The 72,089-nt window shown below is 44.4% G+C and overlaps 1 protein-coding gene across 1 annotated transcript; it reads right to left on the reverse strand.

Moving 5' to 3' along the window:
• Nucleotides 1–24,854: 24,854 nt before the first annotated feature.
• On the reverse strand, nt 24,855–38,745 carry LOC138767655 (perlucin-like protein). Its single transcript, XM_069945308.1, has 7 exons — nt 38,659–38,745; nt 36,145–36,246; nt 33,607–33,717; nt 29,421–29,474; nt 28,779–28,930; nt 27,200–27,312; nt 24,855–25,874 (listed from the first exon to the last, which is right to left on the reverse strand). Exons 1-7 carry the CDS (start codon nt 38,666–38,668, stop codon nt 25,736–25,738), a joined length of 681 nt encoding a protein of 226 aa, XP_069801409.1. The 5' UTR covers nt 38,669–38,745; the 3' UTR covers nt 24,855–25,735.
• Nucleotides 38,746–72,089: the final 33,344 nt, after the last annotated feature.

The raw sequence follows: 72,089 nt of genomic DNA on the forward strand, positions 1-72,089 counted from the left end.
CTGAGTCCCGGCCTCCCCCACCTCACAGCCGCGCTGATCCTCACAGGCACATCTCCTCCTCCTCCGCTCTCTGCATTGTCACCACTGCCCCAATCACAGGAACCCAGCTTACCCTGCGGCCCCCTCCTCCTCCTCCAGAGACCGCTGCAGTCACGCTATCAGCACTTCACTGAAATGGAGTCACACTATCAGCACTAGGAATTGCAGTGCTCCTATATACCATGTGTTACGGTAATAGCCAGGACTAGTTAGTTCCAGGCTCCAGAATGTGCCAGGAAGATCATAGGGTGACACCTACATGTGAGACTAACTAAAGAATGCCAACTGTTAACCCCTTCAGGTCCATTCACCCACTGTTAACCCCTCAGATCCACAACTGTTCAATTCCCCCACTGTTAACCTCTTCACATCCACTACAATCTAATTCATCCACTGTTAACCCCTTTAGATCCACAACACTTCAATTCATCCACTTTTAACCCCTTCACATCCACCATAGTTTAATTCATATACTGTTGACCCCTTCAGCTCCAGGAATATTTTATTTTTTTCTAACTATATGTAATTTTTAACACCTGAAAACCAGGCTCGTTTTAATTTATTTCTCTTATTTGTCTTAGACATAGAGGAACCATTATTACTGTAGGGATTTGGATTAATGTGATGGTAAAATGTCTATTTGGGGTTATATGTCCCACTATTTGAAGTCCAATAAAATCACGAAATCAAATTGTTATCCAATCTCGCTACCATATCCTAGAAGAGCGCTTACTCTCGTACAGTTTCTGTGATTTTCAGACATTTTTACTGTACGGATTCGGAGTAATGTGATGGTAAAGTGTCTATTTGGGGCTATATGTCCCACTATTTGAAGTCCAATAAAATCACGAAAGCAAATTGTTATCCAATCTCGCTACCATGTCCTAGAAGAGCGCTTACTCTCATACAGGTTTTGTGATTTTCAGACATTTTTACTGTAGGGATTCGGAGTAATGTGATGGTAAAGTGTCTATTTGGGGCTATATGTCCCACTATTTGAAGTCCAATAAAATCACGAAAGCAAATTGTTATCCAATCTCGCTACCATGTCCTAGAAGAGCGCTTACTCTCGTACAGGTACTGTGATTTTCAGACATTTTTACTGTACGGATTCGGAGTAATGTAATGGTAAAGTGTCTATTTGGGGTTATATGTCGCACATTTTAAAGTAAAAAAAAATCACGAAATCAAATTGTTATCCAATCTCGCTACCATATTCTAGAAGAGCGCTTACTCTCGTACAGGTTCTGTGATTTTCAGACATTTTTACTGTACGGATTCGGAGTAACAAGATGGTAAAGTGTCTATTTGGGGCTATATGTCCCACTATTTGAAGTCCAATAAAATCACGAAAGCAAATTGTTATCCAATCTCGCTACCATGTCCTAGAAGAGCGCTTACTCTCGTACAGTTTCTGTGATTTTCAGACATTTTTACTGTACGGATTCGGAGTAATGTGATGGTAAAGTGTCTATTTGGGGTTATATGTCGCACATTTTGAAGTCTAATAAAATCACAAAATCAAATTGTTATCCAATCTCGCTACCATATCCTAGAAGAGCGCTTACTCTCGTACAGGTTCTGTGATTTTTCAGACATTTTTACTGTACGGATTCGGAGTAATGTGATGGTAAAGTGTCTATTTGGGGCTATATGTCCCACTATTTGAAGTCCAATAAAATCACAAAATCAAATTGTTTTCCAAACTCACTACCATATCCTAGAAGAGCGCTTACTCTCATACAGGTTTTGTGATTTTCAGACATTTTTACTGTAGGGATTCGGAGTAATGTGATGGTAAAGTGTCTATTTGGGGCTATATGTCGCACATTTTGAAGTCCAATAAAATCACAAAATCAAATTGTTATCCAATTTCGCTACCATATCCTAGAAGAGCGCTTACTCTCGTACAGTTTCTGTGATTTTCCGACATTTTTACTGTACGAATTCAGAGTAATGTGATGGTAAAGTGTATATTTGGGGCTATATGCCCCACTATTTGAAGTCCAATAAAATCACGAAATCAAATTGTTGTCCAATCTTGTTACCATATCCTAGAAGAGCGCTTACTCTCGTACAGGTTCTGGGATTTTTCAGACATTTTTACTGTACGGATTCGGAGTAATGTGATGGTAAAGTGTCTATTTGGGGCTATATGTCCCACTATTTGAAGTCCAATAAAATCACAAAATCAAATTGTTTTCCAAACTCGTTACCATATCCTAGAAGAGCGCTTACTCTTGTACAGGTTTTGTGATTTTCAGACATTTTTACTGTAGGGATTCGGAGTAATGTGATGGTAAAGTGTCTATTTGGGGCTATATGTCGCACATTTTGAAGTCCAATAAAATCACGAAATCAAATTGTTATCCAATCTCGCTACCATATCCTAGAAGAGCGCTTACTCTCGTACAGTTTCTGTGATTTTCAGACATTTTTACTGTACGGATTCGGAGTAATGTGATGGTAAAGTGTCTATTTGGGGCTATATGCCCCACTATTTGAAGTCTAATAAAATCACGAAATCAAATTGTTATCCAATTTCGCTACCATATGCTAGAAGAGCGCTTACTCTCGTACAGTTTCTGTGATTTTCAGACATTTTTACTGTACGGATTCGGAGTAATGTGATGATAAAGTGTCTATTTGGGGTTATATGTCGCACATTTTGAAGTCCAATAAAATCACGAAAGCAAATTGTTATCCAATCTCACTACCATGTCCTAGAAGAGCGCTTACTCTCGTACAGGTACTGTGATTTTCAGACATTTTTACTGTACGGATTTGGAGTAATGTAATGGTAAAGTGTCTATTTGGGGTTATATGTCGCACATTTTAAAGTAAAAAAAAATCACGAAATCAAATTGTTATCCAATCTCGCTACCATATTCTAGAAGAGCGCTTACTCTCGTACAGGTTCTGTGATTTTCAGACATTTTTACTGTACGGATTCGGAGTAATAAGATGGTAAAGTGTCTATTTGGGGCTATATGTCCCACTATTTGAAGTCCAATAAAATCACAAAATCAAATTGTTTTCCAAACTCGTTACCATATCCTAGAAGAGCGCTTACTCTCGTACAGGTTCTGTGATTTTCAGACATTTTTTCTGTACGGATTCGGAGTAATGTGATGGTAAAGTGTGTATTTGGGGTTATATGTCGCACATTTTGAAGTCCAATAAAATCACAAAATCAAATTGTTTTCCAAACTCGTTACCATATCCTAGAAGAGCGATTACTTTCATACAGTTTCTGTGATTTTCAGACATTTTTACTGTACGGATTCGGAGTAATAAGATGGTAAAGTGTCTATTTGGGGCTATATGTCCCACTATTTGAAGTCCAATAAAATCACAAAATCAAATTGTTTTCCAAACTCGTTACCATATCCTAGAAGAGCGCTTACTCTCGTACAGTTTCTGTGATTTTCAGACATTTTTACTGTACGGATTCGGAGTAATGTGATGGTAAAGTGTCTATTTGGGGTTATATGTCGCACATTTTGAAGTCTAATAAAATCACAAAATCAAATTGTTATCCAATCTCGCTACCATATCCTAGAAGAGCGCTTACTCTCATACAGGTTCTGTGATTTTCAGACATTTTTACTGTAGGGATTCGGAGTAATGTGATGGTAAAGTGTCTATTTGGGGCTATATGTCGCACATTTTGAAGTCCAATAAAATCATGAAATCAAATTGTTATCCAATTTCGCTACCATATCCTAGAAGAGCGCTTACTCTCGTACAGTTTCTGTGATTTTCAGACATTTTTACTGTACGGATTCGGAGTAATAAGATGGTAAAGTGTCTATTTGGGGCTATATGTCCCACTATTTGAAGTCCAATAAAATCACGAAAGTAAATTGTTATCCAATCTCACTACCATATCCTAGAAGAGCGCTTACTCTCTTACAGGTTCTGTGATTTTCAGACATTTTTACTGTACGGATTCGGAGTAATGTGATGGTAAAGTGTCTATTTGGGGTTATATGTCGCACATTTTAAAGTAAAAAAAAATCACGAAATCAAATTGTTATCCAATCTCACTACCATATCCTAGAAGAGCGCTTACTCTCGTACAGGTTCTGTGATTTTTCAGACATTTTTACTGTGCGGATTCGGAGTAATGTGATGGTAAAGTGTCTATTTGGGGCTATATGTCCCACTATTTGAAGTCCAATAAAATCACAAAATCAAATTGTTTTCCAAACTCGTTACCATATCCTAGAAGAGCGCTTACTCTCATACAGGTTTTGTGATTTTCAGACATTTTTACTGTAGGGATTCGGAGTAATGTGATGGTAAAGTGTCTATTTGGGGTTATATGTCGCACATTTTGAAGTCCAATAAAATCACGAAATCAAATTGTTATCCAATTTCGCTACCATATCCTAGAAGAGCGCTTACTCTCGTACAGTTTCTGTGATTTTCCGACATTTTTACTGTACGAATTCAGAGTAATGTGATGGTAAAGTGTCTATTTGGGGCTATATGCCCCACTATTTGAAGTCCAATAAAATCACGAAATCAAATTGTTGTCCAATCTTGTTACCATATCCTAGAAGAGCGCTTACTCTCGTACAGGTACTGTGATTTTCAGACATTTTTACTGTAGGGATTTGGAGTAATGTGATGGTAAAATGTCTATTTAGGGCTATATGCCCCACTATTTGAAGTCCAATAAAATCACGAAATCAAATTGTTATCCAATCTCGCTACCATATCCTAGAAGAGTGCTTACTCTTGTACAGTTTCTGTGATTTTCAGACATTTTTACTGTAGGGATTTGGAGTAATGTGATGGTAAAGTGTCTATTTGGGGCTATACACCTGATAATTTGAAGTCCAATAAAATTACGAAATCAAATAGTTCTCCATCTTGTTCTTGTTGTTGGACGCTTTTGGTAGACTACTTCCAATCCCAGGAGGGACCAGCTTCATGGCTGATGGAGGATAACCATTAAGAGACTTTTTTCAGGACTGTTCTTCTATTCTAGTTTAATAAGTCTATGTTCCTTTTAAGTTTAGGTTAGGGACTCGCAAGAGAATGAGGACCCTTGATGTGGCTTGCGAGCTTACGATATTTCTTGCCTATTTTTTTCTTCTAGTTTTCAACGGTAAAAGATATCTACTAATACCTCATTGAAGATTGGACATCGAGCCATCAAGGAGCCCCACTAGACTAAAGCTGCTTTCACATGCAGCAGATTTTAGGCAGATTTTCTACAGCAGATTGTCTGTTGCCAAACCAAAGTCAACCTGAAGTTTCAAATCTGCTGTAGAAAATCTGCATCAAATCCGCAGTGTGTGAAAGCACCCTTACTATTCTGCAAGTCTTCCCAAGTGCATTATAGGGCCATGCAGCTGCCACTGACTGACAGCTACTTACCGCCCTAGCGGTCTTGTTTCTGCCACCTAATAAAGAGTGCTGAGGGGCCTGTGTGAGCTGCTGGCGCCTGCTGATGCCCCTCCCCTGTGCCAACTTCTATGCTTTTATAGAAGAAGTCTGGCTAAAACATTTTTGTATTGTTATTGTATTGTCACCCAAAAGTTATACAAATCCCCAATATACACCTATTACGGGAAATGCTTAGGAAGCGCTTTTTTCTCTGCACTTACTACTGCATCAAGACTTCACTTCCTGGATAACATGGTGATGTCACTTCCTGGATAATATGGTGATGTCACTTCCTGGATAACATGGTTATGTCACTTCCTGGATAACATGGTGATGTCACGACCCGACTCCCAGAGCTGTGGGGGCTGTGGCTGCCGGAGAGGATGATGGCAGGGGGATGCTCAGTGTTCCTCCAGTGCCCTGTATCCCTCAGTGTCCCCCTGCCATCATCCTCTCCGGCAGCCACAGCCCACACAGCTCTGGGAATCGGGTCGTGACATAACCATGTTATCCAGGAAGTGACATCACCATGTTATCCAGGAAGTGACATCACCATGTTATCACGGAAGTGACATCATCATGTTATCCAGGAAGTGAAGTCTTGATGCAGTAGTAAGTGCAGAGAAAAAAGCGCTTCCTAAGCATTTCCCGTAATAGGTGTATATTGGGGATTTGTATAACTTTTGTGTGACAATACAATAACAATACAAAAATGTTTTAGCTAGACTTCTTCTATAAAAGCATAGAAGTTGGCACAGGGGAGGGGCATCAGCAGGCGCCAGCAGCTCACACAGGCCCCTCAGCACTCTTTATTAGGTAGCAGAAACAAGACCGCTAGGGTGGTAAGTAGCAGTCAGTCAGTGGCAGCTGCATGGCCCTATAATGCACTGGGGAAGACTTGCAGAATAGTAAGGGTGCTTTCACACACTGCGGATTTGATGCAGATTTTCTACAGCAGATTTGAAACTTCAGGTTGACTTTGGTTTGGCAACAGACAATCTGCTGTAGAAAATCTGCCTAAAATCTGCTGCATGTGAAAGCAGCTTTAGTCTAGTGGGGCTCCTTGATGGCTCGATGTCCAATCTTCAATGAGGTATTAGTAGATATCTTTTACCGTTGAAAACTAGAAGAAAAAAATAGGCAAGAAATATCGTAAGCTCGCAAGCCACATCAAGGGTCCTCATTCTCTTGCGAGTCCCTAACCTAAACTTAAAAGGAACATAGACTTATTAAACTAGAATAGAAGAACAGTCCTGGAAAAAGTCTCTTAATGGTTATCCTCCATCAGCCATGAAGCTGGTCCCTCCTGGGATTGGAAGTAGTCTACCAAAAGCGTCCAACAACAAGAACAATATGGAGAACTAATTGATTTCGTAATTTTATTGGACTTCAAATTATCAGGTGTATAGCCCCAAATAGACACTTTACCATCACATTACTCCAAATCCCTACAGTAAATAGGTCTGAAAATCACAGAACCTGTACGTGAGTAAGCGCTCTTCTAGGATATAGTAACAAGATTGGACAACAATTTTATTTCGTAATTTTATTGGACTTCAAAATGTGCGACATATAGCCCCAAATAGACACTTTACCATCACATTACTCCAAATCCATACAGTAAAAATGTCAGAAAATCACAGAATCTGTACAAGAGTAAGCGCTCTTCTAGCATATGGTAGTGTGATTGGATAACAATTTGATTTCGTGATTTTATTGGACTTCAAATAGTGGGACATATAGCCCCAAATAGACACTTTACCATCTTATTACTCCGAATCCGTACAGTAAAAATGTCTGAAAATCACAGAAACTGTAACAGAGTAAGCGCTCTTCTAGGATATGGTAGCGAAATTGGATAACAATTTGATTTCGTGATTTTATTGGACTTCAAATAGTGGGACATATAGCCCCAAATAGACACTTTACCATCACATTACTCCGAATCCCTACAGTAAAAATGTCTAAAAATCACAGAAACTGTACGAGAGTAAGCGCTCTTCTAGGACATGGTAGTGTGATTGGATAACAATTTGATTTTGTGATTTTATTGGACCTCAAATAGTGGGACATATAGCCCCAAATAGACACTTTACCATCACATTACTCCGAATCCGTACAGTAAGTATTTCAGAAAATCACGAAAACTGTACGAAAGTAAGAGCTCTTCTAGGATATGGTAGCGAAATTGAATAACAATTTGATTTCGTGATTTTATTGGACTTCAAATAGTGGGACATATAGCCCCAAATACACACTTTACCATCACATTACTCCGAATCCCTACAGTAAAAATGTCTAAAAATCACAGTACCTGTATGAGAGTAAGCGCTCTTCTAGCATATGGTAAAGTGATTGGATAACAATTTGATTTCGTGATTTTATTGGACTTCAAATAGTGGGACATATAGCCCCAAATAGACACTTTACCATCACATTACTCCGAATCCCTACAGTAAAAATGTCTAAAAATCACAGAAACTACGAGAGTAAGCGCTCTTCTAGGATATGGTAACGAGATTGGATAACAATTTGATTTCGTGATTTTATTAGACTTCAAATAGTGGGACATATAGCCCCAAATAGACACTTTACCATCACATTACTCTGAATCCGTACAGTAATAATGGTTCCTCTATGTCTAAGACAAATAAGAGAAATAAATTAAAACGAGCCTGGTTTTCAGGTGTTAAAAATTACATATAGTTAGAAAAAAATAAAATATTCCTGGAGCTGAAGGGGTTAACAGTATATGAATTAAACTATGGTGGATGTGTAGGGGTTAAAAGTGGATGAATTGAAGTGTTGTGGATCTAAAGGGGTTAACAGTGGATGAATTAGATTGTAGTGGATGTGAAGGTGTTAACAGTGGGGGAATTGAACAGTTGTGGATCTGAAGGCGTTAACAGTGGGTGAATGGACCTGAAGGGGTTAAGAGTTGGCATTCTTTAGTTAGTCTCACATGTAGGTGTCACCCTATGATCTTCCTGGCACATTCTGGAGCCTGGAACTAACTAGTCCTGGCTATTACCGTAACACATGGTATATAGGAGCACTGCAATTCCTAGTGCTGATAGTGTGACTCCATTTCAGTGAAGTGCTGATAGCGTGACTGCAGTCAGAGACCGGAGAGCTCGTTCCGTTATAGGAAGGAGCAGGTCAGTGCCGGCTCAGCCCTACTCCACACCCCTCTTTCTCCAGCATCTGGCACCCCCGCAGCGGCACTCCGGGACCTCTCCCTATAACTGCGCGCAGCCCCCTCCCCAGCCTCAGCACGGCACCTGTTGGTGTCAGTGCTCGGTTCACCGCCGGTCCCCGCATCACCTCTCAAGGCAAGGGAGCGCGGCCCGGGACCCCCAGCACTGTATGCTGTATATAGAAGATGCTGTGAGAGCGTCCGGAAGGGGAGTATAACCTGTCAGTGTCCTGGGGCGGGCGGGTGAAAATACCGCAGATACCGTCCTGGCGAACTTGAGGTCGGTTAACCGAGGCCAGGGACGGTATCGGTATTTTCACGGTATACCGCCCAGCCCTAACTCATACAGTACAATATACACCCATACAGAACCATACAGTACAATATACACCCATACAGAACTGTACAGTACAATATACGCCCATACAGAGCCATACAGTACAATATACACTCATACAGAACCATACAGTACAATATACACCCATACAGAACCATACAGTACCATATACACCCATACAGAACTGTACAGTACAATATACGCCCATACAGAGCCATACAGTACAATATACACTCATACAGTACAATATACGCCCATACAGAGCCATACAGTACAATATACACTCATACAGTACAATATACACCCATACAGAACCATACAGTACAATATACACTCATACAGTACAATATACACCATACAGAACCATACAGTACAATATAAACCCATACAGAACCATACAGTACAATATACACTCATACAGAACCATACAGTACAATATACACCCATACAGAACCATACAGTACAATATACACCCATACAGTACAATATACACCCAAACAGTACAATATACGCCCATACAGAGCCATACAGTACAATATACACTCATACAGTACAATATACACCCATACAGAACCATACAGTACAATATACACCCATACAGAACCATACAGTACAATATAAACCCATACAGAACCATACAGTACAATATACACTCATACAGAACCATACAGTACAATATACACCCATACAGAACCATACAGAACAATATACACCCATACAGAACCATACAGTACCATATACACCCATACAGAACCATACAGTACAATATACACTCATACAGAGCCATACAGTACAATATACACCCATACAGAGCCATACAGTACAATATACACTCATACAGTACAATATACACCCATACAGAACAATATACACCCATACAGAACTGTACAGTACAATATACGCCCATACAGAGCCATACAGTACAATATACACTCATACAGTACAATATACGCCCATACAGAGCCATACAGTACAATATACACCCATACAGAACCATACAGTACCATATACACCCATACAGAACCATACAGTACCATATACACCCATACAGAACCATACAGTACAATATACACTCATACAGAGCCATACAGTACAATATACACCCATACAGAACCATACAGTACAATATACACCCATACAGAACCATACAGTACAATATACACCCATACAGAGCCATACAGGACAATATACACTCATACAGAACCATACAGTACAATATACAGTACACCCATACAGAACCATACAGTACAATATACACCCATACAGAACCATACAGTACAATACACACCCATACAGAACCATACAGTACAATATACACCCATACAGTACAATATACACCCATACAGAACCATACAGTACAATATACACCCATACAGAGCCATACAGGACAATATACACTCATACAGAACCATACAGTGCAATATACACCCACATGGGGCTGCACAGCACAAGGTTAGGGGGGAGGGGGATGCAGGGACTTGATCTTGGGTCGGGGGGCCCAGTTCACAGCTGTGCCCAGGGGCCCATAGTTTTGTTAAGACGGCCCTGCCTACGCTTCCCCACTACTTAGCTCCGTCCCCCTTCCCAGAACCTAGCCACATGTACACCTCGTGCTCCTGCTCCCCTCTCAACCCCTGATTAACCCCCTACTGCCAACCCCTTCATGTCCGGGCTGCAGCTATGCTGCGCTCGCTTGCGCCCTCCCTGGCTGCATATTGGATTTGCCAATTTATACATAGTGCCCAAAAGTGTATTTTGTTCTTCTCACATTAGTTATACAGTAATTAATCTTACATCTGATTTGTGTACGTGGATTTTTTTCAGTGATTACAGCTATATTCCTATCAGCTGACATAAATTCTCAGTCCGATAGTCTGGAATATCAGTCCTGTAGTCTGGAATATCAGTACTGTAGTCTGGAATATCAATCCGATAGTCCAGAATATGAGTCCTGTAGTCTGTAATATCAGTCCGATAGTCTGGAATATGAGTCCTGTAGTCTGTAATATGAGTCTGATAGTCTGGAATATGAGTCCTGTAGTCTGTAATACCAGTCCGATAGTCTGAAATATGTGTCCTATAGTCTGTAATATCAGTCTGATAGTCTGGAATATGAGTCCTGTAGTCTGGAATATGAGTCCTTTAGTCCATAAAATCAGTCCGATAGTCTGGAATATCAGTCCGATAGTCTGGAATATCAGTCCGATATCAGAGTGGATAAAAAGCCCATTTTGGTCAGTTCACATTGCTGAATAATTAAAAAAAAAAATCAATTTATTTTTTGTTCTGTTTTGTTTTTCTGCACTTCCTGGTTTATCAGTTGTACACAGTACTACAGGTTCCAGAATGCAATGCTTTCCCTCAGCTGTTCATCACAGTCCTCCACCCTGCCTATTCCCCGCCCAAAGCTGTTGCAGAACATCTAGGCTGTGTTCACACATTGCAGTTTCATTGTGTTACTGAATTATTTACAGTAATTTATGATTTCATTGTGGTCCCAACCAAACAGCACGCTGTATTCTCTACCTGTAACACCACACAGCACACTGTATTCTCTACCTGTAACACCACACAGCACACTGTATTCTCTACCTGTAACACCACACAGCACTGTATTCTCTACCTGTAACACCACACAGCACGCTGTATTCTCTACCTGTAACACCACACAGCACGCTGTATTCTCAACCTGTAACACCACACAGCACGCTGTATTCTCTACCTGTAACACCACACAGCACGCTGTATTCTCTACCTGTAACACCACACAGCACGCTGTATTCTCTACCTGTAACACCACACAGCACTGTATTCTCTACCTGTAACACCACACAGCACGCTGTATTCTCTACCTGTAACACCACACAGCACTCTGTATTCTCTACCTGTAACACCACACAGCACGCTGTATTCTCTACCTGTAACACCACACAGCACGCTGTATTCTCTACCTGTAACACCACACAGCACACTGTATTCTCTACCTGTAACACCACACAGCACACTGTATTCTCTACCTGTAACACCACACAGCACTGTATTCTCTACCTGTAACACCACACAGCACGCTGTATTCTCTACTTGTAACACCACACAGCACGCTGTATTCTCTACCTGTAACACCACACAGCACTGTATTCTCTACCTGTAACACCACACAGCACGCTGTATTCTCTACCTGTAACACCACACAGCACGCTGTATTCTCTACCTGTAACACCACACAGCACGCTGTATTCTCTACCTGTAACACCACACAGCACGCTGTATTCTCTACCTGTAACACCACACAGCACACTGTATTCTCTACCTGTAACACCACACAGCACACTGTATTCTCTACCTGTACCGCCACACAGCACGCTGTATTCTCTACCTGTAACACCACACAGCACGCTGTATTCTCTACCTGTAACACCACACAGCACGCTGTATTCTCTACCTGTAACACCACACAGCACTGTATTCTCTACCTGTAACACCACACAGCACGCTGTATTCTCTACCTGTAACACCACACAGCACTCTGTATTCTCTACCTGTAACACCACACAGCACGCTGTATTCTCTACCTGTAACACCACACAGCACGCTGTATTCTCTACCTGTAACACCACACAGCACACTGTATTCTCTACCTGTAACACCACACAGCACACTGTATTCTCTACCTGTAACACCACACAGCACACGGTGTTCTCTACCTGTAACACCACACAGCACACTGTATTTTCTACCTGTAACGCTGATATTGGAATAAAGTAAAGAACTTTTTGAATTTTTTTTTCTTTTCACTTTCACGCACATATTATGATCAGGCAACTGTTATCTTTGAAGTTGAGCCCCACAATAAGGCTTTGATCCTCTCTGCCGTTTAGCATCATTTACTTGTGTTACTGCATCATTTTTGTGAATACGCTGCAGTACTGCAATGACACTCCAACATGTGTGAACACAGCCCTAATTTCACTGCACAATTAGAGAAATCAGTGCACCACCTGCTTCTGGCCGGTCAGAGATGATGAATCACTCAGGGGATCGGGGGATCTAGCCGCGCCTCCTTTGACATCACGCCCTGCCCTCTGTCTGCATCATCAGCCTGATCTCAGCAAACACACACAATGTGAGACAGAGGCCTGGAAGATTTGTCTCCTAAGGGAGGATAGCAGAAGGAGCAGGAGACAATGTGGATTTGCACAGAGGCCATTTTTTTTTACTTCCTGGATTTCTATCAGCTACCAGTGTGGCAGAACCATACAGATACGGTAATACATTGTATAGACACATATATTTAACTTGTAATGTTTTTTTAATAGAGAACAAGTTTTTCTTATCCGGAGTCCCCCTTTTAACTGACAAATCTCAGGCAGGCAAGAACATAATAACGAAAGTATACTTACCTGTACCCGTGCCCTCGTATTTTTTTGCACTTACGCTGTTTACTGTGCATGATCAGGAATGTGATTGTTTAATAATTAGGGAGAATATGCAAGCGGCGATACCAAATATGTGGGAGGTGATTTAAAAAAAAACAAGAATGGGAGGTATTTCAGTATGAATTTTGGGAGTCTATGTAGAACAGATGGTATAAAGTGGCCTCCATCATAACTATATGGGAAGGTATGGAGGTCATGGAGCAAAAAGAATAAAAACGTGGTGTGAACAAGACCTTAATATGGTGCATTTTTACACTGTCTAGTTTAAGTTTCCACTGTCAAGCTAATTGACTTTTTTATTTAATTTAAAGAGTTACTCTGGCAAAAACTTTTTTCTTCTCAAACCAACTGGTGTCTGAAAGTTATATAGATTTGTAAATTACTTCTATTTAAAAGTCTTCCAGTACTTATCAGCTGCTGTATGTCCTACAGGAATTGCTGTGTTCTTTCCAGGCTGACACAGTGCACAGTCTCTGCTGCCACCTCTGTCCATGACAGGAACTCTCCAGAGCAGTAGCAAATCCCCATAGAAAACCTCTTCTACTCTGGACAGTTTGTGCCATTAACAGAGGTGGCAGCAGAGAACACTGAGTCAGACTGGAGAGAATACACCACTTCCTGCAGGACATACAGCAGCTGATAAGTACAGTTTTTTTTTTTTTTTATAAAAGTTAAATACAAATCTTTATACACCAGTTTATTTGAAAGAAAAAAAAAGTACCAATTTAATTCTACTGAATTCACTACAAATGTGAACCAATATTAAGACTGTTGCACATCTTCCTGCTTTTTGGTATTTTTTTCTGGCACTTCTTCTGCCATGTTCTCATTTTAGTGTAAAGTTTAGTTCTAATTTTATCCCCTGTGGGGCTTTTTCGGTGCAAATCATGTGATTCTTTATCATGTGATTCCAGGTTTTATGTTGAACTGAGGAAAAAAACCATTTCCATATAGACATGACAATATTCCCCCTATAGAAGCTTGTGGAAAAACACAAAAAAACACCATAGCAGAAAAATGTCCTATGGGTGTTGTGTTTTGATTTTCCCCACTGACTAACATCTGGTCTCTGTGTTTTTGAGCCCCAAAAATGCCATATGACATATTTATGAAAAACGCCTAGTCTGAGTCCAGCCATATAGTACATGAGAACATACCCCTCTCCTAGTTATTCACAGGATAAGGGAAAACAAGACCTATAAAGAATTAATGGAGCACTGTCTTCACTGTTTATTTGAGGGGGATATGTTTCCCACATTCTCATAACCACTGGGACCCCAACCAATCAGCTTGATATCCCCTATCCTGTGGCAGCTACCAAGCCCACACCTGCATGTATAGCTGTGGGGGCACAATACTCTCCCTTGCCCCTGATCCTGCCCACACACACAAGAGCCACTGGGTTATGTATATATGATGTATATTTATGGTGTCCGTGTTGCTATTATTGGTGTGACCCTGTCACTTGATAAAACCTTTTGCCAAGCCTTGTAGATGTAGGTATAAGCCTTGTGAACCTTTCTTCAAGACTTGAGTGTTCCTTTAATCCAGGGATATGCACATACAAGCAGAAGTTCCACCAGCCACTGCTCCATACTACTTTTGCGCATTGTGCGCAGGTGATAGATCTGTGTAGCAGGCAGATGTCCAGCTTTATGACTCTGCTATATGTGATGGACTCCCAACTCCCCCAAGTTAAACCAAAGAACGCAAAATAAAGACACAACACATTGTAATCAAGTGTCAAAGGGGCCCAATTTTATTTAAAATTCCATGACACTGAAAATGGCAGACCCCCGACTCACGAAGAGTCACCCTCAAGCACTCAGGCGAGGAAAAAACCCCTGTGGGGGAAACCTCGAGGAAGCCATGGCTGGAGAGCTGCCCCTCCCCTGGGCTTAGAGGGTAATACCATACTATAAGTATAATAAACTGGATGTGAGAGAGATGAGGCTGCAATATCTGTCACCTTATTGATGGGTATGCAGATGTATCTCTTCTCCTTCACAGATCCAGGTCCCCTGCTAGAACCTCCAAATTTCATCAAGGGTAGGGGGCAGTAAATTAGTCAAGCTCAAGGTCCTCTGGCGCATCCAAAATGGCACTGATCAGGGCGCGGTGCATTGCTTTATGGAACCTTCTTTATGACATAAGCGATTGTCATCACAGTGCATGGTTGCCATGGTTACTGCAGGTAAACACATCTGAAGCATTAACCCATTAATGACTGGCGATGTGCTTTACTGCAGAGGTTACTAAACACACTTGTGACCAAGCAAACAGCCTATGGTCAGTCCCCACTAAGAATACTAAATAATATAGTTTGATGTGGTCCATAGCAACCAATCACAGCTCAGCTTTCGTTTCTCAAATTACTCTGGTAAAATAAAAGCTGAACTGTGATTGGTTGCCATGCACAATTTAGACAGTCTAATCTGCCCATAGCAACCAATCAAAGCTCAGCTTTTATTTTATAAGAGCTTGTTAATATATGAAAGGTAATCTGTGATTGGTTGCTATAGGCGAATCAGATTGTGTTTTGTCTCTGGCAGGTTGATAAAGCTGCTCCATTGCTGTAAAATCTGATGATGATGATGATGATGATGATGATGATGATAATGATGATGATTGAAAACACGACATCAAGCTTCCCCATAATGCTTTGCAGTCAGCCCTTCCTCCATACCTCCTTGGAGGGACACTTGTGGTTTACAGACATTTCTATACACAGTTTAGAAAACCACTGGTATACAGTTATATACGGCGGATTTGTTAACGTGAATGAGACAGCTGACAATCTGATTTTGTTGTATGTGGAAAGGGCAGCCGAAGAGTATTACTACATTTCCCAGGCTTTCATAGGAAATCAGTGATCACCCGATCAGTTGATCAATGGAGAAACTGCACTGACTGTACAAAAGGGGCTGTCAAGTTGTTTAAAAGTAAAATAGTCCACAGTATTAAAGGGGTACTCCAGCAAAAAAATTCTTTCAAATAAACTGGTGCCAGAAATTTGTACTTTACTGCTATCAAAAAAATCTCCAGTCTTCCAGTACTTATTAGCTGCTGTATGTTCAGCAGGGAGTGGTTATTCTTTCCAGTCTGACACATAAATATCTGCTGCCAAAGTAAGTAACTGTCCAAAGTAAGTTCCTGGCATGGACAAAGGTGGCATCAGAGAGCAATGTGTCAGACTGGAAAGAATACACCACTTCCTGCAGGACATACAGCAGCTGATAAGTACTGGAAGACTTGAGGGTTTTTAGTAGAAATAAATTAAAAATCTATATAACTTTGTGACACCAGTTGATTTGAAAGATTTTTTTCTTAGCTTGACATCCCCTATCCTATGGATTTTAGGGGGAGCACCACCTTGGGCCCACCTGGGAATTTGATTCTTGGGGCCCACCATACCTTACACCAGATATAATAAGCACCAAACCTTTCACATTACTATAGTGACCTTGCACAGAGTTGTGTATGTGACCAGCGATGCTGGCTCACTACTAGTAACTCTTCAGTCAGTCTATGCGAACAGCATAACGTGCTACTTCAAGTTTCTTGAAAGGAGAAGTCCCATGAAACTAACAAATCTCAGGTAGGCAGGGGGGTGCAGGAACATAATAAAGAAAGTATACTTACCCATCCCTGTGCCCCCGAAGCTCTTCCTTAATGTGCCTGCTCAGCCAATCACTGACTGGGGATGGACACCGCTGCAGTTATTGACTGGCTGAGCAGGCAATCCATCAGGCAAGTATGTGACATTGAGCTGGGGCCGTGACATACACAGAATCTGTTCGAAAATGACTGAAAAACTTCCAGCAGCTGTGGGAGAGAGCGCGGTCCAGGGGCACAGGGACTGGTGAGTATAGTTTTTTATTATCTTCCCACACTCCTCTGCCTGACTATCATTTGTTACGAGACTTCTGTCAGCTGTAATTCACGTTCCAAACTGCTGACACTGTTAGATGCTGTTAGGTCAAGAAGACACAAGGTACAGTACCTTACATATATTTGTCTGTGCTTCTATAGCATAGAAATTGTTTTTATTCTCTGGTAGAAAGAGTCAGACAGGGAGGCCCACCTCCTGCCAGGGGCCCACCGGGGGATTCCCCTGTTCCCCTGTAGGCCAGTCCGAGCCTGTTCGTACAGAGGAGTTGGTAGTTAAATTTATCCTGAGTGAGTACAGAGCCCATTTTTACAGTCATTGCAGTCATTGCAGAACAATTTTTTTTAAAATAATATAATCTCTGCATCTGTTAGATGTATCGATGTTTCGTTCAGAGGAGTTTTTCTCCCATAGACTATAATGGGATTGGATATTTGTTCTAATATACGAATATCGGGAGATATTCGAATCAAATTTCGAATTATCGAATATTTCACTATTCACTCATCTCTAGCACTATTTTATACCCCTTTCTTTTCCTTTCATTCTTAAAGCCAAATTTCAGGCTAAAAGTTGTTCCATGTTTTCGGTTTACTCTTCTGGACGATAATTACGGTTTCTCCTACTACATTTAAGTGTCAAAATTAACCCGAACATCTCCCATTGACTTTAATGGGGTTTGAGTTTGAGTCGAACTTTGAACCGAACTTCAATACTGTTCGAGGTTTGACTTGAACTCAAACATTTTACTGTTCTATAATCTCTAGTCAGAAGTAGCAGAGCAGGTCCTACCGCTGCGAGGCAGAGCGGCAAAGGAATGTGTGGTGACCCCTGGTGTGGAGGTATGGCCGGTCACTTGCCAGATGGTTAAGCGTGACGCCAGTCCTATGGTGGTTGGCCGAGATATAACCTTGCCCGGTAATGGTAACCAGTGCTGGTTATGCACACAGGTATGGTGGCACACCTGCTTTTATTTTAAGGGGCTGGCTATACCTTGTTCCCCTGTGTACATTGACCTGCCGGGTTGTTGCGGGGTCCCTTGGGTACTTATCACGGTGGTCCAAAATGGAGTAGTGACCCACCCAGACTATTGGTACTTCCACCCACAAAAAGGGGAAATGATCAAAGGAGTCAGTGTTTGACAAGGAACCACAGAGTCTCTTTAACATAAATATAATCTGGTTTACTCTGAAGACACTTGAGGTAGGCAACAGATCATACAGCTTTGCATTGATACAATACTTTACACTTGAAAAGTTACTTAATACTTTAGAATCCAAATCTTCACTGAGAGTAGAAGGAGTGATACAGTCGTGCTGACTGAGTTGCGTGATGAGAGGTAGAAGGGAGGATCAGAGAAGTAGAAAGAAGGATGTCGAGAGAGTTCCAGTCCAAGTAGTACTGTGCTCTGCCGGAACTTCGTAGGTAGAAATAGAAGAATACTTGAGAGTAGAGAGAATACTTGTGCCCGTGTTTTGACTCTCTGGTCTTTGCACCACCTATTGCCCACCAGTGTCAGGGGACCCATCCTAGAGGGTGACACAAGCCCCAGACCTTGTTACCTGGGATCAGCGAAATGCTGAGAGCTCCCTGCTTACACCCGTGCTGCGAGATAGAGTTCACAGGCTTCTTGCAACTTTGCTCTATACGGATCAGTTCTTTCACTCTATGGATACTGTCCTGCACTGTGTCTCTCCATGTCCACGGCGTGGTTTAGGGTGATCCCTGACTTGTCCTCTCTAGTGGAAGCTTAACACTGCATAGTGTGTAGTGAGGTTGTTTGAGAAGAAAATATGTCTAGATACATGTGCTCTTCGTCTAGACCACAACTTAGGCCCCTATTCCACCGGACGATTATCGTTTGCATAATCGTTAACGATTAACGATCTCAAATGACCGCTATTGCGAAAGACCTGAAAACGTTCACTCATTTCCATTGAACGATAATCGTTACTTATGATCGTAATTGCGATTGTTTTTCTTCGCCATTTATTCGATATTGCGTTCGTATCTATTGCGAACGCCTGAACGATGTCTTATTCAATGCGAACAATTTGCGAACGAGCAACGATAAAAATAGGTCCAGGTCTTATAAAGCGATCAATGATTTCTCGTTCGGTCATTAATCGTTAATTGCATTTCAACCGAACGATTATCGTTTAGATTCGAACGATTTAACGATAATCTGAACGATAATCTTCTGGTGGAATAGGGCCCTTAGACTGGGGACCTGGCAGGAGCCATAGCCCGACTGGACCTCTGTAGAGAGCATTCTGGCTGGTGTCTGTCCTCTACAGAATTCGAAGGCAAAAGACCCCACACTTCCTCTACCCATGTGACTTCCTTCTTACAGCCCATGTAGGGTGTGCTGTGAGTGGATGAGGAGTGTGTATGCAAAAATAAAGAGAGAGATGATAGGTGAGAAGAAGAAAGAACTCTCATTGGCGTGCAGACCCATGTGGTACACAAATAAACCCTTTGATTACTACAGCTGTACAATAACTGAATATTAGTGATGAGCGAATAGTGAAATATTCGAATATTCGATATTCGTACGAAGTCCATGGGAACAAGTATTCGATTATTGAAAAACATCTATTCAGCCACTTGGAGGTAAAAAACGGAAGCTGGGGGATTTGAATATTTATCGAATATTCGGCAAACTATTCGATAATATTCGATAGATCAAATACCTTACTATTCGATCGAATATCTATTTGATCGAACGGTATTCGCTCATCACTACTGAATATACATACTTGCAATAAGGACATCTTGTGGTAAAACTCTGGTACTACTACTTTACCACTTAACCTTAAAAGTACAGGCCTTCAGGAAGGGTGTAACCAATAGCAACACTTGTGGTGGGACACCACAGATGCTGAGTGGGTGAGGTCAGGTGGGGGGATTTTTACTTAAGGATACATTGCGCCCCCTGTAAATCAGCAGGTAATGGCACCCTAGGCCATCGCCTACCCTTTGTCCCGGCCCTGCTCCCATCTCGTTCTGTAACTACTACCCTCACCATTCTAGTTGCCTGCTATAGCCTTTATTTGGAGTGACTATGCTAGCTATCTCATGCTATTTACTTTGTCTGATATGTGGTGTCCCAGCACAGGGGGCTGTTCTAGTGCACCTGAGTAAGTAACTTCCTCAGGTTCAAACAAGTAGGAGATAATTTATCTTTATGTTTTCCCCACTAGGTGTCACTACTGTGTTTATCTAGCCGTATGCACAACTGAAGGAATTTAAAGGTTAACTATATTGTATGTCACAAGTTATGTATTGTCCAGTCACAGGTGCTGATGCTTGTCTTCCTATCCTATCTTCTCTTTCTCCACACACACAGGCCCCACCACTCACAGGAGGGTTTAGTCAGCTCCTGTAAGAGGAATTAGTTCTTGGTGGAAGGAAGTTGGAGAGTTGGGTTCTAGTTCTCAATGTGAGAGAAAGCAAAAACAGACTGATCTTTGGTGAAGTTAAGCCAGGGCCTGACTTTGGCCAGGTCCCCTGTTAAGGACACCAGACAGCAATTGAAGTTTTTCTTTATGTAAGTAACCACCTAAGTATGCAGTGCTAAGGGTCCACCAAGGGAGAGAAGCCCAACGGGGATTCACCCTGCCCAGGCCAGGAACCTCTCTAAAACATGCAGAGCGGTTACCTGAAGCTATAGGAACTGTGCCCAGAATGTCTACATATCCCAGCTTGCAGTGCAGGATGACTGGGAAACTCCGGGAGTCTGCTTCATCCAGATAACCAATGACTGGGACTCGTACTACCCACCAAGGATGGGTAGCCCGCAACTAGGGGGCATAAGGCGCTCAGGGAGCAACAAGTCATCTGTAAGTACGAGAAGTCACTTTACATCTTCTGTTCACTCAACCTGTTCTGGCAGAGCACACTACTACATTGGGCAGGGCCCCTCTGGCAACTCCTCTCTCTCCCTCTACTGCAAAGCACCGTTCTATCAAAGCACCAGTTTTCTACCTCAACTACCAGCACCTAAGCCTTCTGTAAGATTTGTACTGATGCTACGTTGATCCAAAGTAAAGTAACTTTTTTTTTTTTGGGGGGGGGGGGGGTAAAATCACTGGACTTTGGCTTGTCCAATACTACAGGTTACCATGACAAGCCTAAGGGCCCTATTCCACCGGACCATTATCGTTCAGATTATCGTTAAATTGTTCGAATCTAAATGATAATCGTTCGGTTGAATAGCAGTTAACGACTAACAACCGAACGAGAAATCGTTGATCGTTTAATAAGATCTGGACCTATTTTTATCGTTGCTCGTTCGCAAATCGTTCGCATTGAATAAGAAGTCATTCGGTCGTTCGCAGTAGTGACGAACGCAATAGTGACGCAAGAACGGTCGTAAATAACGTTTCTTTCCATGTAAATGGGTGAACGATTTCAGGTCTTTTTTAATAACTGTCGTTTGGATCGTTTATCGTTAACGATTATGCGAACGATAATCGTCCCGTGGAATAGGGCCCTAAGTGCCCTAGTGACTCTAGACCCACACAGCTACCACACAAACGTACCAGCTGACCCGGTAGGGGAAATCTGCCACTTCCTTGACATAAATACCTTGTTACTAGACTTTGGATCTCTTTCTCCTGACTAAAATAGCCTAAAAAAAATACCTAATAGAGCTGGGTTGACGGCAGTACCCACAATTAGGGATGGTCCGAACCCGCCGGCATCCGATTACCGCTGTCTGCCCGCTCCGTGCAGCGGGCGGATCCAGCGGGAGGACCGCCTGGAAAACTGGAATACAGCCTATGGCTATGGCTGTATCCCAGTTTTCCAGGCATTCCTCCCGCTGGATCCGCCTGCTGCACGGAGTGGGCAGACAGCGGTAATCATTGCGTTTGGTTCGGGTTCGTACGAACTCCGTACGAACTCGGTTCGGACCATCCCTACCCATAATACTTATAAAAATTTTGGTTACCTAATAACTGTAACTATACACTATACACAACTATATAAATATATTAGGGATCAGTATAGATATCTCTCCTATTATCTATATGTGCCCTGGATTGTGACAATAATGGAGACATTCTCTACGCCTAGATAAAAAAAAAAATTCTATACTGACACAGAAAGAGATTCTTTACTGTTAGTGTGTTCAGGCCTAGTAAGAGAACACTAAATGTCAGTGGGCCATAAGGAAAATATTATCCAACCCTGGATATAAGAAGGTTGTAGAATGTAGAACTTATGCTTACAGTATAGACTAGTGGGGGTGATTTGCTTGTAGCAGGTTCAAGCCCTGAAAGAGTCGCTTTGGAGGAAAAATCTTCTCCTTTGGCCTTCACAGATGAGTAGCTTTACAATCAAGTTCATCTCAAAGGCAACATCATTGTTTGTACCTCCATGTCTATGCTGTTCTAACACTGGACACTGAGAAAACAAAGCTAAACAGGTAACTAACTAGTATGATGAGCAGGAATTCAGCTAGTAGACATGTGGAAATGTGTTCTGGTCAAAGCCAAGCTTAGACCAGATTTAGGTTTACCCTTATCCAGTTTAACTAGAGCTTGGATTAGGTACATTTTGTAAGAGAACATTATGTGACCAAAGAATCTTACTTTCATACATGTGACTATTGGGTGTGGCAAACAGTTTATGCTGTTAAGCAGTGTGACAAATAAAGTATCAGCACCTGCAAAGAACAAATGATACCAAAACACACTTAAGGTTACTAAGTAAAGTATTCCTCAAGCAACAACTTTATACATAAGTAGCTGGGGTAAGGGTACCAGCAAATTTCCATGAGACGATGTTAGAAACTATATATCCTCTTGTTTTTATCATGCAGAAAAAAGACTACTTCAACAATTTCCTGTTTCATCTGGGCTATGGGGCTCCATCTTTGTGGATTTTATCACTGACCTTCACACCTCTAAGGTAGTCACTGCCATTCTTGTGATGGACCAATTCACTGCTGAACAAACTAAAAACAATTCATAATAAAATAAATCCAACCCAACAGTCACCAATGGTCAAATAGTAGGGACAAAGCAGAATTTAATTTCATTAGATTTTTTTTTTTATTAAAAGTTTTCATCAATTATTATACAAAAAAAAACCCCAATAACACTACATTCTGTGGGCTGACACGTCATCTCCACATACTGTACTGGTTATCCGTCTATCTATCTAATCTTTCTACTGTATCTCCTATCTATATCTATCTATCTATCTATCTATCTATCTATCTATCTATCTGTCATCTATCTATTATCTATAGTATCTATCTATCTATTTATCTGTCATCTATCTATTATCTATCTATATCTATCTATGTCGAGATATTCCGCAGCACACCAGCATTCGTGAAAAAGGTGATTTATTCCAAAAAGTACAAAAGATGCGACGTTTCGACCTCCTCACGAGGTCATTATCAAGCATGATAATGACCTCGTGAGGAGGTCGAAACGTCGCATCTTTTGTACTTTTTGGAATAAATCACCTTTTTCACGAATGCTGGTGTGCTGCGGAATATCTCGACATACTTCTGGGGATCCCCGAGCCAGGGGACTGACTCCATGCAGCACCCGCTTCCTCCTGTTTCTATCTATCTATCTATCTATCATCTATCTTTCTATCTATCGTCTATATATCTATCTATCTATCTATCTATCTATCTATCTATGTATCTATCTATCTCCTATCTATCTATCTATCTATCTATCTATCTATCTATCTATCTATCTATCTATCTATCTGCCTCTATTAGGCAAGAAGACCTGGGCAATTCTGAGTACTTTGCAGGGACTGTAGCTCCAAGTGTCTTGAGGTCTAGAGATGGGAAGATGGTTGCTTCCCACCTGCTTACACTTTGCTAGTTAGACCATGACTCCTCCTATTACAAACAGGATTTTATTTCTCAAGGCTGAGAGGGGGTGAACAAAAAAAACTGACTTCCCACTTTTTAGGGTGTTTTTAGCACTGTGTGGGACCCCCCCCCCACACCACCACCACCGCCGGTAGCACCCCCTCTACAGTACAGTCCAGTGAAGACATGCCCAGTAGTCCAGTACTGCAGCTCTGGCTGCTCAGCTTGGTTGGTCCATTCACACACATTGTTGCCCTATACAGTGGTGATGAGGAGGCCTCTTCCTAGCCATACACACACAGCTGCTCCAAGCTGCCGTCCCCCCGGTCTCCCAGGGTGGTCTCCTCCCGCGTGGCTTTCTCCTTCTCTTCACGCACATACATGTAAGGGGGAAGGACGCGGATCCTGCACTGTGTGGACCTCTGGACTGCTGAGCTGTGGCTACTGTGCAGGCACATAAGGGGCTCAGGTAACCTTCTCACTCCAATTAACCCTCCCACTCCACCATTGCTGCTTAGCTGTCATGAACCCCCATTCAGGAGCCTGAAAAGTTGGGTGAGACACTAGATCAGAGCTGTACTGTGAATCATTACAGGTGAGACAGATTTCCCAGAGTCCTGAACAATATATTTGGTTAGGTATGCGATAAGAAACCCCACATACCCTGCTGCAGCCACTGGGGTCCTGCCATCCCTGGTGTATACTGTATACTGTATATTATGTTATCAACAAGGAGTTATAAGGTATAGTAAGTTACATATTGATCAGTTATATACAGTACAGCAGTACTATATATGGCAGTGATCGATAGCACCAGACCCACACAAGGTGGGGGCTTTGCTTTTATCAATACTCGCCCTATTGCCAAAGTAACCTAGAAATGGCCCCGATTACTGAATATACTGCTGGCCCGAGCCTTCTGCTCCTTCTTCTGCCTCCAGCACTTCTGCTCTGTGTAATGAGGAGCAGCGTGATTAGCTTTGCCCGGATACACAGCAACCAGGCCTGACCAGAGAAGAGCAGCAACCCTGACAGGGGAGATTATACCTAGAACTACAAACCCCATTATGCCCTCCTAACAGTTATTAGGAGTTGTAGGCTTGCAGCATGTGCCTCTCCAGGTTGCTGAACTACATCCCACATCATGCCCTGCCGACATTTCATGATGGGAGTTGTAGTTTTTCATTCTGCATTCTCTCCAGTTTGCAGCACTACAACTTCCATCATGTTCTGCTGACCGCTCATGATGGAAGTTGTAGTTTTTCAGTCTCTGTTTCTTCCATGTTGCAGAACTACATTCCCCATCGTACCTTGCTGGCACTTAATTATCCATTTATTATCATGGAAGTTCTACTTTTTTAGCTGGAGACTCAAAGATTGTGAAACAATTATTAGAGAAAGACACAGTACAGTCACTTAAATATGGGGGACAGTGGTTCAATACATGAGGGGGAGGCAGTGGTACAGTACAGGATGGGGACAGTGACAGTTTGTTAGGACATGGTGGCACATTTTTTTTTGCTTCTGACTGCGCCTGATCGGGTGGGATGGGGGGCTCAAGCTAAAATTTTGCACCAGGGGCCATCAGCCTTTAGCTACGCCCCTGACTCTCACATATGTACTGTCGATTGAGAGAACATGGGTAGTCATTCCATAGATTAACTTCTCCTATAACTTCTGCACAGTGTTCATTATTATGGTCGTTATTGGGTTCTCCTTTATCCCAAGCACTGTAAGAAAAGACAGGTAAGCCATTGTTACACAAATCATTAACAGTTATTAGCATTAAAGGGGAACTCCGGATAAGAAAAACTTGTTTTCTATTAAAAGTACATTAAAATTTATATAGATGTGTTTCAACAATGTATTACTGTATCTGTACAGTTCTGCCACACTGATAGAAATCCAGGAAGTGAAAAAAAAAATGGCCCCTGTGCCAATTCACATTGTCTCCTGCTCCTGCTGCTAAATCTTCCATGCCTCTGTCAAACATTGTGTGTGTTTGCTGATGATGCAGACAGGGTGATGTCACAGGAGGCTTGGCTGGATAACCCAATCCCCTGACTGATTCACCATCTCTGTCCGGTCAGAAGCAGCTGCTGCTCTAATTTTACTGATTGTAATGGGTGGGGGCTGTGATGATCACATGAGGGAAAGCATTGCATTCTGGGAAATGCCAAACCAGGAAGAACAGAAACACAAAACAGAGCAAACCCCCCCCCCCCCCCCCAAACAAATGGATTTTTGGTAGTTTCAAAACTGCGATAGACAGGTAAGTAATGCGTTATGCTTCTGCAGAAGTCTCATTTTTTTTAACCTCTACCTGGAGTTCCCCTTTAAACACCTTGAACTGGTAGGAGACCACTTAGTGATTCCTTAACCCCTTAGTGACCAAGCCTATTTGGGCCTTAATGACCGGACCAAATTTTGGAAATCTGGTATGGTTCACTTTATCTGCTTATAGCTCTATAACGGTTTCATACATCCAAGCGATTTTAAGATTATTTTTTTTGTCACATCTTGTACATTATTCCAGTAGAAAAAAAAAGTTTGATATAATTTTCTTATATAGATTAAAAAAAGTGAAAAAATTAAAACATTTTTTTTTCAACTTTAAACTATAATATTCCACAAATATATATATACTTTTTGTAAAATGTATCTGTCATACAAATATTTCTATCTCAATGCATGAAGTGGTTCCTTGGCACTTCCGACCTGCCGGCTAATCAATGTACGTACTGGTGACAGACACAGTCACAGCGAACCAGTGCTAACCAGGTGGTGCTCAACGTATCAGGTAAGAATAGTCATGGCACTCACCAATTGTTAGCAAAACAAATATCAATATTCCAACAGGTTACATGGTGCAGACAAGATAAACAGGAAACAGCTGTTTCACCCGTATTGTGCTTTATCACAGTATGACTTCTTTATTATATTCCCACCACCCCTTGACCATTCTAGAGTTTTACTTTTCACCTAAGTTCTCCTTTAACATTATGTAGTTACTATGTAGGTTTTTCTCCTAAATTGTCACCTGCTCCAAACTTACCTATAGGTGACTTTTGTCCCATCCAGCCACTTCCAGGTTTGAATGTTTTCTGGGTCTCGTTTCAGTCCAAGCCAGTATCTACCTTGACTCTTATATAATTTCTTTAAGGTTTCCTAGGAAAATTAGTAACAAAGATGACCAGGCCAATTTTTCCATTTTCATTTTTCCTCCTCGCTTTCTAAGAGCTATAGCGCTGTTATTTCTTCATCTACAGGGCCATGTAAGGGCTTGTTGTTTCAGGAAAAGTGTACTTTATAATGCCTTCTTTTAATCTACCATAAAATGTACTGTGAAACTGACATGTTATCTTTATTCTATATGTTAATATGCATCCTTTCATGGCTTTCCTGTTTTACTGTTTATTTTTACAGTGAAACTTCTTTTTGAAAATACGTATAAAAAAAAATGGCCTGATTGTGACTCTTATAACAGTTTTATTTTTTCACCTACGGTGGAGTTTTTTTATTGGTGTCAAATTTGAGTAGATTAGACGTTTTTATCACTTTTTATTAATCTTTTTATATATAATATAACAAAAAATCAACAATCCTGGCATCCCCCCCCCCTTTTGCATTTACACCGTTCAGCATATCAGAACTTTATTGTTATATTTTAATAGATTGGACAATCCACAGGCCACGATACAACATATGTTTATTTATTTAAAGCGACTCTTTACCCACAATCTGATCCCCCCAATCCTGGGGTCTGTTCGGCAGGTGATGCAGTTATTGTCCTAAAAAACTATTTTAAACTGGCAGCCCTGTGCCCAACGGCCGGGGCTTCGAGTTTAAAAGTTGTTTTTTAGGACAATAACTGCATCACCTGCCGAATGGACCCCAGGACAGGTCTTGGATTAAAAGCAGCTATCCGAAGGTACAAGTGGTTTGGGGGGGGGACAGATTGTGGGTGCAGAGTTGCTTTAATATGTTTTATTTGTATAATGGGAAAGGGGGTGATTTAAACTTTTGTTGGGGACGGGGTATGCCAAATTTTTAAAAACACCTTTTAATTTAAGTTGTATATGTATTCATTAGACTGCTTACACTGGTCAATGCTATGCCATTGCATAGCATTGATCCCTGTTATCTGTGATCTTCTCATAGAGTCTGACAGAGTCAGGCTCTATGAGAAGATCTGGGATTAGAATGCATGGAGGTAAGGAGTATACCCCTGGCAGTCAGGGAAATCGATCGGGACCCCCGCAGTCACACTGTGGAATTCCTGATCGGATAGTTTCAGGTGCAGATTCTGTCACTTACACTTAAACAATACAATAGTGACGCAATCCCATTGTTTAAAGGGTTAAGGATGGGCAGCAGAGTGATCACTGCTGTCCGTCATTGACTGTGAGTACCCGGCTGCTAATAGCAGCTGATCTTCACCCTCTTTAAAGTGAGCTAAGCTCCTGAGCTTGCTTTATAGCGCCCCCCGGACTCGATAGCGTACCAGTTACTTGGGAACTGGTGCCCATGCCGTAGTGGTTAGTCATGGGTCGTAACTAAGTTTATTTTCCATATGCTGGAGAATATGAGTAGACATTGATGTTACTTTGTTGTCTCCTGTATATATCTCTTACCGATTCAGCCTTGTCCTTTACCATTACGAGAATAGAGTTCATTTGATAGCATTTATCTCGGGCCTCATCCCAGGTTGTTGTTTCCTCAGACACATAATAACAAGAGGAGCCAATCCTACTCCAGCCACCAAGCCATACAGGGCAGATACTCTCTATGAAAATAGAATTAACAGCAGTTAGAAATATTGTGGTATATTGTTTCTATAACTCCTCCAGTTTAATATAAAGATTCAGGTCTGAATGATCATCAATCCCTCTGCAGTGTCCCACAGCAACGTGTAGGGTTGGGTGTGATAAATCTAAATCAACTAATTTCTGTATTATTGTGCTTTATTCAAATGCTGTTTATTTCTGTTGATGCTTTTGTAAGTATTTTTGACTCAAACACCCAGGCTATCCATTTGTTCAGCCTGGTAATCTGTTGTGTTATGCCACCATCTAGTTTTTAGACTATGAGCCACATACTGTACATTACATTATCTATAGATTTCTAATAGGGAAAGTTCCAGAGTAGGGAGGAGTCAGCTAGGACCCTGCACCGATAGGAACTACCGGAGATTAGATCACAGGGATAGGAGGCATGTGCTAGTCTGAACTGAAGATACCCAACCCAGGAGCCTAACCCTTATTATTGTCTCTTACCCAAGGTCTTGTTAATAGATTTGACGTCCTGGAGGAAACGTTGCTTTACATTGTCTGTAATAAAGTTATAAAATTATGTTTAGTTATCGGATAAATTTCATGAATTTATAATTTGAGTGGGTTGGGTTGTATAATGTACATGCTGAAGGGGGAGATTTGTCAATACTGGCGTACCTGAACGTCAACCTTACCCAAATACCCACCCCCATATCCTACCACAGATTTATTGAGAGTTGCACAACTTTCAATAAATCTGGCCTATCTGAGTCTGCCTTGCTGGTAAATCAGGAAAAGGCAGCATGGAATCCACACCTTCCTGCACCCCCATGCCCACCATTAGGTGAATAGGGTGTAAAAGGTGCACATTTTTCTGCAAACCATCTAAGTAAGGGGGGGGGGGGGGTCCTCTGTTCAGGATCTGTTGGTCAGAATTTAGAACAGCTGCTGTGCAATTTCCCCTGCGGTAGTGATAAAGGGCAACTCAACACTTGATAAACACTAGGGACTCTCTAAGGAAGGGGACCACTTAAAAAAAAGGAGTAATTCAAGGAAGTATGTGACTAAGGTTCAGGAAGGATTTCAAAGATTTGATAAAGTAAATTATATGTAAATTTGCTGAGACCCTTCCGAAGGACCCACCTAAATTTGTTTGCATATCTTCAAGGGTCATCCGCAACTGGTCACCTGCTGGAGATAAATTCAGATATCCTTTAATACAACTACAATCCACATAAAGCAACAGACACCGGCACTACCTTGAAAATATATAGGCAGCGCAGGGTTATGTATGGACGGCGAGTTTTAAATGCATGGTATATAGAGTCATACGTATATCCAGAGTAACAAAAAATGAAGAAGGTAGGAGAAGGCACTCACCATTAGTTGTGATCTTCTTTATTTCAGTGCTTACTTAAAAAAAACACAGTACATTCAGTGGCTGATACGCAGGACGCCAGCACTTAAATGAAGTGAGGTAACAGCTGGTTCGTGTGCATGCGCTCTTCTTCGGACCTGAAGAAGCGTGCATGCGCGTGAACCATTTGTTACCTCAGTTCATCTAAGTGCTGGCGCTCTGCGTATCAGCCCCTGAATGTCCTGTGTGTGTTTTTTAAGTAAGCAGTCAGGACAGGGAGGTACAGACACGACAAGACAGTGGGCCCTAGGTCTGAACCCACCCACTGTCCCTACCTGCTTGCCTCAGTCGGCCCTAGGCGGCCGTGGACAACCACATTGACGTTCCCTGTGCTAAATACGTGCACACGGAACAAGACGGACAAACAACACAAAAGAATAGTCAAACGAGCCGGGTCAAAAAATCCAAACAGGCAGCGCAGTACAAAATCAGCAAGCAAACGGGTAGTCAAAAAGTCAGGCAGGAGGTCAGGTATCAAGTCGAGCAAAACAGAGGGATTAGGAGTGGGGATCGCAGGAGTAGACAAGGGAAGCTGGGATCAGGTTATTAAGCTAATAACCAGCACTGGAACTCTGTCTTAGCTTCCTTTTTATACTGAACCAGAGCCCAGTCCAAATCCCCATTGGACCGGCGCTCAGATATCCAGGTTCCAGATAGGCAGAGATTCCTGTCAGTCTAAAGACCTACTCAGCTGGAAAGATCAAGTCTCCTAGAAAATCAGATTAACTCCCGCATTGCCAGATAGCTGAGAAGCAAGTGGGTGTGGCACACAGAAGCAAAAACAGGTTCAGTTCACACCAGGTTACAGCACAATCCTGACATAAGCACTGAAATAGAGAAGATCACAACTAATGGTGAGTGCCTTCTCCTACCTTCTTCATTTTTTGTTACTTTAATACAACTACATTACTTCATTGAGGAGTAAACAAGTTAAGTATATGGCTGTCTCAACGCACTCCCATTGGCATCTTGTGTCCAAAAGGGAATACTACAGGTCTGAGCAATACAATACAGGGGATGATAGGAACCTTCTAGAAAATACCTCAGTGCTGACTGAAAGAAGCTACAGCACAGTAGTGGGACATTGGTCCTCGGACACTGTACTTGTATGTACAGTAGCTTGTGCTTTTTTCTGCATTGCCTACAAGATAGAAGAACATCAGAATGTTGTTCTCATCTGTTTTGTCCTTGGGCTGTGACAAAAAACCTGCACTGCCTGCGCTGCCATAGCAAATCTACCCTGGCAGCCACTAAGGCATTATGTACACATCCACATTGTGGATTTGCAATTGCGTACCTGAGAAAGTGCCGAATGATTTCTTTTAGGCTATTCACATGATCAGTAGATTACGAGTACGCAATCTGACCCACAAAAAGAAAAAGACATGTCTTAGTAAGGACCGTTTTTTTTTCTTTACGGATTCTCCCATAGAAGTCAATGGGATTCTCTATTTTTTATGGATTGTAACCTTTTAGCACCTGTATCGTTCACAAAAAGATGCGCATCTGCAGTGGGCAAATTGGTTACATCTTTTTTTGACCTGATTAACTATTAAACTAGTACAGCACAGATTTAACAATGCAAAAAAAAATAAAAAATACGGATGCACAATACTTTTTTTAGGTGGATTGGGAACGTTGATAGCGGAAAGAATATACAGGCCAGAAAAAAACACTGAACTTGTGCATTAGGCCTGGGGTTTTCAGAAGGCTTTTGACCACAATGGCAACTAATCGGCACCCTGCATTTACATGGTGCTGATCAGTCCCAGGAATTAACCAGCGCACAGCGGCAGTCTAGATACATTAGTCAGCATATACAGCGGCATCTAGATGTAGTGTAAATACAAGCCATGAGACTTGGCTCTGATGATGCTCTCTGCCCGTGACTGTCAGCTGCTGCATATGGACAACACCCTCTCCATACCTCCATAATGCCATTGTGTAGGTTAAGGGGTTAAAGGGGTATTTCACTCAAACATAACTTTTGATATGTTGCTGCCAATGGTGAGAGTAATAATTCCTTCCATACTTGTTATTATCTGTTAAGTCTCCTTCCCCCAGTTTTGAACTGCTGCTTTCTGCTGAAGACACAAAAATCTGTGAGTGAGCTTTTTTCTCTGTCTCAATCTCCTCCCCCCCACCCTTCTGAGACAGATGATGTAAACAAGTCCCTGACTGGCTTTATCTGCAACATTGTAGCTTCTTTGTAATGGCAGGAGGGTTAATCTGAGGTCAAGTTGCTGATGAACTCATTGTCATTATACCTCCCGATGTTAGAAGCTACAATGTTACAGATAAAGCCAGTCAGGGACTTTACATCAGCCATCTCAGAAGGGAGGGGGAGGAGGGGAAGACAGAGAGAAAAGCTCACAAACAGATTTTTGTGTCTTCAGCAGAAAGCAGCAGCTGAGAACTGGGGGATGGAGACTGAATAGATAATAACAAGTAAGGAATGAATTGTTAGTCTCACCATGGGAAGCAACGTATCAAACGTTATGTTTGAGCAGAATATTCCTTTAATTTATAAAACCTACTATAGATTTCCCTACAATAGATTTAAAAATTGTATCCAAAACATGTAATGTAGAAATGATTGAGAAACACACTCAGTGATATGGAGGACACTTACTGTGATTTTTCATATGTGACATCTCTTCATTCATTGCCAAATCTATAGAGAAAATAACCAATTAGGGAGAAGACAATATCAGTAAAATAGTTAGCATTCAATATCCTTATTATCAATGCCGATAATATAGATGCCACTATGTCCACAGAACTTTATTATCTAGTTAGTTCCTCTTTCACAAACTTTGTAATACAATACTGAAGGTGATGTCACTTCCTTCATAAAATGGTCTGGGAGTCGGGACGTGACATCATTATTTTATCCAGGAAGTGACATCACCCTGTTATCCAGGAAGTGACATCACCATGTTATCCAGGAAGTGAAGCCTTGGTGCAGTAGTAAGTGCAGGGAAAATGCACTTTATAAGCATTTCCCTAAAAAGTGTATATTGGTGATTTGTATAACTTTTGAGGGGCAATACAATACTATAATAAAAATTTTCAACAGACTTCTCCTTTAAGCACGGCCGTTGTACCAATCAAAACTTGTGGCTTATCTCTAAATGACAGGAACACTTTAAATTTAAAAACTTAGATGTTTATTAGGTGGATTACTGGAGGCAAACTTTATATTTACCCCACACAAAACTGGTTAAAAAAAAAAAAAAAAAAAAAAAATTAGTGTGTGAAACCAACACTCACAGTATTGTAACAGGAGGCTTGTGATGGCAATGGAAATGAGGAACAAGATAATAAGAAGGATCAAAGCTGCTAAAATCATCCGAACTTTTTTGATGTTGCCGGTTGAAAAATCTAAAATAAACAAGAAGAACGCCAGCACAACAGAAGCAGTGAACTAAAATAATACAAAATTACTCAAAATTATACAGTCATTATGTAAAAAAGTAACTCTTATGATTGGTTTATACTTATGTTGTTTACCGATCATGAGAAAAACACGTTCTCTGTTGTATACAGGCCGTTAGGGTGTTGTAAGGGGTAATAAGTAAAGTACGATAAAACTACTGGGTGTGTCATCCGCTTCTAGAGCCGGTCACTTTGCCCTTTTCATGACCTGACACATTTTCAGTTTTGTTAATACATGCAGACTTAAAAGCTATTAGTTTCTTCTAATTTCTGTTTTTTTTTTGTTTTTTTTTGCAGAGATCTATTTTTAGGTTAATGTGTTGGTGTTTTTTATTTTTTTATTTATTTGTTAATGTTTTTGTTTCATGTATAGCATATTGTACCACTATTGTGTCATTAAAGACCTTGGGGACCATTTTAACATTACTAAATCTTTCTTCATTGATTTATACTGTAACATAAGATACCATAGTTCAGGGGAATACAACCTCTTAACACTCTCGAGTCAGCAGGTCACCGGAATTGAAAGCAGGAGGCCTTAGGCTGCATTCACACATTCCATGTTCTGCCCGGAACACGGACGTGGAATGCCTGTTACGGACTCTCCCCCGCCAGGGCAGCATCTGTGATAAGATACTGGGAGCGGGGGAACTGTACAGAAATGCGCTGCACTGTAATGAATCAGCAGCACGGCTCTGTCATTACAGCGCAGCCCATATCTGTACAGTTCCCCCGCTCCCAGTATCTTATCACAGATGCTGCCCTGGCGGGGGAGAGTCCGTTACCGGCATTCCTGTTAGTGTTAGTGTTTCGTGAAGAATTATAGCTGCCTTATAGCTGCCTGCTAAACTGTATACAGCATTTTGACTTGTATTCCTGGGTTGCAGAGACTACAGCTGAAAACCTAGGGATGGAGTTGTAAGCTATGATCAGCAAAAACCGAACTGGGCAGGTAAGTTGTGGACAGGACCAGGGTCACAAACTTCGCCAGCCAGGGACATTTGGAACTCACAGTCCTTTGAGTAAACTTAATTTCCCAGTAAAAAAAATACTCATTTATCATAAGGGAATGGAAAGAAAATTGGGGAGAAGGTCTACAGGCAACAAATGCTACACCAGGACCCTACTAGGCTTCAGGCTGGGCCTACATCCCATATGGCTGCCAGGCCACCATCTGCATTTATAACCTGCTTTACGTCAGGTTATTGTGGTTCTTCACAGCTATGCATAGGAACTGCTGGAAGCTAAATAGTGACACCTTCTAGAGCAAAGTAGTAGTAATAGCCACCATAGCCATAGCTTTAGTCCCTGCTCATCCTTGTTTTTTCCTTGTTTATGGGATGTGTCATCCCCACAGAAACTGTTCCATGTGGTATCACCCTGCAGAGACCTCATACCCATCTGACCATATACTATGGCTATGACCCTTATAATTACCCCGTGCACGAAGTCCCGCTCCTGGACCTGCTCCAAGATATCACGGTTGGAAGCCCAGCGTGCGCTTCCAGAGATGAGTCCGACGCTCATAGAGAATGACGGCTCCATTCATTCTCTATGAGCGTCGGACTCATCTCTGGAAGCATTTGCCGGGCTTCCGACGGTGATATCTTGGCAACAGGAGCAGGTCCAGGAGCTAACAGTAGGGGGGAGATTTATCAAACATGGTGTAAAGTGAAACTGGCTCAGTTGCCCCTAGCAACCAATCAGATTCCACCTTTCATTTTCCAAAGAGTCTGTGAGGAATGAAAAGTGGAATCTGATTGGTTGCTAGGGGCAACTGAGCCAGTTTCACTTTACACCATGTTTGATAAATCTCCCACTAGGTCTCGATAAGTTGTAATGAGAGATCTGAGGAGCAGCTATCATGTCCTTATGATAACCCTGAAATGCCAGAGACCTGAGCTTAAAAGTTTGTTTCAATGGGGTTTTATAATTTCTTTGTTTCACAGATGCTACAACACAGACAAGCTACAACATTAGGCTATGTTCACACAACGTATGTTTTGTACGAATCACAGCCATTGTTGCAATTTGCAACAACAGCCGTGGTTTATACAAAACATATGTTGTATTATAATGAATGGAATCCTGGCCGGAGTGTATACACATACTATGCGCTCCGGCCGAGATTCTAACCGACCACTTGGAAAACTGACATGTCAGTTTTGTGCGGCCGCTATTAAGTGAATAGTGGCCGCACAAGACATGTCAGTTCACACAATGGAGCGTGAATTGGGATGTGGGAGGACACTAATGCGCCCACATTCCAATTAATCAGAAATCTAGATCACTGTAGTACCGTCCGAGATGATCTTCTCTGACACCGGCCGTTCTGTGACCCGGCCAGGTCACAAAACATGTTATAAAATTTACCCTTGTTTTTTCCTGTCTTTTCTTTTCCCGCGGATTTGACAAATTTTCTTTCTTTATTTAGGTCCTTGACATTCACATAGACATCTTCCTCAGTAAGGGTATCTGAAAATTATTAAGCATTTTTTTTTTAAGTAAAATATCATATTTCATCCAATATAACATATTATACACAATACATTTCTTCTTAGACCGCAAAGATAAAAATACTTAAAGGGGTTTTCCATAAAGTTCATAACAAGAATAACTCTGTGGGGTGACTTTTTGTTATCTCTATTATGAAGGTTCTTCTTCGTGTAAAAGATCTGATATATATATATATATATATATATATATATATATACATACAGTGATACCTTGGTTTAAGAGTAACTTGGATTAAGAGCATTTTGCAAGAAGAGCTCACAGTTTCTCAAAATTGTGACTTGGTTTAAGAGCATTGCTTTGGATTAAGAGCTCCCTGTGCTGGGTGGGAGGGGGAGTGGAGGAGGGGCATGGTCTGCATAGTGGGGTCTACAGCCCTGGACTCAGGAAGTCTTCGTCACCTTCCAAATCATGGCAGATCCACTTCAGGCTGGGGCTTACATCAGGGGACAGGGCTGTGAAGGTAATTTCTTCATAGCTGTAACCCCTTTCTGCTCAGACAGAGAGTGCTGCATTTATGTGTCCACATCTGCCCTGCACATTCCTTCATGCTCCCTGCAGTCTCTGTCAGCCCTTGTGTTTCCCATCCTCTTCCTTACTGCTATAATGTGCCTGCACTTACACTCAGCTATACACACTGCTGCTATAATGTGCCTGCACTTACACTCAGCTATACACACTGCTGCTATAATGTGCCTGCACTTACACTCAGCTATATACACTGCTGCTATAATGTGCCTGCACTTACACTCAGCTATACACACTGCTGCTATAATGTGCCTGCACTTACACTCAGCTATACACACTGCTGCTATAATGTGCCTGCACTTACACTCAGCTATACACACTGCTGCTATAATGTGCCTGCACTCACACTTACATATACAGTGCTGTATTTAGAAGTTTCTGTCCTCCTGCACAGCTCTGTGATTCTCACTTCATGATTGGTCCATATTGAACACACTTCCTTCTTTTTGCAGTCATGTGACCACACAGACCTCTGACAGCAGCCCTGCTTCTCTATTCTAGCCTGTTGTACTACACTACTGCATTATGGGGATCTGCACTTCCATCCTGCATATACAAACTGCTGCTGTTTCCATCAGGTTTTTGCACTTACTATACATGATACACCACATGCTAATTGCTATACTGTACAGTAACTTATAATATCACATATTCTGCTGTTTCTCATTGTTTGTTTCATCTGTTTTACATGTTATTCAGAATAAAAAAAATAATTATTTTGGGGTGTGAAACCAGTTGTCTGAATTTCAATGATTTTTTTATGGGAAAACTTGCTTTGGTTTAAGAGTGGAATTATGCTTGTAAACCAAGGCAACACTATATACAAGGGGAGAGAAAGGGGAGAGAAAGCATAGGGGGTACATGTAGTGGAGAAAGGGGAATTACTTATTTTATAGCCTTACCTTTATTTTTATTTTTTTTAAATAAACTGATTTCATAAAGTTATATAGATTTGTAATTGATTTCTATTTAAAAAAAAAAAACTGAAGCCTTCCCATACTTATCAGCTGCTTTATGTCCTGAAGGAAGTGGTGTTTTTGTTCCATTTTTTATTCATTATTATTTAATTGCAGTACTGCATGACTCTATTGCAGTATTTAATAATTTAATTGCCATCCAGCCATCCAACATTGCGTTAACGCAAGAAAACTCTGTGTATGGAACTCTGTGAACAAATTTCCTACTTTATGGGCTGTTAGGGGGTATCCAGCGAAAATCTTCAAATCAACTAGTGTCAGAAACTTATATAGATTTGTAATTTACTTCTATTTAAAAATCTCGTCTTCCAGTACTTATCAGCTGCTGTATGTCCTTCAGGAAATGGTGTTTTCTTTCCAGTGTGACACAGTGCTCTCTGCTGCCACCTCTGTCCATGTCAGGAACTGTCCAGAGCAGTAGCAAATCCCCATAGAAAACCTATCCTGCTCTGGACAGTCCATGACATGGACAGAGGTGTCAGACTGAAAAGAATACACAACTTCCTGCAGGACATACAGCAGCTGATAAGGATGGGAAGACCCAAGATTTTTAAATAGAAGTAAATTACAAATCTATATAACTTTCTGAAACCAGTTGATTTGAAAGAAAAAGATTTTCGCTGGATAACCCCTTTAATACCCTATACCAGGTTATCTACACCATGCTCTTGTTAATAAAATCCTATAGACACTGTCTATAAAGAGTCTGCCTCAAGTCAGCTTGTCTAGACTCTAGAAGAAGCAGGTCATATATACATACATACATACATACATACATAAAACTATTTAAAAAAATTAAGCAGGGAACAGTCATACTGAGGAGCGGATCCATTCGGTGGAGCCATAATACTAGCTTGGTATACATTACTTTTCCTCATTGTAGAATCTTGTTTTCTTATTTTCCTTTGCCGAGTTATCCGATGTGTAGTCCTGTGCTGTGTCTTTTAGTAATGTGATTTAAACCCTGGTCACCAATATGTATCACTAGGAGCCTATTCTTACTAAATATATATTTACATAGATTTCATCACAGCACAAACCACGAAGAAAAGGGAAATGAAGGCCAGGGAGAGGTCAGCTACTGCTTTGAAATAGTGTAGAAACGTTCTAAAATCATTATCTATCAACAACATTTTGAAAGGATTTTAAAATTAAAAAATAATTAGTTTTTTAAATATATTTTCTTTTGCCAGAAAGTTATATTTGTAATTTTCTTCTATTTAAAAAAAAGCTCCAGTCTTCCAGTACTTATCAGCTGCTGTATGTCCTGCAGGAAGTGGTGTATTTCCACTCTTACATAATGCTCTCTGCTGCCCCCTCTGTCCATGTCAGGAATTGTCCACAGCAGGAGCAAATCCCAATAGAAAACCTCTCCTGCTCTGCACAGTTCCTGAATAGTGTTGATCAAACTGTTTGAGAAAAGTTAGGTTTGAGCAGAACATCTTGATTTTCTCGAACTCGAACTGAACTTTTTACTGTTCGTTCGAGTTAGCTTTCGAATTCAAGTTAGTGATCGTGCGCCTTTTTGCCAGCCAATCAGTGCAGAGCACATAGAAGTGTCAAAAACCTCATTGCTAAGGTGCAGGGGACTCATTGGCTGCTAAAATCACATGACCATCTCATATATATATATATCCCTGTGCTGCCTTCTGGACGCCATTTTCTCACTCACTGTGCTGTACAGACTGCTATCTCAGTGTATCATTGTCTCCCTGCATGCTGGCATTTCGATTAGACAGATAGGTAGTAAGATTAGTGAGATTACCGAGATAGGTCTTGAGATTAGACAGATTAGTGGGTTGTTTATCAAGGTTAGGGCCCTATTCCACCGGACGATTATCGTTCAGATTATCGTTAAATCGTTCGAATCTAAACGATAATCGTTCGGTTGAAATGCAGTAACGATTAACGACCGAACGAGAAATCGCTGATCGCTTTATAAGACCTGGACCTATTTTTATCGTTGCTCGTTCGCAAAACGTTCGCAAATCGTTCGCATTGAATAAGACATCGTTCGGTCGTTCGCAATAGATACGAACGCAATAGCGAAGAAATACGGAAGAAGAAACGATCGCAATTACGATCATAAGTAACGATTATCATTCCATGGAAATGAGTGAACGTTTTTAGGTCTTTCGCAATAGCGGTCGTTTGAGATCGTTAATCGTTAACGATTATGCTAACGATAATCGTCCGGTGGAATAGGGCCCTTAGGCTAGCATATATGCAACAAGCATTTTCCTGTCCATAGACAACATTGCAGTCACAGCAATACTTAGCTGTGGTATTGCAGGCTGCATATTGAATTTGCCAATTAATCATAGTGCCCAAAAGTGTATTTTGGTCTGCTCACATCTGTTATACAATAATTAAATGTACATCTCATTTGTATACATGCATTTTTTTTAGTGATTACAGCTCTGTTCCTATAAGCTGAAAAACTTCCTCTGTCTGTCAGCAAAAATACGAAATACTAGACATCTGTTATACAGTAATTAAACGTACATCTCATTTGTGTACGTGCATTTGTTTAGTGATTACAGCTCTATTCCTATAAACTGAAAAACGTCCTCTGTCCGTCAGCAAAAATACAAAATACTAGACATCTGTTATACAGTAATTAAACGTACATCTCATTTACGTGCATTTGTTTTGTGATTACAGCTGTATTCCTATAAGCTCAACTGTAAACTGTGCATTATTAGACGGCACTCCTCCACACCTACAGCCCTCCAACTGGTACTGTAGGATTAAATAATTATTGACATGTGGTTGGATGATTTGGGGCATGTGAGAAAAACATGCAGTGTCATGGCCATGGCGGCGTCCCGTGCTCCGGGCCTCCGCCGCGACCTCTCCATGCAGCCGCGGGGTCCATGTGCAGGGACCCGGTGCTGCTACTAGTTCGGCCCCGGGGGGCGCCTTACCTCGCCCCGCTCCTGTCACCCGCTGTGCCGGCCGGCACGCGAGCGTCCCGGCCTCCTAGGGCGCACGCGCCGGCTGTCTCGAAGTTAAAGGGGCAGTCCGCCGCTAATTGGTCACAGCCAACACACTCTCATATAAATTCCAGCCCTGCCCCACCTCAGGTGTTGGAGCCTCTGCATGCTTCCCATAGCGTTTGGCCCAGCTCCCTGTTGTTCCTGACCTTAGTCCTTGTCCTTTGTTCCTGTCCGCAGTCCTTGTCCCTAGTCCTTGCCCGCTGCCTTCCCATTGTTCCTGAGTCCTGTCCGCCACCTGCGATCACGCCTACAGACCTCTGCCTGCACTATCTCCTGCCTACTGCTCCTGCCACGCCTCGCATGCCATCACTAGCAACCAAGCCAGGGGTAGCGACCTGGGGGTCGCCTGCCGCAGCAAGTCCATCCCGCCTTGCTGCGGGCTCTGGTGAAAACCAGCGGCCCCTTAGACTCCGCTCCCTGGTGAGGTTAGTACCATCGCTAGTGACGGTCCTGTGGATCCACGACTCCAGGCGTTACATGCAGCAAGGTGGATGATAAAAAGCAATGCATAAAATAAAGACAAACACTGCATACACAAAGAAAATTTTTATTTACAATAAAAAAAAAAATTTTTTTAGAAAAGGGGAAAAAAATTAACTCTCCCTTTTTACTGTACGTCACCTTGCCAGCATTGCCTGCATTTCTGCAAGCTCAAGTTGCAGGCCTCTCCGCAGTTGACTAGCTGCATAAAGGCGGATGGACATGCGGCGGCATGCTACCTCCAATTCAAAGTGGGTGGGTATTTCTGTTGAAGTACAAAAAGTTATATAATTAGTATGATAAACTATAATTTTTCAACTCTTTCACTGCCTTGATTAACCCGATAATAACACGCAGATGTGATTTAACTTGCTCTTCGTGTGGGCTTTATATAAAAATATACACAAAGAAGATTGTCAGCAGAAAAAGACCCCTGGGTCCATCTAGTCTGCCTTATTAGTATTTCCCTTTTATTATCTTTAGGATTGTAGATTTACCAACTACATCTCCTGAAAGTTTCTCTTTCCGTAAAGTAATATTTTCTCACGTTGCTTCGGATCTTTCACCCCACTAACCTCTTGTTCTTGAGTTCAGTTTTTTTCCAAAAAACACTTCTCTCTTGAACCTCATTTACTCCTTTAACATATATAAAGATTTCATATCATGTCCCCCCCCTTTCCCTTCTTTCCTTCAGACTATATACAGTAGATTCACATCCTTAAGTCTTTCCTGGTAGGCCTGACACCCTCCACCATTTTTGTTGTTTGCCTTTGGACCCGTTCTATTTTATCAATATCCTTGTTTAGGTGAGTTCTCAAGAACTGGACACAGTATTCCAGATGTGGTCTCACTAGAGCTCTATACAGCGGGATCACAATCTCCCTCTTCCTACGGGTTAAGAAAAAAAGTCAACCACTGGAATTCCCATGCCGGTACTTGCTGGGCCTTAAAGGGGTACTCTGGGCGGGGGTTATTTTTAGGGTATGGCCGGGAAAGGGGTGGAAATAGAGGCTGCCGGTCATTTACCTCCCCGGTTCCATCGCTGGGTCCCGGATCGCGCTGCCCCATTCTCCCATCCAGTCGCCGGTTCCTAGTCTGAGCTGCGGCTTGAGACATGACGTCTCAAGGCAGCTCAGCCATTCAGTGGTAGGAGCGGAGTCCCGCCTTGTTCGCTGAATAGCTGAGCTACCTTGAAACGTCTCAAGCCGCAGCTCAGACCAGGAAGTGGCGGCCAGACGGGAGAACAGGACGGCGCGATCCGGGACCCGGCAATGGAACCAGGGAGGTAAGTGACCGATAGCGTCTATTTCTACCCCTTCTCAGGCCATACCCTAAAAATAACCCCCGAACCAACTAATACGTACGCAAGTACCGCTTGCTTCCCCTGGTGTCCCATATGCATTCCAGAGCTGTTGGCATCATTTCCTGAGGTTTCATTGGGCACTTGGTGACCTCCTAGTGGTCGAATATTGATTTCCAGATCCCAAGTATATTTCTCCCATAGACTATAATGGAATTCGATATTCGTACGAATTTTGGGAGCTATTCGATTTGAATTATTGAATATTTCACTATTCGCCCATCTTTTTCATTCTTAAAGCCAAATTTCAGGCTATATGTTGTTCCATGTTTCTAGTTTACCCTTCTGGATGATAAATAAAGTTTCTCCTAGTACATATAGGTGTCAAAATTAACCCGAACATCTCCCTTTAATGGGTTCGAGTCGAATTTCGAACCAAACTTCACTACTGTTCGAGATTCGACTCGAACTGGAACATTTTACTGTTCGATCATCACTAGATTAGACAACACTCATTTTGCTTCTGTGCTTCTTTTAACCAGGGCACGGATGCCTAAAAATTTTAGAAATTATTATTGAAATATCACATTTTCCAAGTTCGAAAGTCCATGTTTCCACACAGTATTTTGGGCCGTCTTCTTTTAACCATAAAACAACCAATTTACTTTTCAAAAAATGTTTCATGAACAGACATAGTAAAACCCCCAAAAGCGTACTTGGAGTGTTGTATATTCATAGTATGGATAGCATGTAGAAGTTTTAAAAGAGAAAAAATTATGCCAGGCTGGGGGTGGGGGAACATAAAAAAGAAGTTCACCTTTCCCGGTGCCTGCACAGCCGGCTGTCTTCTTAGCTCCCCTCTGGTTGAGCAATGCCCTGCTCAGCCAGTCAGTGACTGGAGTGGGACACCACTGCAGTCACTGATTGGATAAGCAGGCTAAATCCCACCAGCTTGTGACGTTCAACCAACCCATGTTGTGATGTAACCGTAAACCGGGAGCAGAGGACACCCGGCGGGGTATGGGGGCCTGGTGATGCGGCGCAGCTCAGGCACAGGTAAGCATATTGGGGGAAATTTGTTAAGGGTTTTGCACCTATTTTAAGTTAATATTTGAATATTTCACATATTTTTGGTCTTAGTTCTATTTATAAATCAGTATGCAATAGGTGAATATTTTTTAGATGCAACTTTTTTAAAAATCTGCTTGTTTTGAGTATTAAGATAAGATAATCCTTTAATAGTCCCACCATGGGGAAATTCACCCAAAAGTTCCCAAAATCCGGGATTTCTGCCCAATTTATGATTTGCGACCTTTTAAAAAGTCGCAAAAACATGTGCAGGCCTACGTCTGGTCAGTACCAGGTGAATATAACAATTAAGGGGGAAAAAGCCCTCAAGACACCATGAACAGGCTTTTATAGTTTAATAACACATGATAAAAACTAATATATAAAAAAATAAAATAAAATAAACCCACAGGGCCCTTGTGGAAAAGGTAATTAAATTATCAGTAGCTAAAATACAAATTATGATCTCTTTGTTAAAATACCATGTAGAGGTCTAAATGAGAATACAGCAACAGATGAGAGCAGTGTTCATCCAGTCTTGTCCGAGCTCTCAGTGCTGTTAGGACGTACAGCACTGGGGATGGGGGATAGTTCTGCACAGGCTCTGGGCTGCAGTAACAAGTTGTAGCCACAAAAGTTTCATAAACAACCCCAATGTCTACCCAGTCGTGCAAGCCTTCTCTGTGGCTTACACTGTCTGTATCAGAGAGCAGTATATGTGGCAATAAATGTGTACAATAGATGGTAAATAGCAGTGCAGACAATATGCTGGATGAATTCAAACAGCACAGATTGGGTACTTGTAGTACTTAGTAGATCTTCACAAGGAGAGGTGCACGTTCAGAAAGAACATTGGTGTATAGACACCTCTAACCACTCCTGTAGCTGTGGCTGTCAGCTGATCTCCTCCTACTGGCTGGCCTCCCAGTCCTGAGCCCGGGAGATCAGACAGAGGCTCTGATGCCTCACTGTGAGTCTGCAAAAGAAGAGCCTGTGAGCCTCATTGAAGAGTCTCAAAACAGAGGACTAGCCAGATATCCCTCTGGGAAGGACCCAGCCAATGGGTGGCCCCTTTAAGGAAGCCACCAAAACCACCATATTGAGTGGTCCTATAAGTCAATGTAATGACAAGGGAAAAACCAAAGCCAGGTATCCATCCAAATACATCTGTTTTGGGGTTTGCCCCTCATCAGTGTGGCGCAGGATTATGGCTAGGTGGGAGCAATGCCTAGTAGAGCCATAAGAGAAACAGATCGCTGATCTCAGGGAGAACAGCCAAATGATAACACTGCCGGCTGCTAGTGAAATCGCTCAATGTAGTGAAGTCCTATGTGCATTGCCCCCTGGGAAATATGAATATGCAAGAGAAGAGCCTGTGGAGCCTCATCGAAGAGTCTCAAAACACAGGACTAGCCAGATATCCCTCTGGGAAGGACCTAGACAAGGGGTAGCTCCTGTAAGGAAACCACCAAAACCACCATATTAAGTGGCCCTATAAGTCAATGTAATGACAAGGAAAAATCCAAGGCCAGGTATCCATCCACATACAGCTGTTTCAGGGTGTTGCCCCTCATCAGTGTGGAGCAGGATTTTGAAGGCATTGCTCCCACCTAGCCAGAATCCTGCTCCACACTGATGAGGGGCAACACCCCGAAATGGCTGTATGTGAAATGTCACTGAGGAAAAGGAAAGATCCTTGAAATGCGTCTGGTGCTTTTTGTATGCATTTATCACATCTAAAACCTTGTCTGACATCCACCCTGTAAATTACAGATCTCCTCTGAACTTTAAACACAGTTGCAGGGGGCCCCACTGCACTGAGTGACGTCACTAACCTTCCAGACTCACAGTAAGACATGAGAGCCTTTCTCTCTGATCTCCAGGGCCCAGGACTGGGAGGCCAGCCAGGAGGAGGAGAAAAGCTGATAGGCACAGCAACAGGAGTGGTGAGAGGTGTCTATACACCAATGCTCTTTCTGAACTTGATACTGCATCTTTCCTTGTAAAGCTCTTCTAAGTACTACAAGTGCAGCAATATTACACAGTCTGTGCGGTATGAACTCATCCAGTATATTGTCTGCACTGCTATTTACCATCTATTGTATACATTGCTGCTTGTGGGACTGGAGAGACATTGCTACTATACATGATACATTTATTGTTACATATACTGCTCTCTGATACAGACAGTGTAAGCCACAGAGAAGGGGTGCAGGACTAGGCAGACATTGGGGTTGTTTATGAAACTTTTGTGGCTACAACTTGTTACTGCAGCACAGAGCCTGTGCAGAACTATCCCACATCCCCAGTGCTGTACGTCCTAACAGCCCTGAGAACTCGGACAAGACTGGATAAACACTGCTCTCATCTGTTGCTGTATTTTTATTTAGACCTCTACATGGTATTTTAACAAAAAGATCATAATTTGTATTTTAGTTACTGATGATATAATTACCTTTTCCACAAGGGCCCTGTGGGTTTATTTTATTTATTCAATACAGGAGAGAAAAGAGTGCTGCACCTCACACCTATGGCTGACACTAGTGCCTCTCGGCTGCATAAAAAACATCAGAATTTTGTGTATGAATTGATCAAGCCACACTGCCCCATGTACCGCGTGCAGGTATCTGATACACATGGGTCCCTACACTAAGTCCACACCGTGGCGGTCAGTGACCACCACCCCCGCAGGCGTGCACAGTCAGGGAAGGGAGGCCATGGAACGGCCCTGCAACCCCCATGCCACAGGACCAGACCCAAAAATGCCACGCCAGAACCCGGCCAGTACCGCCGGCGGAGAAGGTCGCCCCCAAACAGCACGAGTCTGGATGAGGTATTGCGCTCACCATAGCTACTGCAGATAGAATGGGACAAACAGGAGGGATTAAAAGCATGTGCACTCAGGTTTCTCCTGCTGTTTGCGGTCATGTGGGTCTTCCAGGAGGAGTGCAAAACACGGAGAAAGAAAGAAAGCAAAATGCAATACAGGAGAGAAAAGAGCGCTGCACCTCACACCTGTGGCTGACACTAGTGCCTCTCGGCTGCATAAAAAATATCAGAATTTGGTGTATGAATACACTTTGCGGGGGTGGCGGTCACTGACCGACATGGTGTGCAGTTAGCGTAGGGACCCGTGTGAACCAGGAGACCTGCACGTTGGTACACGGGGCGATATGGCTTGATCAATTCATATTCCAACATCCTGAAGTTGGTTTTTAAAATAGGCTTAGCAGCATTAGTATCAGCCATAGGTGTTATGTGCAGCCACTCCTCTATCTCCATGTCGGATTTTATTTTATTTATTTTTTTATATATTAGTTTTTATCATGTGTAATTAAACTATAGGAGCCTGTCCATGGTGTCTTGAGGGCTGTTTTTTTCCTAGTTTTTCTCTCTATGCATTTTTAGGGTGTGTATTTTACCTTGTTACCTCGGCACCAGTATATGTTAGGTTTTAGTGAGCTACACTCTTTCATTTTTGTGTAATATTCATTTGTTCACCAGGTGAATATGTTTATGCAATTATTGCATTTTTGTTACTTTCGACGACTTTTTTCGCAACTTTTAACCTAGATGCAGTCACTATGGAAGTGCTACATTTTAATAAAATAGGGGCAAGATATTGGAACAAAATATCCACCAATCATCATTAGAATAGTCACACAAATTACACTCCTTAGTAAATGGCCCCCATTGTCTTTTTGCATTTGCCCCCACCCCCTGCCCATAATGATTTTTTTGCTCCCTGTCGGACTTCTCCTTTAATCCAAGCTACTACAACTTTCTTTAATTTAATTTAAATTAATTGAGAAATAAAAAATAAATAAATAAATAAAGATACTTTACCTTAGGCGGTTGATGTGTCATCCATTTCTGTGGTTAGTTCATCCACATCACCTTCCGTAAAATTAGAGACAGAAGCATCAAGGAACCAAAGAGAGAGAGAAAATATCTGAATATGAAACAATACTTAATACTTAAAAGAAGCAAAATTATACTTAAAGGGAATCTACTTATAGCTAAAGTGTCATCGAGGCATTGCCACAACATGCATGATGGATAACCCTTATGAGACAGGCAAAGTGTTTCAGAAAAAGAACATCAACAAAGGGTTAAAAAAGAAGTTCAATAAGAGATGCAGGAACATCAACTTTAAGACTATGGAATCTGAATCAACAATCTCAGAAGATTAGTATATCCAGAAGTGCACAGAAGGAGGGCATAGATACTGGAGAACATACCTTCCCTTTAGGTGGATGAGGAAAATTAAATTAAATTAAAACCAGATAAGGACAGAAGAGAAAAGAAGTAAAAATGAAATTACAAAGTACAATGTGGGCGGGCCGGGAGGGGAGGGGGTGGGCTTGGTGCTCCGGGAGGGGAGGGGGTGGGCTGGGCGCACCGGGAGGGGAGGGGGTGGGCTTGGTGCTCCGGGAGGGGAGGGGGTGGGCTGGGCGCTCCGGGAGGGGAGGGGGTGGGCTTGGCGCTCCGGGAGGGGAGGGGGTGGGCTGGGCGCTCCGGGAGGGGAGGGGGTGGGCTGGCCGAGATGGGGTGCTCTGGGCAGATGGGAGACGCCCCAAATGCTCCTAAGCCTCGGATTAGCATAGGAGCAATTAGGGAATTTACAAAGAATGTGGAGGAGAAGAGCAGAATTTTTAATGGCGATCGACATACTGTATCAGCAGGTTCATTGGGCAGAACCTGCTGATAGTGCCGATTATAAAGTTTTTAATAATTTGGCCCAGCCAAGATGGTTGCATTTCGGATCAGGATAAAGGGGTTCTCCAGTGCTACAAAAACATGGCCACTTTCCCCCTACTCTTGTCTCCAGTTTGGGTGGGGTTTTGAAACTCAGTTACATTGAAGTAAATGAAGCTTAATTGCAAACCACACCTGAACTGGAGACAACAGTAGGGGGAAAAGTGGCCATGTTTTTGGTAGAAGAAGGCACTCACCATTAGTTGTGATCTTCTTTATTTCAGTGCTTACTTAAAAAACACACACAGGACATTCAGGGGCTGATGTGTAATGGAAATGGAGCTTAATTGCAAACTGCACCTGAACTGGAGACAACAGTAGGGGGAAAAGTGGCCATGTTTTTGTAGCGCTGGATAACCCCTTTAAATATGGCCTATTCTTTGCATGATACAGCTTTAAAGGGGTTGTCTAGCGAAAATCTTTTTTTTTTTTTCAAATCAACTGATATCAGAAAGTTATATAGATTTGTAATTTACTTTTATTAAAAAATCTCAAGTCTTCCCATACTTATTAGCTGCTGTATGTCCTGCAGGAAATGTTTTATTTTCAGTCTCACACAGTGCTCTCTGCTGACATCTCTGGCCGAGACAGGAACTCGGTTTTATATGAATCCCCATAAAAAAACCTCTCCTGCTCTGGACAGTTCTTGTCTCGGCCAGAGATGTCAGCAGAGAGCACTGTGTGAGACTGAAAAAACATTTCCTGCAGGACATGCAGCAGCTGATAAGAATGGGAAGACTTGAGATTTTTTAATAGAAGTAAATTACAAATCTATATAACATTCTCACACCAGTTGATTTGAAAGAAAAAGGTTTTCACTGGACAACCCCTTTATCTGCGGATTGCACAGAGAATTGTGTTCACTGACAATGTTTCCTGGAAATGTTCATGAGCCCAAGCAGTGATCTCCAGTATAGAATAAAGCCTGTTTGTAGTGCAGTGCCGCACTTGGGCTCATAGATTACAAGCATCCAATATTGACCACCAGCTTTGTTCTTTTATTAGTCTTTACAATGTTGCATTAAAGGGGTAGTGCGGCGGTAAACATTTATTCACAGAATAACACACATTACAAAGTTATACTACTTTGTAATGTATGTTATGTCTGTGAATGGCCCCCTTCCCCGTGTCCCACCACCCCCACCCGTGTACCCGGAAGTGTGGTGCGCTATACATACCTGTCACGTGCCGACTCGTCTCCGATCTTCAGTCAGCGACGTTGTCTTCGGACGGCCGGGCCGAATCCCTCCGACCGTTGCCGCGTCATCGGCTGCTCAGCCGCGATTGGCTGAGCATAACTGTGCTCAGCCAATCGCGGCTAAGCAGCCGATGACGCGGCCGCGTCATCAGCTGCTCCGCCGCGATTGGCCGAGCCAAACTGTGCTCAGCCAATCGCGGCTGAGCATCTGATGACGCTAAAGAGGGCGGCCGGCACTCAGGACGGTCGGAGGGATTCGGCCCGGCCGTCCGAAGACGACATCGCTGACTGAAGATCGGAGACGAGTCGGCACGTGACAGGTATGTATAGCGCACCACACTTCCGGGTACACGGGTGGGGGTGGTGGGACACGGGGAAGGGGGCCATTCACAGACATAACATACATTACAAAGTTGTATAACTTTGTAATGTGTGTTATTCTGTGAATAAATGTTTACCGCCGCACTACCCCTTTAAGGAACACTTTTATAAAATTATTCCTGTAACAGATATATCTTAAATAAGTTCTATCTTCTATGGTGAAAAAAAGTCTATATGTTTTAGGAGATTTGTAGATCATTATATTTTTTAACTTACATTTTACACAGTGTCCTGAATTTTGTGGAATTGGGGTTGTAGATGGTTAGTGGTCGTACTAATATCCGATCCCTGGGGGGCTTCTGTTCTGACTACAGACCTGGGCCCATTAAATCCTATCTATGCATTCACATCATCTAAGCCGTCATTGCAGCGAAAAACAAGGACAGGTCATAGTGCAGATGGCAGCACGAATGCCTCCTCCCGCTCCTGTCACTGCTCTCATCTCCCCACTCCTGTCACTCGCTCCCATCTCTCCCGCTTCTGTCATCTGCTCCCGTCTCCCCCGCTCCTGTCACCGCTCCCATCTTCCCTGCTCCTGTCACCGCTCCCATCTTCCCTGCTCCTGTCACCCGCTCCCATTTCCCCACTTCCATCTCCCTCCGCTCCTGTCACCTCTCCTGTCTTCCCCACTCCCATCTCCCTACTCCTGTCATCCACTCTCATCTCCCCGCTCCTGTAACTGCTCCCGTCTCCCCCGCTCCTGTCACCCGCTCCCATCTCTCCCGCTTCTGTCATCTGCTCCCATCTCCCCCGCTCCTGCCACCGCTCCCATCTTCCCTGCTTCTGTCACCGCTCCCATCTTCCCTGCTCCTGTCACTCGCTCCCATCTCTCCCGCTTCTGTCATCTGCTCCCATCTCCCCCGCTCCTGCCACCGCTCCCATCTTCCCTGCTCCTGTCACCGCTCCCATCTCCCCCGCTCCTGCCACCGCTCCCATCTTCCCTGCTCCTGTCACCGCTCCCATCTTCCCTGCTCCTGTCACCCGCTTCCATCTCCCCACCTCCATCTCCCTCCGCTCCTGTCATCTCTCCCGTCTCCCCCACTCCCATCTCCCCACTCCTGTCATCCACTCTCATCTCCCCGCTCCTGTAACTGCTCCCGTCTCCCCCGCACCTTTCACCCGCTCCCTTCTGCCCTGCTCATGTCACCACTCCCATCTCCCCTGCTCCTGTCACTGCTCCCATCTTCCCCGCTCCTGTCACCACTCCCATCTTCCCCGCTCATGTCACTGCTCCCATCTCGCCCACTCATGTCACCGCTCCCATCTCCCCTGCTCCTGTCACCACTCCCATCTCCCCTGCTCCTGTCACCGCTCCCTTCTCCCCTGCTCCTGTCACCACACCCATCTTCCCCGCTCCTGTCACCACTCCCATCTTCTCCGCTCATGTCACTGCTCCCATCTCCCCCGCTCCTGTCACCACTCCCATCTCCCCTGCTCCTGTCACCGCTCCCATCTCCCCTGCTCCAGTCACCGCTCCCATCTCCCCTACTCCTGTCACCGCTCCCATTTTCCCCGCTCCTGTCACTGCTCCCATCTCCCTCACTCCTGTCACCCACTCCCATCTGCCCCGCTCCTTTCACCGCTCCCATCTCCCCCACTCATGTCACCGCTCCCATCTTCCCCGCTCCTGTCACTGATCCCATCTCCCTGCTCCTGTCACCCACTCCCATGTCCCCCATCTCCTGTCACCGCTCCCATCTTCCCCGCTCCTATCACCCGCTCCCATCTCCGCTGCTCCTGTCACCACTCCCATCTTACTGCTTCTGTCACCCACTCCAATGTCCCCCCGCTCCGATTTCCCCACTCTTGTCATCCATTCCCATCTCCCCGGTCCGGTCACCCGCTCCCATCTTCCCCGCTCCTGTCACCACTTCCATCTCCCCCGCTCCTGTCACCCACTCCCATGTCCCCCCGCTCCTGTCACCGGTCCCGTCTTCCCCGCTCCGATTTCCCCACTCCTCTCATCCACTCCCATCTCCCCACTCCTGTTAGCGCTCCCCCAACCCAGCGCATCCAAAAGGATGCAAGACTTTTTTTCACGGAGTGGAAAAAATCACGCTCCGTGAAAAACACTGGACACGCTCCAGGAAATACACTGGACATGTGAATGAGGCCTTACAAGGTTTGTATGTAATGATGCTGTATGTGTACTGTATGTAAATCTCTTGTGTGTATACATGTAAATGGTAAATGAATATCTTAGTAGTGAGCGTATATATATATCTATCTTTTACATTTTTTATTTGTGTACAAAACACACAGCCAGGGCAACTAAGGAGCGGCTCCATAAGAAGCATGAAGGGGTCCTGGAGTGGCCTAGCCAGTCTCCACACCTGAACCCAATAGAAAATCTTTGGAGGGAGCTGAAACTCAATGTTGCCCAGTGACAGACCTGAAAGATATGGAAAAGATCAGTATGTAGGAGGGGGACACAATCCCTGCTGCAGTGTCTGCAAACCTGGTCAGGAACTACAGGAAAGGCCCGACCTCTGTGACCAGGGCAGTTTCTAGGTAATTTTGACTACAGGGCGAATCTTGATAAAAGCACCTGCCCCCCCCCCCCCCCCCCAGTTGTTTATTTCGGTCGTTGCTAGAAAGAACCAGTGTGTGTACTACAGCAGTGTTACCCAACCTTTCAAAAGTCATTCAGTGACTCACAGGTGACGTCTTCTTTGATCTGAGGCGTCCCTTTCCTCTCCATCTGGCCCAGACCTCCATGATGATTTCTTGCAGCTACAATACGTCTCTTCTAAACCTGCCAGACAGACATCTTAGGCTCCGCACTTATCCAGCAACTTCCACTTTTTTGTGTCACGTGCAGTAAAGTCAGTAGCTATGTGGGTTTCCCCATGTATATAGGATCCCCTGCTGTGTCCTCCATATAGTAATAATGCTCCTCCTGTACCCACCATAGTAAGTTCCCCTGCCTGTAATTAACCTGACTGCTATCCACATACACTATCCCCCCTGACCCCCCCCCCCCCCCCCCCTCCACACTCTATCCCCCTGACCCCGGCTCCACACACTATTCCCCCTGACCCCGGCTGCACACACTATATTCTCCCTGCCCCCCTCCACACACTATTCCCCCCTGACCCCCCCCCCTCCACACCCTATCCCCCCTGACCCCCCTTTACACTATCCCCCCTGACCCCCCCTCCACACACTATCCCCCCTGACCCCCTCTCCACACACTATCCCCCTGACCCCCCCCCACACACTATCCCCCCGACCCCCCTTTACACTATCCCCCCCGACCCCCCTCCACACACTATCCCCCCTGACCCCCCTCCACACACTATCCCCCCTGACCACCCCTTTACACTATCCCCCCTGACCCCCCCTCCACACACTATCCCCCCTGACCCCCCTCCACACACTATCCCCCCTGACCACCCCTTTACACTATCCCCCCTGACCCCCCCCTCCACACACTATCCCCCCTGACCCCCCCTCCACACACTATCCCCCCCGACCCCCCCACACACTATCCCCCCGACCCCCCTTTACACTATCCCCCCTGACCCCCCTCCACACACTATCCCCCCTGACCACCCCTTTACACTATCCCCCCTGACCCCCCTCCACACACTATCCCCCCTGACCACCCCTTTACACTATCCCCCCTGACCACCCCTTTACACTATCCCCCCTGACCCCCCCTCCACACACTATCCCCCCTGACCCCCCCTCCACACACTATCCCCCCCGACCCCCCCACACACTATCCCCCGACCCCCCTTTACACTATCCCCCCCGACCCCCCTTTACACTATCCCCCCTGACCCCCCTCCACACACTATCCCCCCTGACCACCCCTTTACACTATCCCCCCTGACCCCCCCTCCACACACTATCCCCCCCGACCCCCCCACACACTATCCCCCCGACCCCCCTTTACACTATCCCCCCCGACCACCCCTTTACACTATCCCCCCTGACCACCCCTTTACACTATCCCCCCTGACCCCCCCTCCACACACTATCCCCCCCGACCCCCCCACACACTATCCCCCCTGACCCCCCCCCCCCCTCCTCCACACAAATACACACTACCCCACCTTTCCCCCCCAAACGCACACACACATACATACACACTTCTCCACTTGATCGTACACTGGCTGCCTTCTCACCTCGACCTGTGAGATGAGTGCTGCAGCGGTAGTAGCAGCAGCCTCACCTACTGCCCGCTTGACATTTCGACGTGTTCTTCCAATCGAATCAACGCAGGGTGGGAACGTGGAGCTGCTGCTGCGGCCGGCCGCGGTGCACGCAGCCGATCAACACGTCCGCCACGGCCGGCTGCAAGCAGCTCCACGCTCCCGCTCTGCGCTGATTCGATTGGGCAGGCAGTAGATCAGGCAGAGGGGAGGGGAGGCAGAGGGGAGGCCGAGGCAAGTCTTGGGTGCTCATATGAGAGCGGTCGTGGTGGGCGGAGCAGCTGCGGATGCGCTCAGATGAGCGCAGATGGGGGGAAGCGGGCGGCCGGGTGACGGTCAGGGGGCGCATAGTGAGCTATTCAACCCAGGCTGTGTGAGGTCCTGGGGGTGCCACCAGCGCCTCCTAACTGTCGGCGCCCCGTGCCGTCGCCCGGCCCGCCCGGTGCAAGAAATGGCCCTGGACTGCAAACACAGGTTTCTAGACCACAAAGGTGATAGCTAGCCACTAGAGATGAGCGAGTAGTGAAAGGCACCGAGTAGGCACTAGAGATGAGCGAGTAGGCACCAAGATTCGATCTTTCGTACGAATATTTGATCCCATTATAGTCTATGGGAAAAAAATTTGCGGCACTTGGAAATCCAAATTCAACCACTTGGAGGTCACCAAGTCCCCCATAAAACCTCCCTAAACGATGCGAACACCTCCGGAATGACACTGTGACATCAGGGGGAGCATGCCTGGGTGCACCCAACACCCCAAAATTGCAGTATAATGCCACTCTCCGCAGTTGCGAAGGAAAAATATTTGCGAACGCTTTACGAACGTTTATGGCAATGTTCACCCATTTTGTTCATATTTATTGCGCAGCGTTACATACATGATTCCAATGTGCGTCCGTAAAGCATCATGTTATTCGTGCGTATCACGCGTCATGCTGTACGAACGTTACTGGAACAGTATCTATGACGTGCCTTTTTCTGGGCTACTAGAACAGTATATATAACGTGCCCTTATTGGGATACTGGAACAATATGTATCACGTGCCTTTTACTGGGCTACTGGAACAATATGTATCACGTGCCTTTTACTGGGCTACTGGAACAATATGTATAACGTGCCTTTACTGGGCTACTGGAACAGTATGTATCAGGTGCCCTTAGTGGGCTACTGGAACAGTATATATAACGTGCCCTTAGTGGGCTAAACCAGGGACACTATAAGTCACTTGTACACACAGGGTACTGGAATGAATACACCTGCTGATGCTGCTGCTGTTATATCATCTATTTCTTAGCACTGAGAAGTGCTTTTGATTCAGAGATGACTTTTTCACTGGATCTTAGCCCTGAAAAGGACTTTTGGGTTCAGTAGTAATCCTGCCTAACCAAAACGCTACTAAAACCTATCTCTCCCTGCTCCAAGATCTTTCCCTGACTAGGTTGAAAGATCATCTGCGGTCGAGAGGCGGGAGACAAGTATTTAAGATTCGAGGTCATGTGGTTCAGCCAACCAATGAGGATAGACGCCGTTTTCGCGCTGCGTGAGTACTCCCAGGGTCCCTCACGGCCTCCCTGCATGGTGATTGGATTTTAAAAAGCGGCAACTGCGATGGGAAGGCTTTCGAATGTTTCCTGCGTATTTGACACACTACTCGATTGAATTCGAATCTTTCGAATACCGCAATATTCAATCGAATACCATCTTGATCGAATCGTATTCGCTCATCTCTACTAGCCACGGCTCTTGTTAGAAACAGTAAATGGTTTACTCATTGGTAAAGCTCATATATACCATAATATAAATGAAAGCTTGGAGACCTGATTCATTTTCCATGTTATATTTTATTTTAATAAGCAGATATTGTTTATATGGTGATTTCTAACACAGGATGGTATTCATTTATTGTTCTGTATTAATACACTCATTTTATTAACATTGTTTATATACTGTGTTTCCCCAAAAATAAGCCACCTCAACTACTCTACCCTCTAGCCACCCCCTACTCTAAACTAGGGCACCCCTTAAAAGTAAGGCTCCCCCCGAAAGTAAGGCTGCCCATTGCTACTCGCTGCCGCCACTCAGGACTCACCCAATCCCCTAATGGACCTCCGAAGCCGACACCACAGGTAGCCTGTTCCATGGCCCCCACGTCCTGCTGCACGCCGCCTGTCTGACGTGGTCTTGGTCGCAGGGTGAGTATTCTGGTGAGGTCTTGGGAGGATGCCTTTTTTCTCTCCCCCTGGTGGTGGTGGTGGGAGGGGGGGGTGGGTTGATTGGGTGCGGCCCGGGAAGAGAAAAATAAGACATCTCCTGAAAATAAGATATAGTGTCTGTCTTTGAAGGGAAAATAAAAATAAGGCACTGTCTTATTTTCAGGGAAACATGGTGGTATGTTCATGGTCTTGTTATGCCATCGGGTCCTGAAGTCCTTCCGGGTTATCAATCTCTTGTTTTATTATAAAAAGACCCACTGCAATGCTATACAGTATGCCTGATGAAGGGAACTTTCAAGTTCCCGGAACACGTTGCTATTGTGTCAGTGAAGGATCTTCTACTCCACTGAATCTTGTAGATTATTTCTTCTGGTCTCCAAAGGTGGTTTCTTTATGAAGATGTGAAATCCACCACTTTTCATCACTTTGTCCAGTCCTTGATTTACCGGGCCTTCCTCGAAGCTGGAAGCAGCATCCCTATAGTCATCAAAAACTCTATTAGTGTTGTGCCACATTAGAGAAGTGTACATTTCAGTTTAAGTTTTCCTGAAATCACTCACCACAGGCAATTGTGCACATAAAACGCCATTTTATTTCTTTTTCCTCTCCACATATTGAATATTAGTTAAAGGGACTCTGTACCCACAATCAGCCCCCCCCCCCTCCTAAACCAATAGCCGCTTTTAATCCAAGATCTGTCCTGCGGTCCGTTCGGCAGGTGATGCAATTATTGTCCTAAAAAACTACTTTTAAACTTGCAGCCCTGTGTCAAAATGGCGTGGCCTAGAGTGGCTGTGCCCTAGGAGGTGTCGCAGGCCTAGGGCATGGGTACTCTAGGCCTCGCCAATTTGACACAGGTCTGCAATTTTAAAAGTTGTTTTTTTTAGGACAATAACTGCATCACCTGCCGAACAGAGCCCGGGACAGATCTTGGATTAAAAGCGACCATCCGATGGTACAAGCGGTTGGGGAGGGGGGGCAAATTGTCGGTAAGGAGTTGCTTTAAGGGGGAGACAGTCAAGGGGACCGCTCTATCTCAGATAGCTAATTAGAATTCTGTCCAAGAAGAGAAGAAGCATAGAAGAGGTAGATGGGCAGCATTTAGGAAAAACTCACTTCTGAAGTCTAAGGTAGTCAATACAAAAAAGTTATAGAATTTTTTTCTGTACTTTAAAATTTTTTTCAGGACTTGTGAAATGTCATAAATTTCATATTTAGGCTATGATGACCATTTAGCGTTTTGTCTAGTGTGTGCTCTTTTCTGCTATTTCAATTATGGCATGAGTATCACTTACCCAAAGTCTTGTTAATAGCTTTGATATTCTGGATGAAATGTTGTTCTACATCATCTGTAACAAAGAATAATTCTGTTTAGTCATCAGATGCATGGTATAAAGTGAAGATCCTTGACCTCAAATGTGAACTTTGTGAACCATAAAAAGAAAGTGGTAAGCAATAAGACCTATGGGGGCATCCACACGTTCTGTCATTATGGTCCATGCATGGAAGATGTGCCAGGGACCGGAATGTGGAACTCCCGGCATCATGATTCATTCGATTCTGGAGAAAAAAAATCACTGTACTGAACTGACATCGTAGCACAAAGATTTAAACAGTTTGGGAGGCTCAGAACTCCGAGGTCCATTCCGTAGCACATCATCTGTATATACAGACCTTGCACGGAATGTGAGAATGCCCTCTAAAACACACATCTCTAATATTGAACCCCCAAACTATCAGTATCAGGGACGCAAGTCCCAGCCTGACCCCAACTCTAATAGCCCATGACGTGTCAATTCAGGTTATCAGAGCCACAGGCAGGCTGGAATCTGTAATAGGTGTGTATACTTGGGGCCTACAACTATGGGTAAAACTTTGATTAACCTAATGGATAAATAGAGATTCAAGGAAGCTAGGCTACAGCTTTTTAATAGAGTGCTAACACTGAAAGTCACACCCTGACCCCCCCTCCCCCCCATAACCCTTACTAGTGCAGTGTTTTTTTATGTGGCTTTATGTAGATAGGTCTTGCTATTGTGTCTATGCTTCAAGATATGAAGAGGTAATATGCTGCTGCCACCACTCGGTGTCACTGTCTCCTAGTACACCATTGAGCATAGCTGCAGGAGTGGAGCCTGCATTCCTGATCGCATGTCACTCAGTGCCCACAATACAGCAAAAGGCAGACATTCACACCTATATCCATCAGCGACAAGCTGTGACGTATCTACTAAAGTAGATACCAAGAGATTGTATAGTGTGTACTGCATTTAAGATGACTTCAGTAAACCTTATTTATCTGGACTCTTCTGCACCTACACCTACATCAGTTCTATTACAAAAGCCAAAAATTGTTGTTGTAAGGAACATGTTCCATTCCACAGAGCCAGCTGTTACCTATGGTGGGCAACAAAACGTTTTTTTGACAGTCACCTTAAAATTAGCGGGGATCACTGACATGTGTCGTTAGTCTATTGGCCACAAGGTGGAAACAAATCAAGTGTGGTCACATTTTTAGTATTTCCCTCCATCTCTAGTGGAAGAATCCTGCCAAACATCTCCCTATATCTCAGCTTTCTATACATGGTTGGAGTTGGGTAAATAATAGTCACACATTCATTTCTTTGTTTTGAGGTTTTGTTCTCACACATTACAATTTCATTGTAGTATTGTCATAATATTGCAGCAGTTTCACTGAAATGATGCGATACCACAACAGTACTGCAATGAAACTGCATTGTGTGAACACATCTAAGTTGCTGCAAATCTTTTGGACCCACCTAAATTCTTTTTAAAAGTTTTGACATCTTCAAGGATCATCCGATGTTGGTCGGCTGCTGGAGATAAATTCAGAAATCATTTACCAAACCCATATTACATCATTGAGGAATAAATACATGGGCATACTATAAGGTTACAATGCTTATCTCTTTAAATGGGTACTCCTTTATATATATATATATATATATATATATATATATATATATATATATATATATATTTAAATATATAGATAGGTCATTTAAATAAAGCACACTTACCTCCCTGGCTCCTGTGGTGCAACCAATATCTCACCCATCGTTCAGCTGCTTTCAGGTCCTGGGTCCATGATGTTAAAGGCCTGCCAAGCCACTTAGCGAATGAGGTGGGACTCCTTGGCTAGGTAAGCTTGTAACATCACAACACCAGGTCCTGGAAGCAGGCAAACAGCAGTATGGATCAGTAAGATGCCAACAACATCGTGGGAACCAGGGAAGTAAGTGCACTTGTCTAAAGACCGATCCCTGGGCACAAGTTAAAAAAGGCTCCTGCCATATTACCCCAATTTTACAAATTTTATAGTTCTCTGTATTATATCACTATTTCCCTACCAGTACATTGGAGAATCAATACTAAAGAATACAAGAGGGAACATGGTCTGTGATGTGGGGGACACTTACTGTGATTCTTCAGATGTGACAGCTCTTCACTCATTGCCAAATCTGTGGAGTAAATAGCAGATTTGTGAGAAGACAATATCAGTTTATTCATAGGATTCAGTCACTTTTCCATGTCAATTCCTCTTCTGTATGATAAAAGTGATCAACTTGGTGGAGATCACTAGGTGGAGTAAACTAGGGTCTGAAAACATCAGATTCTTGGCACATCTATATTTCTGTAGAAGTGCCCAGAAACTACAGCCTGCTCTGGCACCAGGGACAGACCACTAAAACAGCATCTGTTCCTATGTAGGGCTATATTCACACACCATTTTTTAGGGTAGCTTCACGCGTACCAGATTCGCTGCGGATTTCACGCTGGGAGTTTTCAGCGAAATCCGCTGTGAATCCTGGTACAGTGAACTTCAATAGGGTTACATACCAGCAGCGAGTATGTAACCCGAGCCCCTTTAACCCCCCCACCGCCCGCAGCCTGCAGCATACATTACCTGCTCAGGGCCGCGGCTACATATGAGGCTCCCAGCTCTCATCGGTCCCGCTCAGCCAATCAGTGCACGGCCCCGCCGCAGTCACTGATTGGCAGTGCCAGGATTCGCTGCGGATTTTGCTGCAAACAAGCAGCGTGAAATCCGCTGCGAATCCGGTAAGTGTGAAGCTACCCTTAAGGTGACTTTTTTTTTTTTTTAAACAGTGTGTGAACATAGCCGTAAGCTGCCTTTAGCACAATGACTTGCCTGCTAGGCCAATGACAGCATCTGTGTCCCATTCCAGTTACTGATTGGCTAAGTTGACAATTACCCCCACCAAAATGTACCATATAATTACTACACGGACAACCCAATCAGGGGGCACTTAGCTGGTTACCTCTTCAGACACAGACAGCTTGTGTTTGGGGAAGACATTGAAAGTTTCCTAATCTCTCTATCATCAACAGGAAGAAAGTAAAGAGCTTTCATGATTTAAAGGAACTCCAGAGAAAAATTGTTGTTTCTAAATCAACTGGTGTCAGAAAGTTATACAGATTTGTACTTTATTTCTATTTAAAACTCCCTTCCCCTACTTATCAGCTGCTGTATGTCCTGCAGGAAATGGTGTATTCTTTCCAGTCTGACAAAGTGATCTCTGCTGCCACCTCTGTCCATGTCAGGAACTTTCCACAGCAGTAGCAAATCCCCATTGAAAACCTCTCCAGTTCCTGTCACAGACAGAGGTGGCAGCAGAGAGCACTGCGTCAGACTGGAAAGAATAAACCACTTCCTGCAGGACATACATCAGCTGATATGTACTGGAAGACCTGAGATTTTTAAATAGAAGTAAATTACAAACATTTTTTCTTCTCATGAGTATGCCTTAACATCTCCTCCTACCCTACCCCATATTGAAGTGATGTGCAGCACAGAGAACTTTCTAGATTATGAACTTGAATGTAAGTTCTACAAAATGTGTATATATGCATAGGTAAAGATATGAACATATCCAAAATTAACCAGGGAGCCATAGGGGGTTTATAGTCAAGAAGAAAATGAGTGGCAGAATACCCCTTTAAGTAGGTCCCCGTGGCAACACTTTAAATAGATAGGAGTAAATAAGCTTGAAAAGATGTAAAAAGCACCATATACAGTAATAACAATACAATGTATTCCTCACTCACAGTGTGTAAACAGGAGACTTGTGATGGCCACCAAAACAAAGAACAAGACAACAAGGAGGATCAGAGCTGCTAGAATTGACCATATATTCAGGATTTTGTTGGTTGACACATCTGAAATAACAAGAAGGGAAACTGATGACTACAATGATACAACATGACAGCCAAAACTATACAAGAAATATAACTTTAACCATCAATAACAAAGGTTATCCCAAGATTACAATGTATTCAGTATTCACAGGACAGGGAATAACTAGCGGGCAGGGGTGTAACTAAAAAGGGCTGGGCCCCATGGCAAACTTTTGATTGGGTCCCCCTCCTCTTGTGTCCCAAACTCTCTACTACTCTCAGCTCTACTACCAACCCCCTCGTGGTAGACACTTTCCCTAGTGTCCTCCATGGTGGACATCTTCCCTAGTGTCCTCCATGGTGGACATTTCCCCCAGTGTCCCCCATGGTGAACATCTTCCCTAGTGTCACCCAAGGAAGGCATCTCTCCTAGTGTCCCCCATGGTGGACATCTCCCCTAGTGTCCTCCATGGTGGACATCTCCCCCAGTGTCCCCCATGGTGAACATCTTCCCTAGTGTCCCCCAAGGAAGACATCTCCCCTAGTGTCCCCCATGGAGGATATCTCCCCTAGTGTCCGCCATAGTGGACATTTCCCCTAGTGTACCCCATGGTAGGCATCTCCCTTTGTGTCCCCCATGGTAGGCATCTCTCCTAGTGTCCCCCATGGTAGGCATCTCTCCTAGTGTCCCCCATGGTAGGCATCTCTCCTAGTGTCCCCCATGGTAGAAATCTTGCCTAGTGTACCCCATTGTAGACATCACCCCTAGTGTTCCCCATGGTAGACATCTACCCTAGTGTCCCCCATGGTAGGCATCTCCCCTTGTGTCCCCCATGATAGGCATCTTTCCTAGTGTCTCCCATGGTAGACATCTTGCCTAGTGTACCCCATTGTAGACATCACCCCTAGTGTTCCCCATGGTAGACATCTACCCTAGTGTCCCCCATGGTAGGCATCTCCCCTAGTGTCCCCCATGGTAGGCATCTCCCCTAGTGTCCCCCATGGTAGGCATCTCCCCTAGTGTCCCCCATGGTAGGCATCTCCCCTAGTGTCCCCCATGTTAGGCATCTCCCCTAGTGTCCCCCATGGTAGGCATCTCCCCTAGTGTCCCCCATGGTAGGCATCTCCCCTAGTGCCCCCCATAGTAGGCATCTCATCTAGTGTCACCTATGGTAGGCATCTCCCCTAGTGCCCACCACAGTAGACATCTCCCCTATTGTCCCCCATGGTAAGCATCTACCTTGGTAGTATGATGGCAACTCAGGAGGCCCAGCGTATTGCAGGGATGGCCCCCCTGATGTGGTGGGACCCATTGGCATCTGCTATGGCTGCTACAGTGGAAGTTATGCCCCTGCTAGTGGGGGTCTGAGCCATAAGCACTTATACCAATCACAAGAATGGAGGACAGTTGTTTACCGAGTGAATGGAGCAGCAACCACATGAATGGAGGTCACATGTTCAGAAGCCCCATAGAAAATGATTGGAGCAGTTGAGCATACACACTCATGGGACAATTCACTTCTTATGATCAGATCTCCTCCAATCAACTAGGGATAACTCCTTTAAATGAAGTAAAAAAAAAATATTCATATCTATTACTGATCAGCTTTACCCTTGGTTGCTGGTGCTTTATTTCTCCCCCGAGGTTTGTCTGATCTTTCCTCATGGTTTAATTCTTGCATATTCACATACACTTCCTCTTTGGTACAGGCGCCTGAATTTTAAAGATATCATTAGTGAGATTTTTTTGGCCATTAGAGATCATTTACATCTTGCAACTTTAAATTTTAAAAAAAAGCAATTTTTTTGAAATTAGACCACAACTGGGAAATTCACGTTCTCTGATATGGCCAGAGTAATCTGTAGAAATGAAGGGTGGCATCATATGCTTTCAGCTTAAACAATCCAACTCTATAATTGCAGAGATGCCATCACAACACTAGGATTTGAAGCAATGAAAAAAGTTACCTTTGGTTGTCGATGTTTCCTCTTCTCCACATCTGGACGGTGTTGGTTCATCCACATTCCCATAGTCATTTTCCTTGCAATGTTTTTCTAGGGAAAATTAGACATGGCATCAGAGAGAGAGAGTAAACCTCTGAATATTCCCAGAAAAACAAGCGGTTGGGCGATCCAGAGCACAGATCATATAAATATAGTTGTGCTTAATGGCTCTATGCAAGGTAATCGAGGAAGACACATTATGGAGAAGTCCGACAATTTATAAAACCAGGCAGCTGCAAGGGGCAGGGGGGAAATTGTATACAACTACGGACTTACCTCTCCCCGTGCCCACAGTGAGTTGCTAGACTGGCCTCGGGACCCCCACCGGGCTCCAGGATCTCCGCCGCTGACATGTCACAACAAGGCTGATGGACTGGCCACTCAGCCAGTCAGTGACTGGGGCGGGACATTGCTCCAGTCACTGATTGCCTGGGCGGCCAGTCCGTCAGCCTGTACAGGCCTTTTCCCAAGTCATCACAACTCGAGGGAAAATGACTTCTATCTGGGTTCCTGAGGCCGCTCCTGGTCAGCCAATCACTGGCTGGGCCCAGTGCGGCCAGTGATTCGCTAAGTGGCCTCTCATTTCAGAGACTGGCTCTAAAGCTCCAGGATGTGGGCAGAGGGCAGAAGAACACCGAGATCATGCACCTAGGACTTCACTGCATTGAGCGCTTTCACTAGCAGCCGGCAGTGTTTGTCGTTTGGCTGGTCTCCCTGAGTTCAGCAATCTGTTTCTCTTATGGCTCTGGGCATTTCTCCCTACTAGCCAGAATCCTGCACCACACTGATGAGGGGCAACTCCCCAAAACAGCTGTATGTGGATGGTTACCTAGCCTTGGTTCTTCTCTTGTCATTACATTGACTTATAGGGCCACTTAATATGGTGGTTTTGGTGGTTTCCTTACAGGAGCCACCCCTTGGCTGGGTCCTTCCCGGAGGGATATCTGGCTAGTCCTGTGTTTCGAGACGCTTTGATGAGGCTCCACGGGCTCTTCTTTTGCATATCCATGTTTCCCAGGGGGCAATGCACCTAGGACTTCACTGCTTTGAGCACTTTCACTAGCAGTCGGCAGTGTTGTTGTTTGGCTGGTCTCCCTGAGTTCAGCAATCTGTTTCTCTTGAGACCATGGAGGAGTATGTAGGCATTTCTTTCCCACAAGCGTCAGCTGTGCATCCCTATTACATGTAGTGATACGTGGTCATCAGATGATGATTGTAGGTCAGGACCAAAAGACACAATCAGCTGATGATCGTTGTCATAGGCTGATCGTTGTCTCTCTTATGGTGCGTTTACACAAGCAGATTTATCTGGCAGATTTTGGAAGCCAAACCCCGGAATGGATTTGAAAAAGGGAGAAATCTTAATCTTTCCTTTATGAACCGTTGCCTTTTTATGGTCTGTTCCTGGCTTTGGGTTAAAAAATCTGACAGATAAATCCGGACCCTCGCTTCACTGTGTGCTATGGTTAGCTCTGATGCGGGTGCACGCTGATGCGCCGGCATCAGAGCTCCACGGCCAGAAAGATCATCCAGATGGTATTTAAGTACTGTCCGAGATGATCCGGCCGTTCCGTGACCCGGCCGGGGTCACGGAATGGCTGGTCTCATACGTAATGTGAACATAGCCTAACACTGTTAAGCACTGCCAAACCAGCAAACACTGAAAGTGTCACTGTCGTGAAATTTTTTTTTGCAGAAATCAATAGTCCAGGCGATTTTAAGAAACTTTGTAATTGGGTTTATTATCCGAAAAATGCATTTTTTTCATGAAAAAGCAGTTTGAAGCTCTCCCCCCTGTCTTCATTGTTCTCCTATGGAGAGAGCTAAAGAAAAGACCAAAACAGGACAACAAAGAGTTAATCTACAAATCCCTCACGGGATATCTCCTGTGACAGTCACCAGTGACCTGTCTGAGCTCGGATTACAGCTGTCACCCAGCTCTGTGCCTGTAATCCTCTGTTATCTGCTTTCTGCTGCCGGCTAACTCCCTCCTTCCTCCTCCCCCCCCCCCCCCCCCCCCCTCTCCCTAGAGCAGACAGGGGACGTCTCCTGCAACAAGTCACAATTTTCAGATTTTTCAGAGTGGATGAAAAAGAGGAAGGAGGGGGGGACCTGGGAAAAGGCTTTTTACATGCAGATAATGGCAGATTTGGCTAATAAACCCAATTACAAAGTTTCTTAAAATCGCCTGGACTATTGATTTCTGCAAAAAAAGAAAAAATACGACAGTGACTCTTTAAGTATGTTGGAAGTGCAAAGGTTAACATTGTTGTGTTTGCTGTACATGTTTTCACATGTCATGGAGGAAAAGATTCTGGTCACATGACACTCACTCAGCTCAGGCAGCTTTAATGTAAAGTGTCTCACGGGTTCAACCTCATTCCGGTTGAGCATCAATTGCCGCAGAAATGTTCAACCCTCTCTCACCATAGAACTAGAAATTTCTGTTCAACCTAGATCTTAAAGAAGTGTTTGCCAGCTCTGCTGCTGAGTAGACTTTAGTTAGTCCTGGCTTGACCAGGGAAGGGAGAACACTAATCCATGTCTACTCCTGTGGGTTAGACCGCCAGTGCAGCATTACCCAACATCCTGTTCCAGTTTCTATCTTCAATGACGGATAGATGTGGACCTTGTACACATTGAGGCTATGTTCACACTATGTATGTGTGCAGCTGTATTTTTTATGCGGCTGGAAATGTGCGGCTGAAACTACGGCCGTGGGAAAAAATAGACATGTGGCTGAAAACATACGGTCATTTACTTGGAAATCTGGTTCAACTAAAAATAACAAATAAAATCTTAAGAAAGTGATGCAAACACCTCTGGATGCATCTGGGAAAGCAGGGAAACAGTTTACATGAATTGCTATTACCGGGGTTTGCGATCCTCTGCAGTATGCCGATGCCTCTCATGGTTAATATATTTAGTTAATAAAACACATTTTCTTTGTAATAAAGTCCCTTTCATTGTTCAATAATTTAATTCTAACGAATCCATCATTGTGCAATTAAATATACTGTCAAAAAATAAATATATATATATAAATATACATTTATTTATATATATATTTATTTTAACAGTATATTAATAAAAATGTTTTATTAATTTAATATATTAACTATTAGAGGCATCGGCATTCTGCATTATTGCCGGCTATTTTTGAAGTACTCCGTACGGACCGCCTGTCAATCCACGGCCGTGAATTTGCACAGTTCCAGCCGCAAACTATGGTCTTGTTCATTTTTTACGGGTCCGTTTACGATCGGGCCGTAGGCTCATACATAGTGTGCACTGTGCAGCCGTATATCATATACTTTCCAGAGTACCTGAAAAATACGGCCAATGATTTACAGCCCGCAATACAGCCGCATAGATACATAGTGTGAACATAGCCTGAATGATGTCATTGTGTGGAGTCAGGAGGTTTTACCTATAACTGCCTTAAAGTGGCACTGTCACCCACTTTTTGCATTATATCTTCTCTATACAGGTGTAAAGGGTAGATTTTGCAGTTTTCATACATTTTATATAATACGTCATGGTGCTTGTTCCAGTCAAAAGTGATCTTTTATCATCTGAGGATCGTGATACCCGGGCGGGGCACAGTGGCCACAGCGCCATATTGCCCTGCCCAAATCGCCACTGTAGCCCCGCCCCTCTGTGACATTATCGACGCATAGGCAAGTATAATTGATCTAATTATAAGATTGTAATTATTAATGATGTCAGCATTATTTTAATAGGGATGGGAGGGCCAGTTTTTTTATCAGCCAAATTCCCTAAAAGCGTCTCTAGTTCTCAGGTCCGTATATCATCCTCCTATGCTTGTGGCTAAAAAGATAAAAGTTGGTCTGTGGTTCCAGCTTCCTGTTTTTTTCTCTATTTAGTTATTCTGCTGTAAAGAAGAATGGAGGGGGGAGGTATGGTTTCTCTGTGCGCACATGGTTGTGATATCACATATCTAAGCCACGGTCTGGTGACAATGAGTGCAAACTGGAGAAATGATGGTGCTCTTTTTGATTTAAGTACAATCTGGCGTAGGATGAGGCCACACCTCCTCTCCGCCTTGCCCCGCCCCCTGTCAATCCAGGAGTAGTGGACAATATACCAGGGGACAATATACCAGGAGAAAATCTGCCTGGAGCATTCCTAATGATGAAGAGGGCGGGGAGGAGGGACAGAAAGGTTGTGCCAGCCTAATGCACAGACACTCTAGGCCACGCCAGTTTGACACAGGGCTGCAAGTTTAAAAGTTGTTTTTTAGGACAATAACTGCATCACCTGCCGAACGGACCCCAGGACAGATCTTGGATTAAAAGCGGCTATCCGAAGGTACAAGTGGTTTGGGGTGGGCAGATTGTGGGCACAGGGTCACTTTAAGGAACACATTATGAACCCACATTGTACTCATGGCAAGATATTTGGCTTTTATTGGATTGGGGTTTAGACGATTCTCAGGCTTAAACCAAGTGCTGCAGAGCTCAGGCCCAGACTGTGCACAGTCGTATATATTGCTTCTGTGGAAGGATTAACGGGTTAAGAGCTGTGGACCGAGGAGAACCTGGGTTAAAACCATAATTGCAATAGAATGGAGACATTTTGGTAGAAAAACTTTCCCTTTTATTCAGAGCAAACTCTGCCGAAGGAAAAATTCCTTCCTCTTATCCTGAGCGTTCGAGACATATCATCTTATGCTGCGTTTACACGGAGCGCTAATTCGCCCGATCGTTCGATTAACGATTTCGAAGCAACGTATAGACGAAACAATATATCGTACGGAAAAATTGTTTCGCGTTTGCTTAAGCCTATCTCTCACATAGGTTAAATCGGTAAACGACTGTTTACACGGAACGATTTGCGAATTTTTTGAGAACGACGAACGACGATTTAAGAACATGTTGTAAGACATGGGTCTCAAACTCAATTTACCCGGGGGCCGCTGGAGGTAGAGTCTGGGTGAGGCTGGGCCGCATCAGGTTTTCCACAAGAAGGGGACTGGGGGGTGACACAGGGGACTGGGGGCAGATGGGGGGGTGACACAGGGAACTGGGGGGAGCTAAGGGGTGACACAGGGGACTGGGGGGAGGAGAGGGTGACACAGGGGACTGGGGGGAGGAGAGGGTGACACAGGGGACTGGGGGGAGCAGGGGGGGTGACACAGGGGACTGGGGGGAGGAGAGGGTGACACGGGACTGGGGGGAGCAGGGGGTGACACAGGGAACTGGGGGGAGCAGGGGGTGACACAGGGGACTGGAGGGAGCAGGGGGTGACAAAGGGGAGCTGGGGGGTGACACAGGGGACTGGGGGGAGCAGGGGGGTGACACAGGGGACTGGTGGTGACACAGGGGACTGGGGGTCTCAGAGGGGACTGGGGGGGAGCAGGGGGTGACACAGGGGACTGGGGGGAGCAGGGGGTGACACAGGGGACGGGGGGTGACACAGGGGACTGGGAGTCTCTGAGAGGGGACTGGGGGGTGACACAGGGGACTAAGGGGAGCTGGGAGTTACTGAGAGGGGACTGGGGGGAGCTGGGCACACACCCCTCCTCCTCCTCTCACCCCCGGCACCGGCGCTCTCCTCTCAGCCGCACATGCAGCTCCTCGATCTCTGGAGGAGGAGGCCGCGGGGACTGCAGGGTGAGGTGATCGCATCGCTGCAAGTCTTGGGGCTGTAAAGCAGGATCGGGGGTCTGCACTGCATCCCCCGATCCTGCTGAACAGCCCCAGGACTTGCAGCGATGCGATCACCTTGCAGTCCCCGTGGCCTCCTCCTCCAGAGACCGGGGAGCTGCATGTGTGGCAGGGACGCTACGGGGCGGCGGCTCTGCTAGGCGGCTGTAGGCCCCTGCACCGCACACCTCCCCTCCCACCACCACCGCCGCCGCCCACCTCTCCGTCTTCTTCGGGAGGCTGGCCGAACAGCTGCAGCCGTCCCTGATGCCGGCCCCCCTCTGCCGCGCCATCAGCTGCTCAGCCGCAATTGGCTGAGCATAAAGTTAAGCTCAGCCAGTTGCGGCTGAGCAGCTGATGAGGGCCGCACTTACAGGAAAGCTACCATTGAGGTGGGGGCCGCAAACTAGTGTCCCGAGGGCCGCAGTTGGCCCGCGGGCTGCGAGTTTGAGACCCCTGTTGTAAGATCAAAATAAACGATTTCTCGCTCGTTGTTTGATCGTTTGCTGCGTTTACACGTACGATTACCGTTGGAATTTGATCGTTATCGTGCAAATTTGAACGATAATCGTTCCGTGTAAACGCAGCATTAGAAACTGTTCCAGTGACTGATTGAGTCTCTATGTGTGACCATTGGCCTGCAGATGGAATGCCAATGAGAACAACATATAGACTCCTAACTGGGCACAGAATTCTCTCCAGGATTTGGACACAAATTGAATCCCTCTATCGCAGAGGTGTCACACTCAAATAGACAGTGGGCCGAAATTAAAAACTTGGACAAACTCGCGGGCCAACCTTGATATTCATTGAAACGCACAAGCAGCATATGTGTAACTTTCAGAGTGGCGTGCAGCGTTCCTGGCACTGTCAGAGTGCATCACCAAGCACTTTGCACTACGATAAATGATATGACAAATCCCCACAATGGTGCCCCATATAGAACTCAGCCCCCCCCAATTTTTTTTTTTTTATATATAGTGTCTAACAAAGTAATAGTGTGTCACAGCCGCGGCGGCGTCCCGCGTTCCGGGCCGCCGCCGCGACCGCTTCCTGCCCCATGCAGCAGCCGGTGTCCATAGTCGGGGACCCGGCGCTGCTATCACCTCGGCCCCGGGGGGCGCCTCACCTCTCCACGCTCCTGTCTCCCGCTGTGCCGGCCGGCGCGCGCGTCCCCGCCTCCTCGGGCGCGCGCGCGCCGGCTGTCTCAGATTTAAAGGGGCAGTGCGCTCCTAATTGGTAGTTGCACCTAATCACTCCCCTATAAATCCCAGCTTGCCCTGTTCCCTGGGTTGGAGCCTCTACATGCTTCCCATGGCGTTTGGCCCAGCTCCCTGTTGTTCCTGATACCTGTCCGCTACCTGGTCCCTAGTCCTTGTCCCTGGTTCCTGCTTCCCGTCTCTCTGCTGTTCCTGTGTTCAGCCTGTCACCTGCGGTACGCTTACACGCCACTGTCAGTACCTGCTCCTGTCACGCCTCGCCTGCCGTCACCGGCAACCAAGCCAGGGGTAGCGACCTGGGGGTCGCCTGCCGCAGCAAGTCCATCCCGCCTTGCGGCGGGCTCTGGTGAAGACCAGCGGCCCCTTAGACTCCGCTCCCTGGTGAGGTTTGTGCCATCGCTGGTGCCGGTCCAGTGGATCCACTACTCCGGGCGTTACAGTAGGCTCCAACCATGGATCCCGGCGAGGTGCCCGATCTCCGTGACGTCGCCAGAGTGGTCACTCAGCAGGCGCAACAAATCCAGAAACAGTCACAGCAGATCCAGCAACTCACTGCCGCCTTACAGCAGCAGACTACTGCCCAGCGCACACCACCTCCTGACGCTTCTTCTTCACTCCGACTGGCCCTCCCAAGCAAGTACTCTGGGGACTCTAAGTTGTGCAGAGGATTCTTGACTCAGTGCACCATGCACATTGAACTTTTGAGTAGTCAGTTTTCCACCGAGCGCTCTAAAGTGGCTTTCATCATCAGCCTATTAGAAGGTAGAGCCCTGGCCTGGGCCACGCCACTGTGGGACCGTGATGATCCAGTTGCTGCCAATCTCCGGGCCTTCCTATTCGAGTTTCGCTCCGTCTTTGAGGAACCTGCCCGTGCTTCTTCAGCCGAGACTGCTCTCCTCAACCTCTCTCAAGGCAGCTCCTCTGTTGGTGACTACGCCATCCAGTTCCGCACCCTGGCAGCCGAATTGGACTGGAACGAGGCCGCCCTATTGGCCACCTTCAAGAAGGGCCTGTCTAGTCGTGTGAGAGACGTGCTCGCTGCCCGAGACCTGCCTACCTCCCTGAACGAACTCATTCTACTGGCCACCCGAGTTGATACTCGTTTTTCGGAGAGGGAGGAGGAGGTTCGGCATGAACATTTACTAACCCGTTCCCGTCGCCATCCCCAGCTGGCGCCGGTTTTCCAGAATCCTGACCTTTCGATGTCCCAACCCTCTCCTGAGGTTCCTATGCAGGTGGAACGGGCTCACCTGACGCCTGATGAAAGAATCCGGCGCCTGGAGCAGAATCTCTGTCTCTATTGCGGTGGTTCCGATCACTTCCGGCTGGGATGTCCCCTACGTCCCCAAACATCCGGAAAATGCTCGCATCTAGGTCCGGTGGGACAGGTGTCCCTAGGTGTGAATGCCACCATTCCAAGTCTGTCTATGCCAGTTTCCATCCGGACTCTCTCAGGACGAAATCATCAGACTACTGCCTTCCTCGATTCTGGGTCAGCAGGCAGTTTTATTGCGGCAACATTGGTCCAAAGATGGCGGCTACCCGTGACCCGACTAGCCAGGCCCCTGACTATCTCCTCGGTCACAGGCGAAATTCTTACCGACCGTGTGTACTACCAGACCGCACCTTTAGTCCTCCAGGTGGGTCCTTTACATCAAGAAGAGATATCCTTCTACGTCCTGCCCCAT

The sequence above is a fragment of the Dendropsophus ebraccatus genome, chromosome 1 (genome assembly GCF_027789765.1).
Source record: "Dendropsophus ebraccatus isolate aDenEbr1 chromosome 1, aDenEbr1.pat, whole genome shotgun sequence".
In the NCBI taxonomy this organism is placed as follows: domain Eukaryota; kingdom Metazoa; phylum Chordata; class Amphibia; order Anura; family Hylidae; genus Dendropsophus; species Dendropsophus ebraccatus.

Excerpts from the sequence above, each read along its gene's own strand:
- LOC138767655 (XM_069945308.1), bottom strand. Across the intron at positions 28,931-29,420 it reads ATCTATTAACAAGACCTTGG|AGAGTATCTGCCCTGTATGG; the intron begins GTAAGAGACAAT and ends CTATTTTCATAG. Across the intron at positions 25,875-27,199 it reads GGGACAAAAGTCACCTATAG|TGCTTGGGATAAAGGAGAAC; the intron begins GTAAGTTTGGAG and ends CTTTTCTTACAG.